At 44.3% G+C, this 72,089-nt stretch overlaps 2 protein-coding genes and 1 pseudogene across 2 annotated transcripts; 1 reads left to right on the top strand and 2 right to left on the bottom strand.

The window, feature by feature from the left end:
* Positions 1-18,586: 18,586 nt before the first annotated feature.
* LOC123402631 lies at positions 18,587-19,496 on the bottom strand. Its single transcript, XM_045096566.1, has 2 exons — positions 19,143-19,496; positions 18,587-18,940 (listed from the first exon to the last, which is right to left on the bottom strand). The coding sequence occupies exons 1-2, from the start codon at positions 19,397-19,399 to the stop codon at positions 18,850-18,852; spliced, it is 348 nt and encodes a 115-aa protein (XP_044952501.1). The 5' UTR covers positions 19,400-19,496; the 3' UTR covers positions 18,587-18,849.
* Positions 19,497-34,724: 15,228 nt separating this feature from the next.
* On the bottom strand, positions 34,725-36,995 carry LOC123405269 (protein argonaute 1B-like). The gene is made up of 8 exons (XM_045099020.1): positions 36,973-36,995; positions 36,738-36,871; positions 36,440-36,581; positions 36,196-36,258; positions 36,062-36,125; positions 35,848-35,986; positions 34,918-34,921; positions 34,725-34,866 (listed from the first exon to the last, which is right to left on the bottom strand). The coding sequence occupies exons 1-8, from the start codon at positions 36,993-36,995 to the stop codon at positions 34,725-34,727; spliced, it is 711 nt and encodes a 236-aa protein (XP_044954955.1).
* Positions 36,996-42,732: 5,737 nt separating this feature from the next.
* LOC123405268 lies at positions 42,733-44,666 on the top strand (annotated as a pseudogene).
* The last annotated feature ends 27,423 nt before the right edge of the window (positions 44,667-72,089 follow it).

Here is a 72,089-nt window from a genome sequence, read left to right as displayed (position 1 = left end):
AGGTATAACGACGATCGAATCTCGGGCAAGTTCTATACCGATAGACAAAGGGAATTGTATACGGGATTGATTGAATCCTTGACATCGTGGTTCATCCGATGAGATCATCCTGGAACATGTCGGAGCCACCATGGGTATCCAAATCCCGCCGATGGTTATTGGCCGGAGAGTGTCTCGGTCATGTCTGCATGCCTCCCGAACCCGTAGGGTCTACACACTTAAGGTTCGATGACGCTAGGGTTATAGGGAATTGTTATACGAGGTTACCGAAGGATCTTCGGTGTCCCGGATGAGATCTCGAACGTCACGAGGAGCTCCAGAATGGTCCGGTGGTAAAGATTGATATATAGGATGGATGGTTTTGGACGTCGGAAATGTTTCGGGCACCACCGACAAAGTGCCGGGACCACCGGAAGGGTTCCGGAGGCCCACCGGGAGGGGCCACAAGCCCCGGAATGTACATGGTCCAAGTGCGGGAGGGAACCAGCCCCTAGGTGAGATGGTGCACCCCCCCCCCCCCCACACTCAGCCCAGGTGCACCAGATAGGGAGGGAGGGGAAAACCTAAGCGCTGGTGGGCTTAAGGCCCACCTAGGGGTGCGCCACCCCCTCTCCTCCCTGGTCGCTGCTCCCCTCTCCATCTAGGGCTGCCCCCCCCCCAAGGGGGAAACCCTAAAGGGGGCGCCACCCCTCCCTTCCCCCTATATATAGTGGGGGTTTTGGCCTTTGGACATACGGTTTTCCATCTCTCTCTCGGCGCAGCCCTGCTATTCTTCTTCCTCCTCTCCCACGGTGCTTGGCGAAGCCCTGTCGGGAAACCTCGTCTCTCCATCGACACCACGCCGTTGTGCTGCCGGAGATCTTGCCCAACCTCTCCCTCCTCCTTGCTGGATCAAGGTGTAGGAGACGTCGTCGGGCTGCACGTGTGTTGAACGCGGAGGTGCCGTGGTTCGGCACTAGATCGGAATCACACCGCGATCTGAATCGTCGCGAGTACGACTCCATCAACCGTGTTGTAGCAATGCTTCCGCTTAGCGATCTTCAAAGGTATGAATATGCACTCTCCCCTCTCTTGTTGCTGGTCTCTCCATAGGAAGATCTGAATGTGGCGTAAGAAAATTTTGAATTTATGCTACGTTTCCCAACAGTGGTATCAGAGCCAGGTTTTCTATGCGTAGATTCTATGCACGAGTAGAACACAAAAGGTTGTGGACGCTTATTTGTCAATTGCTTTCCGCTACTAGTCTTATTCTTTTCCGGCGGTATTGTGGGATGAAGCGGCCCGGACCGACCTTACACGTACGCTTACGTGAGACAGGTTCCATGGGCAGACATGCAAACCGTGCATAAAGGTGGCTAGCGGGTGTGTGTCTCTCCCACTCTAGTCGGATTGTATTTGATGAAAAGGGTCCTTATGAAGGGTAAATAGCTTTGACATATCATCATTGTGGCTGTCACGTAGGTAAGAAGGCGTTCTTGCTAGAAACCCAAATCAGCCACGTAAAACTTGCAACAACAATTAGAGGATGTCTAACTTTTTTTGCAGGGTTTGACATGTGATGTGATATGGCCTAAGTTGTGATGCTACATGTGTGATGTATGAGATGATCGTGTTATTGTAATAGGATTCACGACTTGCATGTCGATGAGTATGACAACCGGCAGGAGCCATAGGAGTTGTCTTAATTTATTGTATGAGATGCAACGCCATGTGTTTACTACTTTTACTTCACTGCTAACGGTTAGCTATAGTAGTAGTAGTAGTAGTAGTAGTAGTAGTAGTAGTAGTAGTAGTAGTAGTAGTCGGCGTGGCGACTTCACAGAGACACGATGATGGAGATCAAGGTGTCATGCCGGTGACAATGATGATCATGCGATGCCCGAAGATGGAGATCGAAAGAGCAAAGATGATAATGGCCATATCATGTCACTATATGATTGCATGTGATGTTTATCATGTCTTTCATCTTATTTCTTAGAACGACGGTAGCATAATAAGATGATCCCTCTTAAAAACAATTCGAGAACGTATTCCCCTAAGTGTGCACCGTTGTGAAGGATCGTTGTCTCGAAGCACCACGTGATGATCGGTTGTGATAGATTCTAACGTTCGCATACAACGGGTGTAAGCCAGATTTACACACGTGTAACACTTAGGTTGACTCGACGAGCTTAGCATGTATAGTCATGACCTCGAATACAAGAGACCGAAAGGTCGAACATGAGTTGTATGGTTGAATATGATCAGCATGAAGTTGCTCACCATGACGACTAGTCCGTCTCACGTGATGATCGGACAGGTTAGTCGACATGGATCATGTATCACTTAGATGACTGGAGGGATGTCGATTTAAGTGGGAGTTCATACTTAATTTGATTAAATGAACTTAATTGTCATGAACTTAATCTAAAAGTTCTATTTATAAATATTTTAGATGGCCAACGTCAACCTCAGTTTCAACGCATTCCTAGAGAAAAACAAGCTGAAAGATGATGGTAGCAACTATGCGGACTGGGTCCGCAACTTGAAGCTCATCCTCGAAGCAACTAATAGGCTTATGTCCTTGATGCGCTGCTAGGTGACCCTCCTACTCCTGCAGCAGCCCAGGACATTCTGAACGTCTGGCAGACGTGGAGTGATGACTACTCTCTGGTTAGGTGTGGCATGTTATACAGTTTGGAAACGGGGCTCCAAAGGCGTTTTGAGAAACACGGTGCATATGAGATGTTCCAAGAGCTGAAACTAGTTTTTCAAGCTCATGCTCGTGTCGAGAGATATGAAGTCTCCGACAAGTTCTTTAGCTGTAAGATGGAGGAGAACAGTTCTGTCAGTGAGCATATACTCAAAATGTCTGGGTTACACGGTCGTCCCACTTCATTTGGAGTTGAACTTCCGGATGCCGCTATAATTGACAGAATCCTCCAGTCTCTCCCACCAAGCTACAAGGGTTTTGTGCTGAACTACAACATGCAAGGGATGGAAAAGACCATTCCCGAGTTGTACTCGATGCTGAAATCTGCAGAAGTAGAAATCAAGAAAGAGCATCAAGTGTTTATGGTCAATAAGACCACCAGTTTTAAGAAGGGCAAGGGTAAGAAGAACTTCAAGAAAGATGGCAAAGCCGTTGCCGCACCCGGTAAGCCAGATACAGGGAAGAAGAAAAAGAATGGACCCAGGCCTGAGACCGAGAGCTTCTATTGCAAGGGAAAATGTCACTGGAAGCGGAACAGCCCCAAGTACTTAGCGGACAAGAAGGCCGGCAACGTTAAAGGTATATATGATATACATGTTATTGATGTGTACCTTACCAACGCTCGTAGTAGCTCCTGGGTATTTGATACCGGTGCGGTTGTTCACATTTGCAACTCAAAGCAGGAACTGCGGAATAAGCGGAGACTCGCCAAGGACGAGGTGACGATGCGCGTCGGGAATGGCTCCAAGGTCTATCTGATCGCCGTCGGCATGCTGCCTCTACATCTACCGTCAGGATTAATTTTAAACCATAATAATTGTTATTTAATACCAGCTTTGAGCATGAATTATATATCAGGGTCTTGCTTAATGCGAGACGGCTACTCATTTGAGTCAGAGAATAATGGTTGTTCTATTTATATGAGTGATATGTTCTATGGTCATGCTCCGCTGGTGAATGGTTTATTCTTGATGAATCTCGATCGTGATGTTACACATATTCATAGTGTGAGTACCAAAAGATGTAAAGTTGATAATGATAGTCCCACATACTTATGGCACTGCCGCCTTGGTCATATCGGTGTTAAGCGCATGAAGAAGCTCCATACTGATGGACTATGAGAGTCTCTTGATTTTGAATCATTTGACACATGTGAACCGTGCCTCATGGGAAAGATGACTAAGACTCCATTCTCAGGAATAATGGAGAGAGCGACCGACTTATTGGAAATAATACATACTGATGTGTGTGGTCCAATGAACGTTGAAGCTCGTAGTGGCTACCGTTATGTTCTCACTCTCACCGATGATTTGAGTAGGTATGGGTATATCTACTTGATGAAGCACAAATCTGAGACGTTTGAAAATTTCAAGAAATTTCAGAGTGAGGTTGAGAATCAAAGTGACATAAAAATTAAGTGTCTACGATCTGATCGTGGAGCAGAATATTTGAGTCACGAGTTTGGCACACACCTAACGAAGTGTGGAATTGTTTCACAACTGACGCCGCCTGGCACACCGCAACACAACGGAGTGTCTGAACGTAGTAATCGCACTTTATTAGATATGGTACGATCTATGATGTCTCTTACCGACTTACCGCTATCATTTTGGGGATACGCATTAGAAACTGCAGCATTCACTTTAAATAGGGCACCGTCTAAATCCGTTGAGACGACACCGTATGAACTATGGTTTGGCAAGAAACCTAAGCTGTCGTTTCTAAAAGTTTGGGGCTGCGATGCTTATGTGAAGAAACTTCAACCAGAAAAGCTCGAACCCAAAGCGGAGAAATGTGTATTCATAGGATACCCTAAGGAAACTATTGGGTATACCTTCTATCTTAGATCCGAAGGTAAAACTTTGTTGCCAAGAACGGATCCTTTCTAGAGAAAGAGTTTCCATCGAAAGAAGTAAGTGGGAGGAAAGTAGAACTTGATGAGGTAATTACACCCCCTCTCGAACCGGAAAGTAGCGCAGCGTGGGAAATTGTTCATGTGGCGCCTACGCCAACTGAAGAGGAAGTTAATGATGATGATCATGAAGCTTCAAATCAAATTGCTACTGAACCGCGAAGGTCCACAAGGGTACGCTCCGCACCGGAGTGGTTCTGCAACCCTGTAATGGAAATCATGTTGTTAGACAATGGTGAACCTTTAAACTATGAAGAAGCAATGGCGGGCCCGGATTCCAACAAATGGCTTGAGGCTATGAAATCCGAGATAGGATCCATGTATCAGAACAAAGTATGGGCTTTGGTGGACTTGCCCGATGATCGGCGAGCCATAGAAAATAAATGGATCTTCAAGAAGAAGACTGACGCAAATGATAATGTGACCGTTTACAAAGCTCGACTTGTCGCAAAGGGTTTTCGACAAATTCAAGGAGTTGACTACGACGAGACTTTCTCTCCCATAGCGAAGCTGAAGTCAGTCCGAATCATGTTAGCAATTGCCGCTTTTCATGATTATGAAATTTGGCAAATGGACGTCAAAACATCATTCCTTAACGGGTATCTTAAGGAAGAGTTGTATATGATGCAACCAGAAGGTTTTGTCGATCCTAAGAGTGCTAACAAGGTATGCAAGCTCCAGCGCTCCATCTATGGGCTGGTGCAAGCATCTCGGAGTTGTAACATTCGCTTTAATGAGGTGATTAAAGCATTTGGGTTCATACAGGTTTATGGAGAAGCCCGTCTATACAAGAAAGTGAGTGGGAGCTCTGTAGCTTTCCTCATACTATATGTGGATGACATATTATTGATGGGGAATAATATAGAGTTGTTGGAAAGCATAAAGGCCTATTTGAACAAGTGTTTTTCAATGAAGGGCCTTGGAGAAGCTGCATACATATTAGGCATCAAGATCTATAGAGATAGATCGAGACGCCTCATAGGTCTTTCGCAAAGTACATACCTTGACAAGATATTGAAGAAGTTCAATATGGAAAACTCAAAGAAGGGGTTCTTGCCAGTTTTGCAAGGTATGAGATTGAGTAAGACTCAGTCACCGACCACGGCAGCAAATAGAGAGAAGATGAATACTGTCCCCTACGCTTCAGCCGTAGGCTCTCTAATGTATGCCATGTTGTGTACCAGACCTGATATAAACCTTGCCATAAGTTTGGTACGGAGGTACCAAAGTGATCCCGATATGGAACACTGGACAGCGGTCAAGAATATCCTTAAGTACCTGAAGAGGACTAAGGAGATGTTTCTCGTTTATGGAGGTGACGTAGAGCTCGTCGTAAAGGGTTACGTCGATGCTAGCTTCGACACATAGATCTGGATGACTCTAAGTCACACACCGGATACGTGTATGTTTCGAATGGCGGGGCAGTGAGCTAGTGCAGTAGCAAGCAAGAAGTCGAGGCAGCATCTACATGTGAAGCGGAGTACATAGTTGCTTCAGAAGCGGCTCATGAAGGGATTTGGATGAAGGAGCTCATCACCGACCTTCGAGTGGTCCCAAATGCGTCGGGTCCGATGACACCCTTCTGTGATAACACTGGGGCCATTGCCATAGCCAAGGAGCCCAGGTTTCACCAGAAGACCAAGCACAGCAAACGCCGCTACAACTCCATCTAGGACCATGTCCAGAGTGGAGTAATAGATATTTGTAAAGTACACACAGATCTGAATATTGCAGACCCGTTGACTAAACCTCTTCCTCGAGCAAAACATGATCAACACCACAATGTTATGGGTGTTCGATACATCACAATGTAACTAGATTATTGACTCTAGTGCAAGTGGGAGACTGTTGGAAATATGCCCTAGACGCAATAATAAAATGGTTATTATCATATTTCCTTGTTCATGATAATCGTCTATGGTTCATGCTATAATTGTATTAACAGGAAACATTAATACATGTGTGAATAAATAGATCACAATGTGTACCTAGCAAGCCTCTAGTTGGCTAGCTCGTTAATCAATAGATGATCATGGTTTCCTGATCGTGGACATTAGATGTCATTGATGACGGGATCACATCATTGGGAGAATGATGTGATGGACAAGACCCAATCCTAAGCATAGCACTAGATTGTATTGTTCGTATGCTAAAGCTTTTCTAATGTCAAGTGTCTTTTCCTTCGACCGTGAGATTGTGCAACTCCCGGATATCGTAGGAGTGCTTTGGGTGTATCAAACGTCACAACGTAACTGGGTGACTATAAAGGTGCACTACGGGTATCTCCGAAAGTGTCTGTTGGGTTGGCACGAATCGAGATCGGTATTTGTCACTCCGTGTGACGGAGAGGTATCTTTGGGCCCACTCGGTAGAACATCATCATAATGAGATCAGTGTGACTAAGGAGTTAGTCACGGGATGATGTGCTACGGAATGAGTAAAGAGACTTACCAGTAACGAGATTGAACAAGGTATAGGTATACCGACGATCAAATCTCGGGCAAGTTCTATACCGACAAACAAAGGGAATTGTATACGGGATTGATTGAATCCTTGACATCGTGGTTCATCCGATGAGATCATCGTGGAACATGTGGTTGCCACCATGGGTATCCAGATCCCGCTGATTGTTATTAGCCGGAGAGTGTCTTGGTCATGTCCGCATGCCTCCCGAACCCGTAGGGTCTACACACATAAGGTTCGATGAGGCTAGGGTTATAGGGAATTGTTATACGAGGTTACTGAAGGATGTTCAGAGTCCCGGATGAGATTTCGGATGTCACGAGGATCTCCGGAATGGTCCAGAGGTAAAGATTGATATATAGGATAGATGGGTTTGGACGCCGGAAATTTTTCGGGCACCACCGGCAAAGTGTCGGGACCATCGGAAGGGTTCCGGAGGCCCACGGGGAGGGGCCACAAGCCCGGAAAGGCTACATGGGCCAAGTGCGGGAGGGAAACAGCCCCTAGGTGGGCTGGTGCTCCCCCCACACTCAACCCAGGCGCACCAAAGAGGGAGGGAGGGGAAACCCTAGGCGCTGGTGGGCCTAAGGCCCACCTAGGGGTGCGCCACCCCCTCTCCTCCCTGGCCGCCGCCCCCCTCTCCATCTAGGGCTGCCGCCCCCCTCAAGGGGGAAACCCTAAAGGGGGCGCTACCCCTCCCTTCCCCCTATATATAGTGGGGTTTTTGGCCTTTGGAGATACGGTTTTCCATCTCTCTCTTGGCGCAACCCTGCTTTTCTTCTTCCTCCTCTCCCACGGTGCTTGGTAAAGCCCTGCCGGGAGACCTCGTCTCTCCATCGACACCACGCCGTTGTGCTGCCGGAGATTTTCCCCAACCTCTCCCTCCTCCTTGGTGGATCAAAGTGCGGGAGACGTCACTGGGATGCACGTGTGTTGAACGCGGAGGTGTCGTGGTTCGGCACTAGATCGGAATCACACCGCGATCTGAATCGCCGCGAGTACGACTCCATCAACCGCGTTCTAGCAACGCTTTCGCTTAGCGATCTTCAATGGTATGAAGATGCACTCTCCCCTCTCTCGTTGCTAGTCTCTCCATAGGAAGATCTAAATATGGCATAGGAAAATTTTGAATTTATGCTATGTTTCCCAACACTACCCCCAAAATCACACTTGGCACAAAGGGTTGCCAGAACAACCATTTTGAAAGGGGACAGGACTACAATCTACCCTTACAAAGGTGGTCTTCGTGTCCTAAAGATCTTCACCATGACGCACTGGTCGGATCGGGGGTGACATCCATCATGTCGAGCCCCCAGCCTTAGTCCTCTTGCACCAAGTAGGAAACCTTTAGAGTTTACTTTTGGAACCTGTGGGCAACAGAGGCATAGATACATGCTGAGGTAGAGGCAGAGGCAGCCATAGGAACTAGAGATCCATAGTTGAGATCCAAAGAGGATCAAATGGCGTTACTTATCAGCACCATCCAAGGGATGAAGAAGAACATTACAAACATTTACCTGAATCAGAAGAGTCTCGAGAGGATCGTGGAAACCAAATTCCATGACCCAGATATCAAGGTGACGGAGCTGACAACCACTGTCAATTAGTTGAAACATGAAGTTGATGTAGTGCACACTCCCAGCTCCAGCAGTGGTGATGATCACAATATATCAATCCCAATTACCACTCAGTTCGGGACCCATGTCAGTTCTGCAGCTGTGACAGTTCTGGGATCCAAACCGTCTTCATCAGCCCAAGCATCAGCTCCACGAGCTCCTGCACCTCCAGTGTCTACACCACCACCTCAGAAGGCATCTACCAAAGCCTTCGCAGACACTCTCCTGTTGACTCCATCAACTGCTACTGGAGGAGATCGAGCCTAGAGCGATGCATAGTTCTAAAACTTTGAACTTTTTGGTAACTTGTTGACAAAGGGGGAGAAGTGTATAGATCAATAGGGTTGTGAGAGATATTTTTGTTTCTCTCTTTTGTTTTCAAATGCTTTTTGTTCTTTTGGATGTCTCAAAAACGATAGAGTTGAGTGTTTGATCATACGCTCTGATTGCTAATGCTACTATTTCATACATTTGAGCTATTTATATGATGATCATTCACTCATTTGATTGGTGTAGTGTGCATTACTATTCATTCATATCATTTATGCGCACCACCAAGTTGTATGTGAAATGGAAGAGTGACCCATGATCCTATTTGATTGTGCATTTGCATTCAAACGCAAATTTAAAATAATGAACAAATTTAGGGGGAGCTCTTTATTATCACATACTTCTCAAAGCAACGACGTTATTCATTAATTATATCTTATGGTGAAGCATTGATCTATATATTGTTATCAATTACCAAAAAGGGGGGATTGAAAGCACAACTTATCCCTAAGGTGCTTTTGGTAGTTAATAATAACATGTGTGTCATTGATCTAATGATTCCATCTAGTATATTTCAGGAGAAGTTCAATGATGCATTGTCTAAGGACTGTGAGGATAACCCATAGATGCAAGGAACGTCTATTGGAAACAAGCTTGAAGACTATTTATGTTTTGTGAGAAATCACATTTGACTCCATAGGAAAGCCAATACTATTAAAAGGGGATGAGGTGACTACGATGATCTGGATCCTCAAGTGCTTAGACATAGCCACCGAAATACTCATGAAATTATCCCACAAATATTTTGTCAAAATACACAAAGTCCAAAATTTGGTGCCGCTAGCTTTTTCCATTCGGCCCTATCAAGTTTTACCTCAGACAGATCCCATATGCCAAACCCTAGAATCTCGGTGACACCAAGTTCCATTTCGGTGCAACTGAAATCAGTGCCCCGGGCTAGAGTAACCAACTTCTCAAAATCGGAATTCCCGAGTTTTGAAAATCGGTCTCATCGAGTTGTGGAAAATGACTACGCCAGCCACCGAGTTTCACTTCAGTTTCATCGAGTTGGGCAATAATGTTGTAACGGTTTTTTTAGATGCCTATATATAACCCTCCACCACCTCTCATTTGTAGAAGAAGCACACTGAACATACCAACACTTGTTATATCCATTTTTCTCAGAGAGAGTCACCTACTCATGTTTTAGATCTAGATATCCTAATCCTACCATTTAAATCCTGATTTGTAGCCTCCCCAAGTTGCTTTCCACCCAATAAATCTCTTCAACCCAAGCCAAATCTATGAGAGAGTGACTGAGTGTTGAGGAGACTATCTTTTCAACCACAAGATCAAGGAGTTCATCATACTACCACATCTATTACCTTTTGGAGAGTGGTGTCTCCTAGATTGGTTAGGTGTCGATTGGGAGCCTCCTACTTCGTGTTGTGAAGTTGAACCAAGAAGTTTATAAGGGCAAGGAGATCGCCTACTTCGTGAAGATCTACCCGAGTGAGGCTAGTCCTTCATGGACGTAAGCCGTGATGGAATAGACAAGGTTTCTTCTCCATGGACCCTTCGTGGGTTGAGCCCTCCGTGGACTCGCGCGACCGTTACCCTCCGTGGGTTGAAGTCTCCATCAACTTGGACGTGTGATAGCACCACCTATCGAAACCACGCCAAAAATAACCGTGTCAATATTTGCGTTTGATCTTCCTATACCTACCCTCTATTTACTTTCTGCATTTGTAGGATGTCAATAACCGTGTCTATTTACTTTCTTGGACGTGTGATAACTATGCATGTCTTTACTTTCTGCTGCTACACTCTTATACTTGCATTTGTAGGATGTGTTTGACTTGCTACAATTTCTAAAACTTGTCGTCAACTATAATTGGGAAAAGGTTAACTTTTTATTTGGTCAATTCGTCTAATCACCCCCCCCCCTCTAGACATACTTCAGATCCTACAACTTCATAACCCTTTCACAATAACGTGTGTTTGGGTTGTTAGTGATATGCACGTCAACGCTTTGATGTCTATCTCTGAAATACTTCACCGCGCCATAGAAAATTCCCTCAACAATGGTTGTAAGTGGAAAAGCCTTGTTTCCTCTAAGGACAAAGTTATATGTTTCAACAAGATTGGTAGTCACGACAACGTACCTTGCTCCATGTGTGTCATGCAGCACAGATCACCTCTCCACGGGATCATGCTCTATCCATTGACCAAAGGTTTTAATTGTTCCCAAACCTTCTCCTAGTACCAGCTGGGTCAAATCCTAGCAAGTCACACAGCCCAATAATCTTTCCTCCATGGTAGTTGATCCTGTTGCTAACTATGCAGCTACTGCTTCAACATGTGCCCTCACATCTACATCTATTACAGCTCCCATGTCCCTAAGATGTGTATGCGTGCAAACATTAAGTCTGTTACGTATCAAATTGTACTTCCATAGTTGGTTATGCTTGTAGAGTTTCTTTACTAGATTCATGAGGTTCTTATTTCTTAACTAAAAGAAGAAATTGGCCCCAATATGGCGCATGCACCAACGACTCCGCAAGTCCTGCCATGGAGTTTGTTCATCAAGATCAGGATTTGACATTGTCTTTATCGCATTGAGTATACATGCATGACTTGTTGTAAATATGCCCTAGTGGTAATAATAAATAAGTTATTATTACATTTCCTTGTCCATGATAATCGTTTATTATCCATGCTATAATTGTATTGATTGGAAACTCAAATACATGTGTGGGTACATACACAACACATTGTCCCTAGTGAGCCTCTAAGGACTAGCTCATTGATCAAAGATGGTCAAGGTTTCCTGGCCATAGACACGAGTTCTCATTTTATAATGGGATCACATCATTAGGAGAATGATGTGATGGACCACACCCAAACTATGAACATAGCATGTGATCGTATGAGTTTATTGCTACTGTTCTACTGCATGTCAAGTATGTGTTTCTATGACCATGAGATCATGCAACTCCCGGGCACCGGAGGAATGCCTTGTGTGTATCAAATGTCACAACATAACTGGGTGACTATATAGTTTTTATACAGGTATCTGTTGGGTTGGCGTGAATCGAGACTAGGATTTGTCACTCCTGATGATGGAGAGGTATCTCTAGGGCACACTCGGTAATACAACATCACAACGATTTTGTAAGAAATGTGACTAAGGAGTTAGTAAAGGTATCTTGTATTACGGAATGAGTAAAGAGACTTGCCTGTAACGAGATTGAACTAGGTATGGAGATACCGACGACCGAATCTCGGGAAAGTATCATACCGATGGACAAAGGGAACAATATACGGGATTGATTGAATCCTTGACATCGTGGTTCGTCCGATAAAGATCTTCGTAGAATATGTAGGAGCCAATATGGGCATCCAGGTCTCGCTATTAGTTCTTGACCGGAGAGTGTCGCAGGTCATGTCTGCGTAGTTCTCGAACCCACATGGTCTGGACACTTAAGGTTTGGTGACATTTCGGTATAGTTGAGTTATGTATGTTGGTGACCGAAGGTTGTTCGGAGTCTCGTATGAGATCCCGAACATGACGAGGAGTTCCGGAATGGTCCGAAGATGAAGATTGATATACAGGAAAGAGGTATACGGGTTCCGAAAAGGTTTCTGGCACTATCAGTAAAGTACCGAAATTACGAATGGGTTCCGAGGGTTCACCGGGAGGGGCAACCCAGCCCGGAGGGCCACATAGGCCCAAGAGGTGGAGCACCAGCCCGTGGTGGGCTGGGCGGCCAGCCCATATGGGCTATGCGCTGAAGTGTGAGGAGGGGAGGGAGTCCGAATTGGAGGAGAACTCCTCCCTTGCGCCTCCATCTCCCAATCGGAGGAGGACTCCTCCTTTTTGGCGCCACCCCTTCCCTCCCTCCTATATATAATGGAGAGGAGAGAGGCACCCGCAGCCGAAAAGGTTATGGTGCGCAGTGTGCTACTTCTTGAGCTTGCGTTGGTTTTCCCTTGAAGAGGAAAGTGTGATGCAACAAAGTAGATAAGTATTTCCTTCAGTTTGTCGAGAACTAAGGTATCAATCCAATAGGAGGAACAAGCAAGGCCCCAATCTTAGCAACCACACAAATAATCAAACAATTGCACCCAACGCAACAAAGGGGTTGTCAATCCCTTCACAGTTATTTGCAAGGATGAGATCTGATAGAGATAGATATAAAAGATCGAAAGAACTAAAAGTAAAACTAAAGTAAATAAATAGCAACATTATGTTTTTCGTATTTTTGGTTTATAGATCTGAAAATATAATATGGAAAATACACCCAGGGGCCACAGGTTTCACTAGAGGCTTCTCTCATGAAGGAAAATAGTACGGTGGGTGAACAAATTACTATAAAGCAATTGATCGAAAAACGAATAATCATGACGATATCTAAGGCAATGATTATGCATATAGGCATCACGTCTGTGTCAAGTAGACCGCAACGATTCTGCATCTACTACTATTACTCCATAAATCGACCGACTCCTTCCTCCATCTAGAGTATTAAGTTCATGAAGAACACATCAACGCATTAAGTAAGGTGACATGATGTAGAGGGATAAACTCAAGAAATATGATGAAAACCCCATCTTTTTATCCTTCATGGCAGCAATACAATATGTTCCTCGCTACCCCTACTTTTTCACTGGGTGAGAACACCGCAAGATTGAACCCAAAACTAAGCACTTCTCCCATTGCAAGAATTACCAATCTAGTTGGCCAAACCAAACCAATAATTCGAAGAGACTTGCAAAGATATGAAATCATGCATATAAGAATTCATGAAAGACTCAAATAATATTCATAGATAATCTGAACATAAACTCACAATTCATCGGATCTCGACAAACACACCGCAAAAGAGTATTACATCGGATAGATCTTCATGGAGATCATGAAGAACATGGTATTGAAGAACAAAGAGAGAGAAGAAGCCATCTAGATAATAGCTAGGGACTTGTAGGTCTGTGGTAAACTACTCACGCATCATTGGAGAGGCAATGGAGTTGATGTAGATGCCCTCCATGATCGAATCCCCCTCCTGCAGATTACCGGAAAAGGTTCCCAGATTGGATCTCTCGGAAACGGAGGCTTCTGACGGAGGAAAAGTATGTTTTGGTGTCTCTTCGATAATGAGGGAATATTTGGGAATTTATAGGACGAAGATTAGGGTTAGGAGACCTGTAGGGGACCCACAAGCTAGGGGCGCGGCCTACCCCCTTGGTCATGCCATGTAGGCTTGTGGCCTCCCGGCACGTGCCCTGCCCCCTTCTCCAAGTCTGGCAGGTCTCTTTCATTCGAGAAAAAATCATTCCGGAGATTTTATTCCGTTTGGACTCCGTTTAATATTCCTTATCTGCAAATCCCAAAAAACAAGGAAAAAACAAAAACTAGCACTAGGCTCGTGATTAATAGGTTAGTCCCAAAAATAATATTAAACGACATAATAATGCATATAAAACATCCAAAATAGATAATATAATAGCATGGAACAATAAAAAATTATAGATACGTTGGAGACGTATCAAAGCCGCACGCAATTAGGTCATGGCGCGCAACCGCACCCAGTTAGGTTATGGCACAACTTTCTCTCCCTCCTCTAGTTCATTCCACCTCTAGATCGATTTGGTAGCGCACGGTGCAGCCCTGCCAGACCAGCTCAACCAACACTGCCGCCACATTGTCATGTTGTCGGAGAACTCATCTACCTCTCCGCCCCTCTTGCTGGATCAAGAAGGCGGAGATCGTCATCGAGTTGTACGTGTGCTGAACGCGGAGGTGTCGTCCGTTCGGCACTAGATCGGGATGGATCATGATGAGATTGCGGGACGGATCGTGATTGGATCGCGAAGACGTTCCACGACAAGGGTATGTAGATGCACTTCCCCTCTCATAGATGTTAGTCTCCATAGATAGATCTTGGTGAGCGTAATTATTTTTTTGTTTCCCATGCGACGTTCCCCAACATGCCACACATTCGGCTTATCCTTCACAACTTCTATTTTCAATTGATTGAGGAACCATGTCCAACTTTCAATATTCTCGCTCTCCACAAAAGAAAATGCAGTAGGACGAATTGATTTTGGCCATCTTGACCAATGGTGGTCAGGATCTGACCCTTGTACTTTCCAGTGGGAAAATGCCATCTACACATATCACATGTTGACAATGTGTGAAAGCTTCGATGCAGACACCAAAAGAGAAGAACAGTCGATGCAGCACCCTCATAGTTGGGAACTCTCGCATGAACAAGTCTTGTATGTCGACATAGGTGCCTGGAATATGATCCTGTGGTGTGTGGAGGAGCCGGACAACAGAGTCATATGCATCAAAATACGAACCAAATCTGGTCTCAAGTGCCCTCTACTTAGCCCTCCAAGCCTTTCCATAAGAAATTTTGTACTTGAACCTAACAAAGACTTTTGTCTGGATATCCTTCACTTCCATCTCTTTGCTCTACACTATCTCGATGTAAAGCAACCGAGCAATGAGCATGGACATGATGTTAGGATGATCTTGAGGGATACAAGGAATAACACAACTGTGATGAACCAAGTCACTAATCACCCAGCTTGTGCCATACTTAGGGAAATAGCCATGCACCCTCGCGTGACAACCCGAGTTCTTGCATACCATTATCAAGTATTTCTGACTTGACGCGTCAGCTACAAAAATCCTTTGCATGGACATTTCCCAATCAATGATTGCATCCTTTAGAGCTTGCTTGTTTGGATAAATGGCACCTATCGCAATGTTGTTCTCGTGATATTGCCAGGCAGAATCATGACCATCATTCACGATCATTGCACATGAGAAGTCCTAATTCCATGATGAAGGAGGCACCTCTTGTGTGATCTCTTATTCGTTCGACTCGTCGGAATCATTGGCGATATCACCATCTCTATCTTCATCCTCGATCTGGTTTTGCATGTGCCTATCTATCTCATTAGCATCCGTCTCGCCACTGACAGAATCATCGGCGTTTCCTCCTTCTTCCTGCCTACTCTAACATTATTCGTAAACATCATGTACAGGATGGGACGCATAATTTGACATTGAATCATGCATCCCTTCACTGCTCTCGCCATAATCGTAATCACCTTCGGCTTCAGGTGCACTAACGTGCTTCACAAGGGGAGTACTAAGGCGAGAGGATTACATCCCCTACTCTCGCAAGCTTGTAGCCACAACACCCACTGAGAGTCCCGCTCTATTTGCTTCAAATAAACAAAAATATTTGAACTGGATCGGGTCCATAATGCATGAACACCACAGTGTGTGTTTCAGTATTAAACCATAAACATCTGACCAACCATTATGTTAACTGATTAGCAGACCATGTCTCAGGTGCAGTCACTCACACCTTAATGTATTGAAGTTCATTCAGATCAGCTCTATTCTGATTTTTTTGAAGAGTACCAACGTTGTAGTAAAAACCTAACTTCGCTACATTTGACATCTCTGCAGACATAAAAAATTAATCAACATGGACAAATATTAAGCAGAAGGACAAACTAAAAATATTACCGAATCAACCTCACTACAACTAATTATATTACCATAATCTACCAGAGCAACTAAAAATACTCAAACACCTAAATATTTGGCATCGACATATATTAGGAAAGCAACTACAAATATTTGCGCAACTAAATACTACGGTAATGGACGTTGAATCTTACCTTTGAAGCGTGCGAAGAAACGACGAACGACGGGAGAAGAACAACGAACACCGAGGGAAGAAGGACAAATGCAGAAGTCTCCACAACCATCACATGAGCTACCCCATCACGAGATCGAGGGTTCCCTTGTCTCCCCTAACCCTTTAGAATCCAACTACTATGAAAAAAGGGGATGAAATCGGCTCAAATTTTGTAAAAAAATCGAGGTATTTTAGCGTGGAGAGAGAAGGGATGAGGGAAAGAAGAGGAAGAGAGGAGAAAAAAAGGGGGCGCGGTGCGACTCGTGGCTGTATCGCCTCCTATCGGCCTTGTCGTGGCCGACTGGCCCATTCGGCTTCGTCGTAGCCCACTGGAGGCTGTCCAGGCCGAGTGACGTGCTCTGGCTAGTCGTCGGATGTCACGTGGCCGAGTGGCCACTTATCGGCCTCCATGCGGCCGAGTAGATCATGTCGGATTCGGTAGGGCTGACTGAATCCAGTCGGCTTCCGAGCACGGCCGACGGTATATTATTTTTAAACATTATACAACCAGCGTATTATTTTCAAATTTAATAAAAATAATACATTATTTAAAAAATTAACTGCAAAAAAAACATACTGCCCCTCTATCCAAACAGTTATTGGATCATTTCAGCCGTCCTGTTTTTCCCCTCCGCGTTCGGTCCAGTGGGAGCACCGGAGCAGATACTCCTCACGGCATGGTTAATATATAGCCAACTGCTGGCTATAAGCAGTCTTATAGCCCATCTGTAGTTAGCTTGTACAATAGTTAACTATAAAAAAATATTACTTTTATCATTTATGGCCAACCTTTCATTCTCACAAAGCATCTAGGAGCACATGTTAGAGCTAACTCTTCACGAACAACCCGCTTCCCTTCTCTCTCCTCTTCTCTCTCATGCAGCTCAACAAAAATATAGTATTTTAGTTTTTACAGCGTGCTGACTGTACCTTATTGTACTTGCTCTGAGTGCTTTTTAGATAGAGTAATCTCCAAAAATATGACATTCGAGCGCGAAACGCGACTCTGCTAGATCAACCTTTTTGGACAAAATCGTCGTGCAGCCAGTTATTGTGCCGATTGATCATATATGGCCGCTAGGATCGCTCTCAGATGACGGTTGTGCCAGGAATATAGGAAACGAATTTCGTTGTGAAATTCATGGAAAACATAGGGGACCGAGAGACCAATCATGCTTTGAGTATTTTCTCGGATAGTGTCGTACGCACAATTTTCTGTTAGTTCGGTTGGCTGTCACATCTCTTTTTTTTTCCTTGCAAGCTTGATTCAGTAGCTCACTGTACTGAAAATACGGATGCTTGGCTCATATTGGCTCAGCCACTGCTACTGCGCTCGTAAGAGCATCTCCAACAATGGCCATAAAAAACGCAAGGGCGGGATGAAATTGCGCGTTCCACGTGGCAAAAAAAGCACGCGGTAAACTTTTGCGTGCGTTGGAGAAAGCGGACGGCCGCGCGTCAGATTTGGCGCACCGTTTTCAAGGCGCTATAAAATGTCGCAACTGCACGCGACTGCTCACAGCCACGCGTCTCTCCCTCGCAGTTTCTCACCTCTTCCTCTGCCTCTCCCTCGCCGCTCCCTCTGCCACCATGCCGCCGCGCCGCCGTTCATCCTCAGGCTACCGCGGCGTCCGCAACCGCCCCTTCGGCACCTACTACGCCGAGATCCGGTCCGGCAACGTCCGTCTCGGCCTCGGCACGTTCGAGACCGCGCACGAGGCCGTCCGCGCGTACGACGCGGCGGCGTGACGACTAGGAAGGTCTCGCCCGCAGATGAAGCACGTTGGGCACTAGGGCCAGCCAATGTCATAGGACTGCATTTATTCTTCAGATGATGCAGAAATGGAGAGAGAGGGCATGCAGCGTTAGTGTGAATAGCAGCTAGCAGGCGACAACAACAGACTGGTAATGTACAACAACAACAACAAAGAAAGTCTGTATGCTTCTGCTGAATACCAGTATTCTCACTCTGGGTCTCTTGGCATACAGTTTTCAGATGCAGGGGCATGAGCAAAGCATGGGGAAGATCAATTCCAGATGTACACGCATGGACTTTACTACACCAGTGCACTAAAATGGTGCAAATTGGCAACCAAACTGAAAAATATACAATCACAAGTCCACAGGGTTTATCTTCGGATGAGCGCCGATTCCGGACCGGTTGGTCGGTCACTCGTCTTTGTAGAGGCAGCAGCAGAAGCACTTGAGGCAGTGCTCGCAGGCTTCATGACAGAAGAAGCAGCAGCACAACACGAAGAAGCTGCACCAACCAAACGAAGGAAGAAAACATGACACACCATATATGTTTTCTGCATCGTAGCCATATAAGGCAGTTGAGAAGTTCAGATAAAAGACAGACGCTACTGCAAGCAGACACCAAGAAGAGATGGAACAACAGCATCAATGGTGCGCCTGTGTACACATGATCATGTCAAGAACTCTGCAAGAAGAAATTTACTGACCAGTCATAAAGGAAGCCCTTCTCCTGGTGGCGCTTCCTGGCATGATCCATGGCCGGCAGCTTCCGGTCATCGCCCTGCGAGTGCGAAGGTTCGTCCTCGTCCGCCTTGGTCGTCGCCGGCTGCCTCCTGGCCGGGGCGGTGATGAACTGGAAGTTGGAATCTAGTGACGAGAACATGAAGAAAAGTGTAGGGTGGAGGGAGAAGAGAGCGGGGCTGGGGCTTTCGGCGGCAGCTTGCTCTTGCTTCTGTTTTGTCATGGGTATAGGCTAGAGCTCCCCCCACTGGCCTCCTTGCTTCATATCAGTTTGTTTATTAATCAAGCAGGAACTAGCCTCGAGTGCATTATCGTTTCTCAGCTTTGACTTTCCATCTGTTTGATTTATTCTGAACATGCGTTAATTCGCATCGTAATCATCGTGCTCCACGCGAATTTTAAGCTTGGACGTCTCCACAAACGTCGCTGTGAGAGTGATATGTTGTTTTCTAGTGCCTCTAGCCTTTGAAATGTTGTGGCTACCAGTGCCTGTAAAAGTGGACAGTCCCCGGTTAACGGGTCGATTTATGTTAGCACTAGTAGTACTCCCTCCGTCCTAAAATAAATGTCTTAACCTTAGTACAACTTTGTACTAAAACTAGTAGTATAAAGTTAAGACAATTATTTTAAGACGGAGGGAGTACATGATTGGTTAGGGACGCAGAGATCCTTGATGATTGGTTTTCGGCTCGGAGGAATATTCCAGATTTGAAAGGACACATAATTTATTTGCAGATTACAACAGCAATGAAGGGGCCTGTAGCTGTCGGGAAAAAAAGATGAGGTGAAGGGATGCTGTCCGCGTTTGACACCCGAAAGCGATTTCCGCCCAATAACCTTCGGAAAAGCTAATTGGCGAACACTCCGACCAATAATCATCAAAAAACCGACTGGTAAATGTTCACCAGGGGGACCAATCCTGGCGAACATTGCTCCCTCCCATCGGATCTGTTGCACGAATCTTCACGCGGGACAGGAGGCACATCAGGCTTATTAACACTTTTGCTATGAATATAAAAGTTTGCCAACGCTATACTAATCAAAACACTTGACGTACACCACACTGGCTAGGTATGTGAGTCTCTACCTGAGAGACCATAATTCTAATTTGGTCCCTCCTTTTTATGTTCTTTTTTGCTTATAGGTACGTGGCACTTTATAAAAAGAATTTAATATGGCAGTTTTTGTAATTTCTTGAAACTATGTCACATGGCAAATTAAAATCTTTTTTTTCTAATGTTACCAAGTCAAGTTTTTTTTGTACATGGCATTTCTATTAGTAATAATATGACTTTTCGATTAACAATAGGGATGTCAATTATTATTGGGAGGATGATATTTTTATTTCAATGGCATAGCAGTTTTATGACTAAGTGCATGCCATTTTTAATAATAACAATATGTCATTTTTATTAGTAATATGATGACATTTTTATTATTTGAGAGGATGGCATTTTAATTTTTAATGGGATGACATTTTTATTACTAAGAGCATGGCATTTTTATTAATATTAGATTTCTATTGATGAGAGGATGCCATTCTATCATTGAGAGCGTTGCCTTTTCAATGTTGAAAGGATGACATTTCCATTTTCAATGGCATGACAATTTCTATTGGGGCTCATCCCCATAAAATCATTTTCAACTAGAGGATGGCATTTTTATAAAGTAGCATGACAATTTTTAGGTTTTGAGAGCATGGCACTTTATAAATTTATGTGTTTTTATGGCATTTTTTATCTACATAGGTGGCAGTTTCTAATCGTGTACTATTTTTATTATCTTTTTTAGTTGAGCACGACAATTTGTCATGTGGAAACATCTAGCTCGAGATGGAATTTGTATTCTTAACGGCCCGTTAAGGCGTTTCTCGGCTAGACAAGGTCGTGCTGGGAACTGATATCTAACACACAACTTGTTTTTATAGACTCTGTTGGTCCTCCAAACGCAGAGTTTTGTACGACAGTAGCAAATTTCCTTCAAGTGGATGACCTAAGATTTATCAATCCATGGAAGTCGTAGGATGAAGATGGTCTCTTTCAAACAACCATGCAACCAAATATTAAAAAGGCTTTTGCCCAACACACACAATACAATGGCAAATTGTATAGGTGCACTAGTCTGGCGAAGAGATGCACTACTGGAATCACAAAATTTGCCATCTGCGTGGTCTTTGCCGACTGCTGGTTGATGGCACAGACCCTCTTTGTCGTCCGCTGCCACAAATCGGACGGCAAAGAGCAAACTGATGGAAAATACCCTATTTTCCATCAGTTAGGTCTTTGTCGTCTGCCAGCTGACGGCAAATAGGCATCACGCAGACGGCAAAGAGCCAGTGCCATCAGTTAGAACTTTGCGTCTGCCAGCTGATGGCAAAGAGGCATAGGCAGACGACAAAGAGGATGGCGCCCTAACGACCGTCGCCCCCACCACCTCCACCATCTTTGTCGTCTGCCTTGCACCTCTTAGTCATCGGGGGGCAGGCGACAAAGAGGATGGCGCCCTAACAGTTGTCGCCCCCACCCCAACATCCCCTCTCTCCCCTAACGGCCGTCTCCCCCACCGCCCACACCCCTCTCCCCTAACGGATCTCTCTCTCACCCCCGAAACCCCCACCACCGCCGGAGCTCGCCCTCCCCTCCTCCCCGTGCGCAACCCGCTGCCGGAGCTCGCCCCCACCTCCACCACCGCCCCCTCCTCCACCACCACGCCCTCCTCCTGTCTGGGCCCTCCTCCTTCCTGCGCCCCTCCTCCACCACTGCCCACCTCCTCCACCACCGCGCCCTCCTCCTCCCAGGGACCTCCTCCTCCATGCGACCCCCTCCTCCACCATCGCCTCCTCCTCCCCGCGACCCCTCCTCCACCACCGTGCCCCCTCCTCCACCACGGCACCTCCTCTCCGTGCCCCCTCCTCCACCACCGCCCCAGCCCTCTCCTCCTCACGCCCTCCTCCCCTTGACCCCCTCCTTCACCACCACGTCGGCCCTCCTCCACCACTGCCCCCTCCTCCTGGTGCATCGCCTCCTCCCCGCGCCCTCCTCCTCTACGGACGGCCTCCCTGCGCCGTCCTCATTGCCCGACTGCCGCCCTCCCGTGAGTCCCTATTTTTACTTTTTTTTCATTTTATTTGTTAATTAGATTAGTTACGTTAGTTAGGTTAGTTGTTAATTAGGTTAGTTGTTAGTTAAGTTAGTTGTTAGTTGTTAGTTAGGTTAGTTGTTAGTTATGTTAGCTGTTAGTTAGGTTAGTTGTTAGTTATGTTAGTTCTTAGTTGTTATTAGTGGTTAGCTAGATACCAAGTGAATAAAAAGAAGAAGAAGAAGAAGAAGAAGAAAAAGAAAAAGAGGAGAGAGGAGAAGAAGAAAGAAGAGGAAAGAGGAAAAGAAGGAAGAAGAAGAAGAATAAGAAGAGGAAAAAGGAAAAGAAGGAAGAAGAAGAAGAAGAAGAAGAAGAAGAAGAAGAAGAAAAGAAGAAGAAGGAGAAGAAGAAGAAAAGGAAGAAGAGGAAGAAGAAGAAAAGGAAGAAGAGGAGAAATAAGAAAATGATACCCTGACACCCGACACGATGCCCCGACACCCAGACACGACGTCACGACACCCCGACACCCCGACGCGACACTCCGTGGAGATGTTAATACGCCGCCCCGACGCCACTGACCCCCATCCCCCGACCCCCGACACCTCTTCGGCCTCTTGTTGACCGAAATGGTGATCTTCGGCCTTCCAGAGGCTGTCGGCCGCGAACCTCACCAGAAGAATGCTCAGAGAGGAGAGGAGAGGCAGAGAAGAGAGGTCTCCGGAAACAGAAGAGTTGGTGTGCTGACCCTTCGACCGTGCGTCGCCATACCTAAGCACGCCGGGGACGAGTGAGTTAGCATGTTCCTCGACGTTGATAGAACCCTAAATGACATCTATATAGGTCATATATTTGTGTTAGGTCATATATTTTTCGATTTTATTAAGGAACACAAAATATTTGTGTTGACCGGGTGGATTTACATGTGCAGTTGTCTCGTCGCTGCGAGGTCTGCTGTTCGAAGACCTCCCCGTGCGTTCGACGAGTTCCGCCCCTGCGTTCGTGGGTGAGTACAAATGACATCTCCTCCTCGACTCTTAATTTGCTCTGGGTCGGTCTTCGGATGAAACTTGCTAGATATAGGTACATTAAATTATCAGTATGCGTGACGAGTATGCGTCTCCCGTTCGAAAGGGTTACAATTATAAATATGCATACATTTATAACCGTGATTCTTCCGAATTGTCCAACGTTATCCATGGACAACCCGAGTATGTGTAGATTGGGTTCGTTTTCCCATATGCTTTGTTCCGGATCGGATGCATAATTTCGTTAGTGCCTCCCTGTTGTTTTCCGGATACACATCCTCTCTGTTTATTGCCGAGACGTGTATCAGGAGAACAACGGGGAGGTGCTACCAAAATTTTGCGTTGGATCTGGGAGCAGAGCATGGGAAAATGTGTTGGAAATATGCCCTAGAGGCAATAATAAAATGGTTATTATCATATTTCCTTGTTCATGATAATCGTCTATCGTTCATGCTATAATTGTATTAACAGGAAACACTAATACATGTGTGAATGAATAGATCACAATGTGTCCCTAGCAAGCCTCTAGTTAGCTAGCTCGTTAGTCAATAGATGATCATGGTTTCCTGATCATGGACATTGGATGTCATTGATAACGGGATCACATCATTGGGAGAATGATGTGGTGGACAAGACCCAATCCTAAGCCTAGCACTAGATCGTATTGTTCGTATGCTAATGCTTTTCTAATGTCAAGTATCTTTTCCTTCGACCGTGAGATTGTGCAACTCCCGGATACCGTAGGAGTGCTTTGGGTGTATCAAACGTCACAACGTAACTGGGTGACTATAAAGGTGCACTACGGGTACCTCCGAAAGTGTCTGTTGGGTTGGCACGAATCGAGATCGGGATTTGTCACTCCGTGTGACGGAGAGGTATCTCTGGGCCCACTCGGTAGAACATCATCATGAGCTCAATGTGACTAAAGAGTTGGTCACACGATGACGTGCTACGGAACGAGTAAAGAGACTTACCGGTAACGAGATTGAACAAGGTATAGGTATACCGACGATCGAATCTCGGGCAAGTTCTATACCGACAGACAAAGGGAATCGTATACGGGATTGATTGAATCCTTGACATCGTGGTTCATCCGATGAGATCATCGTGGAGCTAGTGGGAGCCACCATGGGTATCCAGACCCCGCTGATGGTTATTGGCCAGAGAGGTGTCTCGGTCATGTCTGCCTGTCTCCCGAACCCGTAGGGTCTACACACTTAAGGTTCGATGACGCTAGGGTTATAGGGAATTGTTATACGAGATTACCGAAAGTTGTTCGGAGTCCCGAATGAGATCCCGGACGTCACGAGGAGCTCCGGAATGGTCCGGAGGTAAAGATTGATATATAGGACGGATGGTTTCGGACACTGGAAGTGTTTCGGGCATCACCGGTAACGTACCGGGACCACCAGGACCACCGGAGGTGGTCCCGGGGGACCACCGAAGAGGGGCTGCGACCCCAAGAGGTAAGATGGGCTAAGTGGGGGTGGGAAACAGCCCCTAGTTGGGCTGGTGCGCCTCCCCACTCAGCCCATGGCGCAGGGGAAAGAAAAAGAGGGGGGGAACCCTAACTTAGGTGGGCCTTAGGCCCACCAGAGGGGTGCGCCACCCCCTCCTCCCCATCTGGCCGCCACACCCCCCATCTGGGAGGGCTGCCGCACCCCCTAGGGTGGGAACCCTAGGGGTGGCACCCCCTCTCCCCTTCCCCTATATATAGTGGGCACTTTTGGCCTTTGGAGCACACGGTTTTCCCTCTCCCTCGGCGCAGCCCTGCACTTCTTCCTCCTCCTCTCTGCCGGCGCTTGGCGAAGCCCTGCCGGGAGACCTCGTCTCTCCACCAACACCACGCCGTCGTGTTGCTGGTCTTCTTCCCCAACCTCTCCCTCCTCCTTGCTGGATCAAGGTGCGGGAGACGTCACCGGGCTGCACGTGTGTTGAACGCGGAGGTGCCGTTGTTCGGCACTAGATCGGAATCGCTGCGAGTACGACTCCATCAACCGCGTTCTAGCAACGCTTCCGCTTAGCGATCTTCAAAGGTACGAAGATGCTCTTACCCCTCTCTCGTTGCTGGTCTCTCCATAGGAAGATCTGAACATGCGTAGGAAATTTTTTGAATTTATGCTACGTTACCCAACAGTGGCATCCGAGCCAGGTTTTCTATGCGTAGATTCTATGCACGAGTAGAACACAAAAGTTGTGGGCGATGGTTTGTCAATTTGCTTGCCGTTACTAGTCTTATTATTTTCCGGCGGTATTGTTGGATGAAGCGGCCCGGACCGACCTTACACGTACGCTTACGTGAGACTGGTTCCACCGACAGACATGCACATAGTGCATAAAGGTGGCTAGCGGGTGTTTGTCTCTCCTACTCTAGTCGGATTGGATTTGATGAAAAGGGTCCTTATGAAGGGTAAATATCTTTGGCACATCATCGTTGTGGCTGTCACGTAGGTAAGAAGGCGTTCTTGCTAGAAACCCAAATCAGCCACGTAAAACTTGCAACAACAATTAGAGGACGTCTAACTTGTTTTTGCAGGGTTTGACATGTGATGTGATATGGCCAAAGTTGTGATGTTGCATGTATGATGTATGAGATGATCATGTTATTGTAATAGGTTTCACGACTTGCATGTCGATGAGTATGACAACCGGCAGGAGCCATAGGAGTTGTCTTAATTTATTGTATGAGATGCAACGCCATGTGCTTGCTACTTTTACTTCATTGCTAACGGTTAGCCATAGTAGTAGTGATAGTAGTAGTTGGTGTGACGACTTCACGGAGACACGATGATGGAGATCATGGTGCCACGCTGGTGACGATGATGATCATGCGATGCCTGAAGATGGAGATCGAATGAGCAAAGATGATAATGGCCATATCATGTCACTATATGATTGCATTGTGATGTTTATCATGTTTTACATCTTATTGCTTAAAACGACGGTAGCATAATAAGATGATCCCTCCTAAAATTTCGAGAACGTATTCCCCTAAGTGTGCACCGTTGCGAAGGTTCGTTGTCTCGAAGCACCACGTGATGATCGGGTGTGATAGATTCTAACGTTCGCATACAACGGGTGTAAGCCAGATTTACACACGCGAAACACTTAGGTTGACTCGACGAGCTTAGCATGTACAGACATGACCTCGAATACAAGAGACCGAAAGGTCGAACATGAGTCGTATGGTTGAATACGATCAGCATGAAGTTGCTCACCATGGTGACTAGTCCGTCTCACGTGATGATCGGACACGGGTTAGTCAACATGGATCATGTATCACTTAGATGACTAGAGGGATGTCGATTTAAGTGGGAGTTCATACTTAATTTGATTAAATGAACTTAATTGTCATGAACTTAGTCTAAAAGTTGTCTTTATAAATATTGTAGATGTCCAACGTCAACCTCAACTTCAACGCATTCCTAGAGAAAAACAAGCTGAAAGATGATGGTAGCAACTATGCGGACTGGGTTCGCAACCTGAAGCTCATCCTTGAAGCAGCTAAAAAGGCTTATGTCCTTAATGCGCCGCTAGGTGAACCTCCCGCTCCCGCAGCAGCCCAGGACGTTCTAAACGTCTGGCAAGCGCGGAGTGATGACTACTCTCTGGTCAGGTGTGGCATGTTATACAGTTTACAAACGGGGCTCCAAAGACGTTTTGAGCAACACGGGGCATATGAGATGTTCCAAGAGCTGAAACTAGTTTTTCAAGCTCATGCCCGTGTCGAGAGATATGAAGTCTCCGACAAGTTCTTCAGCTGTAAGATGGAGGAGAACAGTTCTGTCAGTGAGCACATACTCAAAATGTCTGGGTTACACGGTCGTCTGACTTCACTTGGAGTCGAACTTCCGGATGATGCTATCATTGACAGAATCCTCCAGTCTCTCCCACCAAGCTACAAAGGCTTTGTGCTTAACTACAACATGCAAGGGATGGAGAAAACCATTCCCGAGTTGTACTCGATGCTAAAGTCTGCAGAAGTAGAAATCAAGAAGGAGCATCAAGTGTTGATGGTCAACAAGACCACTAGTTTCAAGAAAGGCAGGGGTAAGAAGAACTTCAAGAAAGACGGCAAAGCTGTTGCCGCGCCCGGTAAGCCAGATGCCGGGAAGAAGAAAAAGAACGGACCCAAGCCAGAGACTGAGTGCTTCTACTGCAAGGGAAAAGGTCACTGGAAGCGGAACTGCCCCAAATACTTAGCGGACAAGAAGGCCGGCAACGTTAAAGGTATATATGATATACATGTTATTGATGTGTACCTTACCAGCGCTCGTAGTAGCTCCTGGGTATTTGATACCGGTGCTGTTGCTCACATTTGCAACTCAAAGCAGGAACTGCGGAATAAGCGGAGACTGGCCAAGGACGAGGTGACGATGCGCGTCGGGAATGGTTCAAAGGTCGATGTGATCGCCGTCGGCACGCTACCTCTACATCTACCGTCGGGATTAGTTTTAAACCTTAATAATTGTTATTTAGTACCAGCTTTAAGCATGAACATTGTATCAGGGTCTTGCTTAATGCGAGACGGCTACTCATTTATGTCAGAGAATAATGGTTGTTCTATTTATATGAGTGATATGTTTTATGGTCATGCTCCGCTGGTGAATGGTTTATTCTTAATGAATCTCGATCGTGATGTTACACATATTCATAGTGTGAGTACCAAAAGATGCAAAGTTGATAATGATAGTCCCACATACTTGTGGCACTGCCGCCTTGGTCATATCGGCGTTAAGCGCATGAAGAAGCTCCATACTGATGGACTGCTAGAGTCTCTTGACTTTGAATCATTTGACACATGCGAACCGTGCCTCATGGGCAAGATGACTAAGACTCCATTCTCAGGAATAATGGAGAGAGCCTCCGACTTATTGGAAATAATACATACTGATGTGTGTGGTACAATGAACGTTGAAGCTCGCGGTGGTTATCGTTATGTTCTCACTCTCACCGATGATTTGAGTAGGTATGGGTATATCTACTTGATGAAGCACAAATCTGAGACGTTTGAAAAGTTCAAGGAATTTCAGAGTGAGGTTGAGAATCAATGTGACAGAAAAATAAAATGTCTACGATCTGATCGTGGAGGAGAATGTTTGAGTCACGAGTTTGGCACACACCTAAGAAAGTGTGGAATCGTTTCACAACTAACGCCGCCTGGCACACCACAGCGCAACGGAGTGTCTGAACGTCGTAATCGCACCTTATTAGATATGGTACGATCTATGATGTCTCTCACCGACTTACCGCTATCATTTTGGGGATACGCATTAGAAACTGCAGCATTCACTTTAAATAGGGCACCGTCTAAATCCGTTGAGACGACACCGTATGAACTGTGGTTTGGCAAGAAACCTAAGTTGTCGTTTCTTAAAGTTTGGGGCTGCAATGCTTATGTGAAGAAACTTCAACCAGAAAAGCTCGAACCCAAAGCGGAGAAATGCGTATTCATAGGATACCCTAAGGAAACTATTGGGTATACCTTCTATCTTAGATCCGAAGGTAAAACCTTTGTTGCCAAGAACGGATCCTTTCTAGAGAAAGAGTTTCTCTCGAAAGAAGTAAGTGGGAGGAAGGTAGAACTTGATGAGGTAATTACACCCCCTCTCGAACAGGAAAGTAGCGCAACGCAAGAAGTTGTTCCTGTGGTGCCTACACCAACTGAAGAGGAAGTTAATGATGATGATCATGAAGCTTCGGATCAAGTTACTACTGAACCGCGAAGGTCCACAAGGGTACGCTCCGCACCAGAGTGGTACGACAACCCTGTGATGGAAATCATGTTGTTAGACAACGGTGAACCTTCGAACTATGAAGAAGCGATGGCGGGCCCGGATTCCAACAAATGGCTTGAGGCCATGAAATCCGAGATAGGATCCATGTATGAGAACAAAGTATGGACTTTGGTGGACTTGCCCGATGACCGGCGAGCCATAGAAAATAAATGGATCTTCAAGAAGAAGACTGATGCAAACGGTAATGTAACCGTTTACAAAGCTCGACTTGTCGCAAAGGGTTTTCGACAAATTCAAGGAGTTGACTACGAAGAGACTTTCTCTCCCGTAGCGAAGCTGAAATCAGTCCGAATCATGTTAGCAATTGCCGCCTTTTATGATTATGAAATTTGGCAAATGGACGTCAAAACAGCATTCCTTAACGGGAATCTTAAGGAAGAGTTGTATATGATGCAACCAGAAGGTTTTGTCGACCCTAAGGGTGCTAACAAAGTGTGCAAGCTTCAGCGCTCCATCTATGGGCTGGTGCAAGCATCTCGGAGTTGGAACATTCGCTTTAATGAGGTGATTAAAGCGTTTGGGTTCATACAGGTTTACGGAGAAGCCTGTCTATACAAGAAAGTGAGTGGGAGCTCTGTAGCTTTCCTCGTACTATATGTGGACGACATATTATTGATGGGGAATGATATAGAGATGTTGGAGAGCATAAAGGCCTATTTGAACAAGAGTTTTTCAATGAAGGACCTTGGAGAAGCTGCATACATATTAGGCATCAAGATCTATAGAGATAGATCGAGACGCCTCATAGGTCTTTCGCAAAGTACATACCTTGACAAGATACTGAAGAAGTTCAATATGGGAAACTCAAAGAAAGGGTTCTTGCCAGTTTTGCAAGGTATGAGATTGAGTAAGACTCAGTCGCCGACCACGGCAGCAGATAGAGAGAAGATGAGTTCTGTCCCCTACGCTTCAGCCGTGGGCTCTCTAATGTATGCCATGCTGTGTAGCAGACCTGATATAAACCTTGCGATAAGCTTGGTAGGGAGGTACCAAAGTAATCCCGGTGCAGAACACTGGACAGCGGTCAAGAATATCCTTAAGTACCTGAAAAGGACTAAGGAAATGTTTCTCGTTTATGGAGGTGACGAAGAGCTTGTGGTAAAGGGTTACGTCGATGCTAGCTTCGACACAGATCCGGATGACTCTAAGTCACAAACCGGATACGTATATGTGTTGAATGGTGGGGCAGTGAGCTGGTGCAGCAGCAAGCAAGAAGTCGTGGCAGCATCTACATGTGAAGCGGAGTACATAGCTGCTTCAGAAGCGGCTCATGAAGGAATTTGGATGAAGGAGCTCATCACCGACCTTGGAGTGGTTCCAAGCGCGTCGGGTCCTATGACACTCTTCTGTGATAACACTGGAGCCATTGCCATAGCCAAAGAGCCCAGGTTTCACCGGAAGACGAAGCATATCAAGCGCCGCTACAACTCCATCCAGGACCATGTCCAAACTGGAGTGATAGATATTTGTAAAGTACACATGGATCTGAATATTGCAGACCCGTTGACTAGACCTCTTCCACGAGCAAAACATGATCAGCACCATAATGCTATGGGTGTTCGATACATCACAATGTAACTAGATTATTGTCTCTAGTGCAAGTGGGAGACTGTTGGAAATATGCCCTAGAGGCAATAATAAAATGGTTATTATCATATTTCCTTGTTCATGATAATCGTCTATCGTTCATGCTATAATTGTATTAACAGGAAACACTAATACATGTGTGAATGAATAGATCACAATGTGTCCCTAGCAAGCCTCTAGTTAGCTAGCTCGTTAGTCAATAGATGATCATGGTTTCCTGATCATGGACATTGGATGTCATTGATAACGGGATCACATCATTGGGAGAATGATGTGGTGGACAAGACCCAATCCTAAGCCTAGCACTAGATCGTATTGTTCGTATGCTAATGCTTTTCTAATGTCAAGTATCTTTTCCTTCGTCCGTGAGATTGTGCAACTCCCGGATACCGTAGGAGTGCTTTGGGTGTATCAAACGTCACAACGTAACTGGGTGACTATAAAGGTGCACTACGGGTACCTCCGAAAGTGTCTGTTGGGTTGGCACGAATCGAGATCCGGATTTGTCACTCCGTGTGACGGAGAGGTCTCTCTGGGCCCACTCGGTAGAACATCATCATGAGCTCAATGTGACTAAAGAGTTGGTCACACGATGACGTGCTACGGAACGAGTAAAGAGACTTACCGGTAACGAGATTGAACAAGGTATAGGTATACCGACGATCGAATCTCGGGCAAGTTCTATACCGACAGACAAAGGGAATCGTATACGGGATTGATTGAATCCTTGACATCGTGGTTCATCCGATGAGATCATCGTGGAGCTAGTGGGAGCCACCATGGGTATCCAGACCCCGCTGATGGTTATTGACCAGAGAGGTGTCTCGGTCATGTCTGCCTGTCTCCCGAACCCGTAGGGTCTACACACTTAAGGTTCGATGACGCTAGGGTTATAGGGAATTGTTATACGAGATTACCGAAAGTTGTTCGGAGTCCCGGATGAGATCCCGGACATCACGAGGAGCTCCGGAATGGTCCGTAGGTAAAGATTGATATATAGGACGGATGGTTTCGGACACCGGAAGTGTTTCGGGCATCACCGGTAACGTACCGGGACCACCGGGACCACCGGAGGTGGTCCCGGGGGACCACCGAAGGGGGGCTGCGACCCCAAGAGGTAAGATGGGCTAAGTGGGGGTGGGAACCAGCCGCTAGTTGGGCTGGTGCGCCTCCCCACTCAGCCCATGGCGCAGGGGAAAGAAAAAGAGGGGGGAACCCTAACTTAGGTGGGCCTTAGGCCCACCAAAGGGGTGCGCCACCCCCTCCTCCCCATCTGGCCGCCACACCCCCCATCTGGGAGGGCTGCCGCACCCCCTAGGGTGGGAACCCTAGGGGTGGCACCCCCCCTCCCCTTCCCCTATATATAGTGGGCACTTTTGGCCTTTGGAGCACACGGTTTTCCCTCTCCCTCGGCGCAGCCCTGCACTTCTTCCTCCTCCTCTCTGCCGGCGCTTGGCGAAGCCCTGCCGGGAGACCTCGTCTCTCCACCAACACCACGCCGTCGTGTTGCTGGTCTTCTTCCCCAACCTCTCCCTCCTCCTTGCTGGATCAAGGTGCGGGAGACGTCACCGGGCTGCACGTGTGTTGAACGCGGAGGTGCCGTTGTTCGGCACTAGATCGGAATCGCTGCGAGTACGACTCCATCAACCGCGTTTTAGCAACGCTTCCGCTTAGCGATCTTCAAAGGTACGAAGATGCTCTTACCCCTCTCTCGTTGCTGGTCTCTCCATAGGAAGATCTGAACATGCGTAGGAATTTTTTTGAATTTATGCTACGTTACCCAACAAAATGAACCCAATCGACACATACTCGGGTGGGTTTAGGACCTATCTTTACCTATTAGCATGTACTAGTTGCTTGCCCGTGCGTTGCCACGGAATAAATTATACAATAATAATATACATTTTTTAATTCAGCAACTACTGAATAACTATACAAAGAAATGTATTAAGAGGTCGTTTCACCACCATTGTGCAAGAGGGTAAACACGTTTCACTCTTATTTTGTAGACCTATATCCAGTGGCGGAGCTAGACAAGATATACTGAAGGGGCGAAAGGCTAATACAAAAATCTTGAGGGGGGCAAAGACTATATTTTTTCTAATTAAGCACTTTCAAAAAAAATCTTCAGACATTTTGTCAAGGTTGGGGGCCATGGCAAGCATGTAGCTCCACCAATGCCGATATCCACCCTCGTCCTAACCCTAGTGACATTAATGACAATGGTCGGCTTAACCTCCTTCCACTTGTTTTGATAAAGCACATGATTTGAAAATGTAATAATAGTCATCCTATTTCGTGAAGACATTAGTCGAATGGCATACTACATATGTCCTCCCTCTAGTGATCTAAAACATCTTCTATTAGTTTACAAATGTCTTTGTTTACACGGGGTCATCCTCCTTTTAAAAAAATTAAGAAGCAAATAATGTGGTATGATTCATGGGTAATGGGTATCCATTGCCATCCCTGGATATTAAGTCTCATTAGATGACATGTAACACGTAACATGTTTGATCACATCAACAATAGCATATACCATAAGCTAATTAATTTCCTTTTGTTATAATGAATAAGAAAAGTGATAGTAGAAACATATGACATTCAATAAAAAATACCATGTCCACTCTTGTATATTTACATGGAAATTTTGTAGGAATATCCATTCTAATAAAAAATTGCTTAGAGCATTGACTACCAGTTACATGAAAGTGGATGCATGCCCTTATAAATAACTCACCACCAAGTCCTAAGCAGCAATGGAGTTTATTCCTTCCAACCAAAGAAGTGGTTTATGATCTGAAATATAGAACCAAAAACATTTAGTGAAGAGTAACCGAAAGTAGCATACATATGTCTGAATATATGTGCAACACTGCATGAACTGTAAATCACATGTATATGAACATCATGGTTTCCACTTTCCAAAAAAAATTCAAACACAAATTCAACCTGATTAGTACATGTTCAGGTCTTTCATATTTCCTTGAATTTATCTTACCTATTTTAATGTTCATTCAACATCTGAGATCTAATGGAACAAGATACATTACTGGATTGTGTTCGTCTCCAATGTAGTTAGAGTGGAAAAATTGGAAGCACTCATCTGATGGGAAATAAGCCAAGCTTGAAAGGCATGTGAAGTACTTTACATATTGGGAAAAGCTTAGCTAATCACAAGGCACATCTGACACTTACAAGTGGCACTACCTCACTGTAAAATGCTACAAATAGGCGTAGGCCGATCTGCATTGGTTTACCAAAGAAAATCTAAAAATGCTTAGTTTTATTGCATTCAACATATTATTTTAAACCCTTAAAATATTCCGTAGACAATTATTATGATCAACTACATTTATGAAGATAATTCTAAATACACTTAAGAATTTTCCAGAACTAACGTATTAAATAAATTTGAGAGCAACATCTAAATGATGGGATTAACAAGAAGGCGTGTACTAAATCCAGCATCATCTTAACTTTAGTGATCTAAAAGATCTTATATTAGTTTACAGAGGGAGTAACATATAGATATTTAGCTAGTCTTAACTATTAGGTAGGTGTGTATAGAAAGCTCTCGACTACAATATTTTAGTACATCATAGTACAAAAGGTTCAGCGATGTGGAGCTTACAAAGTATTCCACCTTAGTTTATCCTACATTGCTACAGCCTACATATATTTACTTGCAAGAGTCCTGAATGAATTGTTGTTACATCACACAAATATGGCTATCAAAGAAAAACAGAAAGCAAGCTACATTCTGTGCCAAAACTAGGGAATATCACCTATCGTAGGAGTATTTTCAGCAAGAACCATGATTTGCTACTACTCCTATTTTCAGGAAAGAAATAAGGTAGATTCAACGGTTGTTGGATCAAGGGCATACGTCCCTCAGAGTGCGTGGATGCAAACTGGGACAGTTTAGGACAATGTGCTATTTGGGAAGGCTATGGACAGAAGCTTATACGAAGAGGTGCTACAAGGGTATGCTTTGGATAGAGATTTGGGGTTATGGGCCAATGGAGATATGACCGAAGTAGGGGAAAGGGATGTGAACCTAAGTGGAGGCCAGAAGCAGAGGATCCAGCTTGCCACGGCATTGTACATCGATTATGATGTTTACTTCTTGGATGATCCCTTCAGTGCTGTGGATGTGCATACCAGTGCACATCTCTTCAAGGTAATTACACATGGGCAATCTGCAAAACATAAGCAACACATGAGCTTCAAGGGAAATCACTACAATTTACAGACCTACAACATAAGATGTGAAACATAACCAAACAAGTAAACACACCGTTTATGGTACTAATTTGTATAGCCATTAAGTGTGTTGCCACGGATCAAAAAACGCATTATGATCAAACAATTGTTCTAACTAAAAAATGTGGGTCGAATATGATAGTGCATGGTTTCAATTCATGATCAAATTAATTCTCTCCGACGTCTTTCTTCGCATGCAATTGTCGTATCCTTTTACCCACTCCTCCCTTGTATGATTTCTTTTCCTTACCTTTCCTTTCCCTTCACCATTTTTCACACTAACGTGTGGGTAAATCCTCTTCAAAATCATTTTGTCATCGATTCAAAATATTATTTGATCTCATTTTTGGAGATCAATAGTTGAATGGAAACTTAAGAAGTTCCTCTCACAACTAACTGAAAATAAATATGCACTCCTATAAATATAAAAACAAAGGACAAACCCTTATCTTTTGTGAAAAAATAGACCCTCTCAAACGGCATATAGTACTGCCAATCCCAAAGGAAAAAACACCTACAAAAGAGGAATGTTTAATGCAAAACATATGACCTTTAGGTCACTCTCATAAAAGTTATTCGTGTACGTATCGGTCAAATAACTGGGCAGGGGGCTTTTCTCCATACTAATCAAACCATGGCACAACCATAATAGTTTTTCCGCATGGAAAGCATGACATATTCGCTTACTTGAATTACTCCTATATTTTTCTTGTGCACAAACATTTCCCTTACAAATAGTTTTCATTCGATAACAATGTATACAATGCAGCTTCGTGTCTATATATTTTTCGGGTATTCCGTGGCAATATAAGATGGTAACTAAAAGTTGACTTTGAATTCAGTAATTGAGCTTTCATGCATTAGAGTCGACAAGCTACACAAAACAAGTAAACTCAATAACAAGGCAAACAACTCACCAGGCAGTTTGTTTCCACTTTTTCTATCAACACTTCGCTGATTGGTGTGGTTGTTGGCAAATAGCCGTGTATGATGGCGCTTCTGGACCACCACAAATGTAACGGGTGGCTGATAATTGGGCTCCAAGGATGCGCAGGCCTACGTTTATTAAACCAAAATGTTCAGGCCCCATGCAGATCCCATGTGAGAATGTTTAGAGAAATGAAATATCACATTTCTAATCGCATCAAGCTCATACAACAGAACCTGATAGAGCTGTCCTTCACTAACACCATCCCTGAAATTGGACAATTGTGTGAGATTTAGAAAATAATGCCAATTGGACATGCTTAATCTAAGATTAATACCTGTAGAATATGATCCTCTGGGTTTTTTGACCAGTTGATCTCTTAAAGGAAATGAGAAGTTCTCTGCATAGAATATTTATATTCAGGTATAGAGGTATTATTGCAAGTGAATAAATTCAGGTCTTTACTCCTCGCGATGGGTATTAACATGTATGTCCTCTACATGTCTGCATATTAGATATGTTAACTGTTGCACGTGCACCATTCTACAATATTCAGATATTGCAAGTGAACAAGATCATACCTAACCATTCCACAAGTTACAGTCCCTCTCTGAGGATCTTGCCACACTTTAAAAAGATCTTGTATCAACTCCTGACGACGGGTTTGTGCACTCACCAATCCAGCATACTTGGTGACCTCGGGCCAATCTTGATAAGCAACAACTTGCATGAGCATGAAATCATCACAATATCATTGGACGACCAACCTGATGAACATAGCAATAGTATAACTGAAAAGTGGATGTTCAGCATAGAAAGAGCAAAGTTTCGCCCCAAAATAATACATAAATAATGATGTAAGATTGACATTTTATGCACCTACAGCTGCGATGGAAGGGCTAGAATCTTCTCTAGGATGAGGATGGGTAACATCAGCACCAAATATAATGGTTGGTCTGTCTCTAACAAGGGGAATTCTCCTTGACAAAGCATCGACGAGTACAGTGAAGATTCTATTAATACACAGAAGAAGAAAAACGAGAAATGACGGTGACTTTGGAACAACCCATTTGACAGCTCAAAGGGCCAACAGAGTGAGGGTCCAGATAGCTACATCACCACTGGGGCAAAGCCCATTTCGTTACCGAGTTATGGGCCAGATAGGTTAATGTTAACTGGGCCCAACATGGCCTTTTTTCAACATTTTCAACAACCGGAAGCATTAAAAAAAGGAATACATACTAACTTTTCAGAAAAACTAAGCAACGGTATCTATTTATTTCCAAACAGGAAATACATTGCAGCTTTAAGCCTTTAATAATACATGCTCCATGTTCAGCTACAACTCACTGTAACTCTCTCATAAACGCATCTTTGACCTTTAACCCCTAGACTACAGCGATCCCTCTACTGTAACAAATAACGATTTTGACATACCAGAGTAACACACAATCAATCATCAAGTAGTAATAATAACAAGATTCTCAAGCTGAAAATAGAAGTAATCAAACCTGGGTACAAAACCGCATGCATAAGTAACAAGATGACAAGAAGCAGCAAAATCATCAGTGCCTCTGGTTGCACGAAGAGCAGGGCAGAGCAGAGGTCTCACCAACTTTTTCCTCCATCCCCACATTTGTTTCCACGGAATTGATTCGCACGGGGGTTCATCATAGCCGCCCATATGCGTACGCCTGCACGTTAGAGCGGGCATTATTGTTATGGTGGCAATAACTAAGGGTTCATGAGAGTTGGCAAGAGATATAGTAGCTAGCAATTGGCAGCCAAGGGGCAGTAGTACCACACATATGCATAATGACACAGGCATGGTGACAGAGTAATTGGCACCCGACAATGTAGGTTGAGTGACTCCCCCCCACACACACCCCAAGCCTATGGGGGCAGTTGTGTGATTATCCTTCTAATTTTGCTGACCCACGATAAACGTTTCCTTTTTATTCAAGCAATTATACATGCCAAAAATGAGCAGGTCATGCATTTATTATTGCAGCATGGCTAGCACTAACAACTACCAAGTGTGCACCGAAGATGGGACCGTTACCTCTTACTGTCGGTTACATGCTGATGACTCCATGATCAACCACCACTGCATAAGAAGCCTGTGAAAGTGCCTCCCCACCAAACAGGATAAAGTTGTCTGCTTAGACTGAATTAGTGAGGGTCAACATTCAACAACATACCCGATTAGGTCGTCCTTACCAAATGTTGTGTATTAACATCCTAACACCAACAAAGATACACATTAGTCGTAGCACAAAGCTAAATGAAGCTAAGCATCGACGAAGACTATGCTTAAATTGAAGGTACAACAGCCAAATATGTTGTTAGTACTTGTGGTAAAACACGGCGGGTGTAGATCAACAGTGAAGTCCAGTGCATAATAGTAGCCAACAATCTTCCTAGACTTTGTTTGGTATGGCAATCCATGTCAGTTCTAGAAGGCAGTGATGTAATGGAGCTTTAAGAGTATGATGACCTGAATGTGATCATAAGGAGATATAAACCATGTACCAATACAGTGACTAAAAAGTTGTTGGCTTTTCAACAATAGAAAATTAACCAATGAAGTCAATGTGATGAATTATCGGAGTTGCAGCTTTGAATATGTAAACCGATGCCCTAAAACACGAAGCTGCACTCTTCTCCAAATAAAACATGACTCACTCACATTTGCCTCAGCTGCAGGGTTGACATTTCCATTAACTGAATAAGCACCACCCAGGATAATGATCTGCCCAATCTTCTTGGGGAAAGAAGGGTCAAGCTCAACGGCCAGCGCGAGGTTGGTGAGGGGGCCGAGGGCGACGACGGTTACTTGTCCGAGGTAGAGGTTCGCCTACTCGACAAAGAAGGCGGCGACGGACTGCTCCACCGCCTTGCCGGCCGGCGGATGGAAGTTCTGGTTGCCGAGGCCATCCGAACCGTGGACCAAGCTGGCAATCCGTAGCTTGGTGGCTTTCTGAATTTTATTCACGGTGAAGCGCACAGACATTCAGTCTAAGCCAGCAAACACTTGATCGATCGAGATGTCACAAATTTTGACTGAATGAGATGCCATACAGACAAACACACACATACATTGATACATACATGATGTAATGGATTGAGGGTACCTTGTGTTACATGGGAACCCTCCGTGACGGGGATGTCGGTCCTCCCAGCGGTCTCCAGCTGAAATCAAGCTAGAGATCGGTTCGATTAGCATCGGAAAGACCCATTTGTAAGAACGGAGAGTCGAGCACGGGGGAGGGGAGGGGAGTGGAGTGGACCGACGAGGTGCAGCGCGTTGCGGGTGGCGAGGGCGGTGTAGACGTTGCCGAAGATGGTGGTGAGGCCAACCACCTCCAGCTCCGGCGACCTCAGCGCCACGAAGATGGCCATGGCGTCATCTGCGGTTCATCCACCCCACCGCGAGTTTGCGAACAATGCGAGATTGGTTAGGGGGTGGGATAGGATAGATCGATAAGACAGGGGGAGGAACGAGGGACGGGTGGACATGGATCCCGGGGATCGATCGCGGCGGTGTCGGTTGCGCTGGCGGATCGAGCGAGGTGGAGATAGAGAGAGAGGGGCGGGGGCGAACCAGGAGGCTCAGTAGGGGATCGTGTGTTCGTGGCTGCGTTCCTTTTTTTTATGTGCAGGGTCATACAAGGAGGTGGGATCCCTGAGAGGTCGAACCATAAGCGAGGTTGAACCATCATGACGGCACACCCAGCTTTAATAGTAGTGAGGTGTATATATATATATATATATATATCTACTATTAAAGGGGATCTGCCGTCGTGATGGTTCGACCTCCAGCGATCCCCCTCCTACCGTTAGCCTTTCCACCGTTTGACCGATTTTTTTCAATCCCTCCATAAACCAGGCGATAAACCAACCGATTAGTTTAATAAAAAAAATCCTTAGTATTAAAGGGAGACCTACGGATACGATCCCCACCTTCCTGGTTCGATGCCCGCAGCCCGCCTCGTCTTCCATGGCTTGTAAAAAGAACTCATCCCCCACGCGACCCCGTCTCCACTCGAAACAAAGAAAAACTGTCAAAGGTACACACTTCCCATGTCTCGTCTGTCCCCAACCCCTCGCTTCTGTCTATTCTCACTGCCTTCGATCCCGTATGGATCTTTGGGGAGGAGGAGGATGACTCCGATCCCATATGGATCTAGGGGAGGAGGAGGATGACTCCGATCCCGTATGGATCTAGGGGAGGAGGATGTTCTTCCTGCCTGTGATCCCATATGGATCTAGGGGAGGAGGATGCCTCCAATCCCGTGCCTTCGGCCCGCCGTGAAAGAGGGAGAGCTAGGAGAGAGGGAGGACCACAGCGACGGTGCGGGGCTAATTGCCAACACAGAAAGAGGCGGCCATGGTTCCAGCGCATGGTGCCGTGGTTGGGAGGCGCTGCTGCTGCTAAGACTGTTGGGGCTCCTTCTGCCCTTGCGGTGCTCGTAGTGGCCACGGTCTTGGCAATGGATGAAGCAACCCACACCACACCTTCCTCTACAGGATGCCCCCACCTTTTTCGGCGCCATCCCCTTCGCATGCCCTCGTGACGGCAGCAGGGGGCGTCCGCCTCGGGCTCCCAAGATCCAAGGGGCCCTCCCCAGACACGTGTCTACCCATGGGCCTGTTCCGCAGAGAAGCGAAGATCAGGGACGCAACCACGCAGGTTTCCTTGAATCACGCAGATGCAGCCTTCCTCCAATCCTGATTTGCGAAGGTCACATATACCCATTACCTCGTGACTGTATATCCTTCCAAATACAGGTCCCTGTTTCCTATTCCCGATCCCCAATCGTGAGTCGATGTTGTCGTTTCTCTCGCTGGTATAAATCAACGAGTACGAGTTGCTTAAGGCCAGACAATCTCTATTCTGGGCCCTAATCGCTGGATGACAATGCATAGTCCAGCGTCTTTATGGCCCTAATCGCTCGATGACCATGCATAGTCCAGCATCTCCCTCCATCCGTCCTGGTAGCCTCATCGTTGAGCACGAGCCCATGATTGACAACGATCCAACCGATTCAGGTACACCATATTACCTTACCTACCCCACACACGTATATTGCTAATTTAGTATTTTACTTTGGCATTCATGATGAATACCTTGCATCGTTCTAACATATGTATGTTGCTACTATTCGTGTACAATCCATGGTTTCCAGCGCCATGCTTTTCGCTTTGTTCTTTCTTTCTTTTACTTGAACATCTGCAACTTTCCTTTACTCCGTCTTCATCAAGGAAAATATGCACCTGCTGCATTATAGTAAAAAAATAGGGTATGTTGATTTGTACCATTTTCGTATTTCTGTGAATTCATTAGAACCCCAATTCACCGTAATTACATGCTACTTCCACAATGCGTCAAGCAGAGACTGTCCTAGGCATTGGCTGATAGGTCTCACAAGATGATCACGCTCGCACAAAAGTATAGATCATATGCCTCTGTTTCAAAAAAACTGTGTAGATCAGATGCCAGCGCAAATGAACGAATGGAAGCTCGGTATAAATATTGTATTAATTACTATTGTTATAGCGATTGTATCAAAGGGGCCCTAAATTTTATTTTGCCACGGCCCCCAAAATCTCAGGGCCGGCCCTGAGTCTCGATCGCCGCCGTGCTTGCCGCGGCATCCCGCGCGAATATGAATTCAATAGAGGTGCGGGCGCGGCGGAGACACACATGGCGACGACGTTGGGAATGGCGCGGCCTCATCTCCTAGGTATGTTATCCATCCATGTCTACTAATTTCCGTTCTTGGTATTTTTTTCTGGTGATACAAATACTCATGTTGATTATTGCTGGCAATTTCTTTTTGCACACAATTAAGCTTTTTAGTAGTACAGAGTGAACACCAGGAATATAAATAGTTCCAGGAATTACATATGTTTGTAAGATGCTTCGAATAGTCGACATCACTGAATTGTACATATAAAATTCATTTGCATAAATTAACTGAAGTTTGTTACAAATTTTGTATCATATTCAGGTTAAGTTTAGTTCATATATGCCATTCAGTGAGCTTTGGTCGACCATTCTTTTTTCTCCTATATTGTTCGTGATCTCATCATGAACAAAAATCCCAGTTTTTGTTTGGGTCGTCTTAATCAAATAGACATTGTACTTGAATGCAAAATAAGTTCAAAGTAGGCTATTCATTGTCATATTTCCATATTTTTAGTTCTAATGTATTTTGTATTTGTACAGTATTGGGAATTTACATACAATATGTTAACTTATGGAGAGGAGAAGTGCCCCATCACTCGAGGCTAGGTACAGCCTAATATTCTTATGTAACATTATCCGGTCTGGACCATGTCTTACAAGATTAAACTTGGAATTTTGCTTCGGTTTAGAAATTTTCTTTAATAAAACTTTCATGCCTTTGTTTGTTTTGAAAAAGCCATGATTTTACCACAGAATGGAAAGTTCATGTGTAGTCATAGTAGCAGTACTTTAGCATTTAATGGTGTTCACACGAATAGAAATATGGCTACCAAGATCTCATGTAAGCAAAAATAAATATTGCCTCATTGTTTGTCGTTTGTCTGGTTGTGGTCATAGTGTATTTTAAGGCCATATAACTTTGTATCGTTGGGAACTACATATTCACATGTATGTATAGAGACTAACATTAAGTTTGTTTGAGCCTTTGGGTCTACTTGAAAGTTCCTGGTACTCGGAATATTTTATCACATCATGCGGGAATAAAAAACCAAAAAAATCCTAGACATATAAATAGTTTGTTGTAAATCCATTAAACAACGCCTGCCAGGGGTAATATCAAAGGCTCTTCTCTCCTTCTATCCAGAAGATCAGGCCAGAACCCTAGCTATCTAGCCCGACGCCATGGAGACCATAGGAGGACGTGAACCCGTCCATGGATGGCGCGGATCAAATCCACAGGAGGTGGATCCTCGAAGACCTACCTCCTCCCCCATGCATTTTTCGGTATAAAAGGTTGATCACTGCACAACAGTTGTGTTTCTTTGGGTTTTGGTGTCTGATTTTATCGTGTCTTTTTGCCAGGCACTCGATTTTGTGGTGAGCAAGGCAAAAAGTTATAAGATGCGGTTAATATTGTCACTATGCAATAACTGGGAAGATTATGGAGGGAAGGCACAGTATGTAAGATGGGGCAAGGAGGCTGGCGTGGATCTTACTTCTGACGATGACTTCTTCTCTGACCCAACACTTAAAGGGTACTACAAAGCTTTTGTTGAGGTAAATTTCTGGTTCCTTACCTCAGATAGCCATCGGAAATGGGTTCTTGATATCTATCATGCTGCGTGACCAATGGAAATCATAATATGCTTAGCTATATGAAATGACACCAGCAAATTATTATTGCTAATTGAGGTGTACTTAGGTAGACCCACCCCCTCCACAAAACATAGAAGGGCAACGTATACCCACCTCGTACTTCACACTGCAGGCCGCCGTACGTACGTAATACGAGGTGGGTACAATGCCAGGTGCATACGGCGGTATGTTAGTGTACAATACGAGGTGGGTATACGTTTCCCCTTCTACGTTTTGTGTCTAAGTGTTGCTAATTTTAGTTTGCCATCTCTAAATTCTGTAGTACTGTATTCCTGTTATACCAGAGTTCCAATACTGTGCATATGTTTCCTTTGTTTAGGCTGTTTTGTCAAGAATAAACACAATCACAAATGAGGCCTACAAAGACGATCCTACTATCCTTTGCCTGGGAGCTGATTAACGAGCCGCGTTGCCCTTCAGATCCATCATGCGATACGCTGCAGGTCCTTTATTGTGGTCTTATTTTTGTGAACTTTTACGTTCCATGTATGTTTGTCCACTATGCATTTTGAAGAAATTGGGTTCTTGTAGGCATGGACAGAAGAGATGTCATCTTACGTCAAGTCTATAGATACTAGATACGGTGCACCTGGTGGATATTGGTATTGAAGGGTATTATGGTCCGTCTACTCCAGAACTCTTGCTCATCAACCCAGATGATTATCCAGGGCATGTTGGAACGGACTTTATCAGGAACCATCAAGCACTGGGAATTGATTTAGCTTCAGTTCATATTTATTCAGACACTTGGTAAGTCCTCATGTATAATCCCACATAACTTATACAGCTGAGTAGCTATAGCGGCTGAATTAAACCATTCACAGAAATACGTAATTTACTATCAGGGCTGAACTTAGGACTTTTTTCTAGGTTGCCTGACTCAATAGAGGAAAGACACGTTCAGTTTGTAAACACTTGGATGCAACAACATATTGATGATGCAACAAACTTGCTGGCCATGCCCATTGTGATCGGGGAGTTCGGATTATCACTAAAGGATGGCAAGTTTGAAAACGAGTTCCGCAAAACTTTCATGCAGATAGTGTACACCAATTTATTGGGCTCTTGGGAGAGTGGAATGGTTGGAGGAGGCTGCCTTCTATGGCAGCTCTTCCCTGAAGGTGCAGAACACATGGACGATGGTTATGCAGCTATTTTTGCAAAATCACCATCCACATTCAACCTACTTGCAAATCATTCAAGGAAGCTAGAATGTTGAGAGCATGCTGCTTCCCCTTCCCCTGCTACGGCTCCGTTCGGTATACAGGAATGTCGCAGGAACTTTTAAAGGACCAGTTTCTGTATGAACTTTTAAAGGATCAGTTTAGTATACATGGTTTTTGAAGCCAAGATTTTATTGTAAAGTTGAATGCCTTATGTATATCATGTACCCTAATAGCTGGAATCTGGTTCAAAAGAACGTGATACCATGAAAAAAAGGTAGAGATTGAATTGTGCAATAAAAATTTGCCCCTCCATCCTACGGATATTATATTTGTGGCATTTTGTTTCCATTTTATGTACGTATTTTTTTGTCATATATGCATATGCAAACAAAGTCACATTGAATGGTACCGTCCATCTTGTTAGTTCAACGAAAGAAACATTGTTATGTTGTCCCGTGGCAACGCGCGGACATTTAACTAGTGTATATATATATATATATATATATATATATATATATATATATATATATATATATTTCTTATGTGTTTTGTAGCTAGGCAAGATGAGTGATCGTGCGTGGATGTACACCGGTCACCCTAGTCAGAAAGAGATGAAGAAAGAATGGTTTCTAAAATCCAAGGACTTTGTGAAAGCTGTATTTGCAAATGGCCAGGAAACAAACTGGTGCCCCTGTCCACAGTGCGACAACTATAAAAATAGGACAGAGACTGTAATGATTAAACACCTGCAGAGGAGGGGTTTTAAGCCTAATTATATGATGTGGACATTTCATGGTGAGTCTATACAACGCACCAGAGCTGAGGTGGTTCGTCGTCGCACCGACGAGCATGGTACCGGGATCGAAGACATGGTGCAAGACTTTGATGATGCCCGAGATTCGAACGAAGAGATGGAGGAATCTGCAAAGGCCTTCTATGAAATGTCGGAGTCTTCAAAAGATCCTCTCCACGAGCGAACTAAGCTTTGTCAGCTGGATGCCATTGCACAAGCAATGGCTCTGAAGGCTCTATTCAACTTGGGAAGAGAATGCTAAGATGCGATGATGACACTATTTGGACGCTTTCTACCCAAAGGGCATGTCATGCCTGCAAACCTGTACCAGTCGGACAAAATACTTTGTGTACTTAAGATACCCTATGAGAAGATAGATACGTGTGAGAAAGGATGTGTCTTATTTAGGAAGGAGTATGCACACCTGGACTATTGTCCCAATTGCAAGTCTTGCAGGTATCTTGTGGTAGACAATGGTATGGGTGAGTAGAGGCAGACCAAAATCGCAGTTAATGTTCTTCGGTATATGCCAATCATACCAAGGCTTTAACGTCTTTTCATGGTCGAAGAGACAACCAGACAGATGGCATGGCACAAATTGGGCAAAAGAATCAAACTAGATGCGGATGGGAATAAGATGGCGGTACACACATTGGATGGGGAAGCGTTGAAACATTTCGATGGATTACATGAGATAAAATGACAGATCCAAGGAATCCTTGAGTGTGCATCACCACGGATGGGTTCAATCCCTTCGGCATGACGGCAACCTAATACAGTAGTTGGCCTGTATTTTTCATTCCACTCAATCCCCCCCGGGCAGATTATGCAAAGAAAGAACATATTCCTGACATTGATAATTCCAGGGCCGAACTATCCGGGGAAGAATATGAATGTGTACATGCAGTTGCTTAAGGATGAATTGCAAGAAGCTTGGGAAAATGGGGTCAAGACATACGATGCCTCTAGAAAAGAAAACTTCAAAATGCATGTGTGGTACATGTACTCGATGCATGACTTGCCGGCGTATGTGCTATTCTCTGGATGGTGTGTGCATGGAGGTTCCCGTGCCCCTTGTGCAAGGCAACTCTTCATTCTCATTTGTTGCAGGCGGGTGGGAAGTATTCTTGCTTTGACTTGCATCGACAATTCCTGGATCCTCACCCTCAGTTCAGAAAAGACAAGAAGAACTTTACCAAAGGTAAAGTTGTCAAAACCTTGGCACCACCTGCATTGACAGGCCAACAGATCTTGGATCAGTTAGACGCCCTCGATCCTAATCCAAAGCGTCCAGGGTATTTCAAGGGGTATATTCAAAACACGCCTGGACTCACAAGCCATGCTTGTGGGATCTGCCTTACTTCAAAGGCCTCCTTCTTCTACACAATATCGACATGATGCACACTCAAAAGAATATCCGAGAGGCCACTTTTGGTACATTGTTCGGCATAGATGGGAAGACAAAGGACAATCCTAAGGCTAGAGCTGATCAAGAGACACTATGTCATAGACCGTTACAAAACATGCGAGAAGGCAAAGGAAAGAAGAAGTGGTCGAAGCCAAAGGCCTGGTTCAGTCTTGGAAGGCCAGCTATGAGGGAAATTATCTTGTGGTTCAAAATGCACTTGATGGTCCGCGATGGGTATGCAGCGAATCGAAAGAGGGGAGCGAGTGTTGAAAATTAAAAATATTTGGTCTCAAGAGTCATGATTAGCACATATGGCTTGAGCGGGGTAATGCCGGTGATGTTATGTTCCTTTATTCCTGAGGATGAATGGTTAGTACTGGCGGAGCCAGGCTATTTCTTCCGCGTTCTTTGTGCGAAAGAACTGTCACCTGGCATGGTAGATGACATGGAGGAGCTGGCGCCAGAGTTGCTCTGCAAGTTAGAGAAGATCTTTTCGCCGGGCTTGTTTAATCCAATGCAGCATTTGATTTTACATCTACCAACCGAGGTAAGATTGGGTGGGCCCGTGCAAAATGGTTGGTGCTTTGTAACTGAGATGATGCAGAAGACGCTTCGATCTAAATGTAAAAATAAACGTAGAATTGAAGCATCGATAGACGAGGCATTCGTTACTGGGGAGGTGGCTAACTTTGTGACAGCACACTATGAAGCTAAAAATCGTCATTTGCATAATCCGAAGCCTCGGTTCAATGATGGTGATCCTAAAAAGGTGGATCCAACCGCAGCCTATTCAAAGGGAAGCTCGCAGCAGCCGGTGCTTCGAAACCAATAACATTGGATGTCGAAGAATGGCGAAACATTTCATTTTATATCTTCAACAACCTAACAGAAGTGCGGCCGTACATCGAGTAAGTTCTCGGAACATTTTTGTGTAACTTCTAATTCTTTGAACTACTCTTATTCCAGGATATTTGATACAGTCGATACGTCACCAAATTCTTGGATGGAGCGGTGATCCAAAATGATTCCATTGAATAGTATGAGCTTCTGGCAAAGCATGGAGGCGTCTATCCCGGTTTCATCTCTAGGTTTAAACAAACGGTAATTATCAATAATGGACCCTTTCATTCCTTGGTCTAACTTGCAACTAATGCAACAATCATTTCTTATTAAACTTGTAGGCTAATTCAGAGTCTATGGATGCCGAATTGAGACAAGCTATTAATGGTTTTGACTATAAGGTCTGTTCATTTGAGAAGTACAACATTAACGGGTATCACTTTCGTACCTTTGGGAAAGAGCTATCTACACTGGACCAGGAATCTACAAATTGTTGTGTCTATGTTATCAGTGAAGGTGGTATCGAGTATTATGGATGAGTTGAAGCAATTTATGAACTTGAATTCGATGGTGAAAACCCACCGAACGTCGTAGTCTTCAAATGTTACTAGTTCAAGTCGAAGGAGACTAGAAGGACTCATGAACATATAGGGCTAGTCGAAATCAATCCAAGCACCCATTTAGATTTTCCTGATGTCTATATTCTGGCTCAACAAGCGACCCAAGTTTTCTATCAACTGTGGGCATGCCAAACTGATAAGGATCTGAATGGTTGGTATGTTGTTTATAAGTGCCGCCATGTTAGACCACCTCCCCCAGATGAAGAGGATTATGAACCTCACATTAACCTAGACATATATGATGGAGAATTCTTCCAAGAAACACGTCTTTCCAAGAAACATTTCAAGAACCGTCGTGCTTCACTCCAGAACATGGAAGTAGACAACGACAATGAATCCGACTTCACCCGTGAGCCGGAACTAGAAGAGGTTACTGTTGAGGATGACCTGTCAATGCTTGACCGATTACAAAAAGGCCTTGCACAAGTTCATGTCGTTGAACCCAATGAGCACGTCATTCATGACGACACACATGATAGTGATGATGATTATGCATTTATTGATCTAGACTATTATTAATTTGTATGCATCCCAACTTAAATTATATATGTACATATTATTATTCATCTCAGGTATTCAATTTTTTATGTTGTACTAATTTATTTCACTCTTTATCATGGCGGGTGTTGAAAGATGGTGGACGCGGGTCCAGATCGCTCGGCGGGTACTTCTTCCTCGACGGCCCACGCGAGGGGTGGTACTTCCATTCCACCCCTATCTCCCCGTAGAGCCTTCGCGGAGAGTCTGACGACACCACCCGCGGGTGCTTCTTCGTGGACGACATTGCCCATTGCCAGAGGAGGTCGGGCAGGGAAGAAAGGGAAAGGTACATGACGTGGTCGCGGGAGAGGTAGGCGGACTGCTACGCCTTCCTCGCCACCACCACCAACTCATTCACCCGAGAACATGACTACTATGGTAGACCCATTTGGGGTGGATGCTATGGGGACTCCGATCCAGAAGCCTTGGGTCGACGGGCATTCGGCCCATGAGACTCCGGTCCAGGAGCCTTGGGTTGACGGGCATTCGACCCATGAGACTACGGTTCCCGAGGCTACGTCCAAGGAGACTCCCGCCACAGAGGCTTTGGCTAACGTGGAGACGTACGGATGGGGTGCCTGGCCAGATCAGACCGAGGGGCCAGGTGGCCATTCTGTTGGTGGCGGGGATGAGTCTACGGATAGTGAGGGCGACATGATGGAAAGGGTCACCGTGTACAAGCGTGGTAGTACACGTCTCACCAGTCGTACCGACGACCCACGAGCAGAGGCTGGTGATTAAGCGTGAAGGGGAGAGGTAAGTGCATTTACTCTTTTTTTTACCTTTTGCCTTCAAGTTTCTTCAAATATGTAATGCATTGACCTTGTAATACTGCAGGGGTTGGATACACCCCCTTGCATTCCGCAAGCCGAACACTGTCCTTGATGTGCTTTGCTGGAAAAAATTCCCGGGGTTTGTCACGTTGCCCGGTGAGGGTCACGTTCCTACACTAGGATTTACCTAGGAGAACTACGAGGCTGCGCAAGCCCCGCCGAAGGATATTATAGATGGTGTCTTGTGCCACATGAGGGCCGAGATGGTGATCAACACCTTCTAGCTAAATTCTCCTTTTACACAATTTAAAATTAACAATATACATAATTATTGTACTAATCGGTGTTGTCTCGTTTGATTACAGACCTCCTACAGGTGTGAGCATGTATATGAGGAGGCCACGGCCAATGTTCTCGAGGTCGAGTGCAGGCGGCTATTACAAAACTTGCGCCACGAGGCTCGGCCGCAAGCTATTCGAGACTACTATGCCACACGTGGTGTTAAGAAGCAGAAGAAGGAGTGCCGCCGAAAGTATCTGAAGAATGAGTAGTACATGAAGGTAATTACCTATTCTTAAGGCCATGTACATAGTTTTCTTGATTTGATTCATAGGCGTAGCACTCAAAATTCTTTTTACTAACTTATAGGTGCCCCCGAGATGGTGTGCGAATAAGATGGATTGTTGGGAGGCGTTGGTGGATGAGTGGTGCACATGAAAGTGGCAAGCCATCCACGACAATGCGAAGGAACGGTGTGCCCAAATTTATGGTGTGCCACACCACAAAGGCAGGGCCAACTTAATTCAGTTCGGACGGAACTGGGTACGTGGTTTGCTTCCTTATTCATGCAATTAATTCTTCATGCTAGCTTGAGCCCTTTACTAATACTTTGTTCCTCTCTTTTAGGCGCATCACAATAAGACGGAGGTGCCAGAGTTGTACGACCTTTATGGCATGGCCCGTACTGCCTCCTACAAGAAGGCCAAGGCATTCTCTAAGTCTGACCTGGATCATCCAAAGAAGATCACCAACATCTCCTCCCACCACAAGCTCGTGAAATACAGGGACGTGGAAAAGGCTAGGAAAGGGGAGGACTTTAACCCGAGCTAGGAACCTTTGGATCCAGAGCTGGTGATGATATCTGGTGGCAGGAGGCCCCATGGCTCGATAGCCATTGGAGATGGGCTAATATGTTATCCACTCCCTCTCCCGGAGATCAAGGTGCGCCAGTCGAGCTCCTTTCCTGAGATAACGCCTCGTCCACGGCAAGTCGATCTTGCCATCGAGGTTACTTGTACGGACTCAGAACGCTTTCATCCATTTCATTGTGTGTGTGGCCATCGATCATTACAGTGGTAACGAGGAATGGTGTTGCAGGCTGCTCTTCAAAAAGAGAGAGCGGCAAACTAGGCTGCTCTTGAGAAAGAGAGAGTGGCAAACCAGGCTGCTTTTCAGAATGCTCTTGAGGAGAGGGATCGGACCACGGCTCGGCTGTTGGAGGAGGAGAGGGCTCGGAATGAGGCGGGTCACCTCGCCATGTACGAGCTTATTGTGGTAAGTTCCTTTTTCACCTTAGCCAAATCATGCGTGTAATATCAGTTTCATTACTAAGTAATATGACCGACTTCAAAACCAATTGTGCAGTCTATGTGCGAGAATACCGGCCAGCCCCCTCCGTCGATGCCTGTCTTTTCTTCGATTGTTACGGTGAGTTTCATTTCAATGTTCATTATAAACTAGTATTAACATTTGGGTGTCATCATGCTATCCAGACATTGCAAAATATCTTTTCTGCAGAATAACTCCCGAGCGACATCGCACGATCCTTCTCCACGGCAACCGTCTGCAAACGCAACTGCCCCGAGCAACCCTGGTGCTTCTCCTAGATGACCACGAGAGTAAGTTTTCTCTAGTTCATTTATGACATAATTAGCTAATTTAGCTCCAAAATGACGTAATTAGCTAATTTAGCTCCAAAATGACGTAATTAGCTAATTTCTCCTCTTTCTTCTTCTCCTTAGCTTATTTTCCCAACAAAGACATACTTAGCTAATTATCCTCCAAAATGACATAATTAGCTAATTTAGCTCCAAAATGGCATAATTAGCTACTTTAGCTCCAAAATGAGATATTTAGCTTAGTTAGGTAAAAAACATCACAAGAACCTTGGTTAGCTCATAACTTAGTGTATCTTCCTCCTAAATGACATAAGAAGCTCAAAATAAGAAAAGTATTGTAATCATCCTCTTCCTATTCTTCTCCTTCTTCTTCTCCTCATCCTTCTTCTCCTTAATCTTCTCCTTCTTCTCCTCCTCCTTCTTCTTCTCCTTCTCCTTCTACTTATTCTTCCCCTTCTCCTCTTTAGTCTCCTCTTTAGCTTATTTTCCCAACAAAGACATACTTAAGTAATTATCCTCTAAAATGACATAATTAGCTAATTTAGCTCCAAGATGACATAATTATCTACTTTAGCTCCAAAATGACATAATTAGCTTAGGTAGGTAAAAAAATCACAAGAACCTTGGTTAGCTCATAACTTAGCGTATCTTCCTCCTAAATCACATAATAAGCTCAAAATGGCATAAGAACCTTGGTAAGCTCATAAATGTTAGCTTGTTTTCCTCTAAAATGACATAATTAGCTTAGTTAGGTCAAAAATGGCATAAGAACATTTGTTACATCATAAATGTCACATAGTTAGCTTATTTTCATCCAAAATGACATAATTAGCTTAGTTAGGGCAAAAATGGCATAATAACCTTTGTTAGGTCAAAAAGGTCAAATACTTTGCTTCTTTTCCTCCAAAATGACATAATAAGCTCAAAAATGTCGTATATTGTTCTTCTTCTTCTAACTTTTCTATTCCCATTTTGCAGATTAGATTTACTACATTGAAGCTGGCATTGATGGAGTGTTTTAGTTTTTGTTTTCATTTGAGTTGATGAACAATGTGGAACTATATGTATGTATATATGGATGAACAGTGTAAAACTTTGTATGTTGGTTTGTTCTATGTATGTGCTGTGATTGATGAACAAATGGCGTTGATGAACTTTATATGTATATCATATATGTGATGTGAACTATATATATGTGTTGTGAACTATATATAATATATGTGTTGTGAAATATATGTATATCATATAAGTGTTGTGAAATAACATAAAATAAACAAAACAGTGACAATATGGGCTCTTTGCCATCTGCCAGCTGATAGCAAAGGCCTTTGCCATCAGCTGGCAAACAACAAAGGGGCCACGTGGCAGATAGCTGTGCAAATTGGGCAGCAGGCGGCTGGCCTATATGGGTACTTTGCTGTCCGTTGCCCCGGAAAGCAGACGACAAAGGGTTTAACAAAGCAAATGGCAAAGAGCCTAAAGAAGGCACACGACAAAGAGCTCCATTAGCCACCTAACGGAGTAGTTGCCTCTCGGCCGTCGTCTAAAAATCTTTGCCGTCTGCTTGCACCTCTGACTAACGACAAACACCTTTGCCGTCTGCTTTGTCCAGGCCGACGGCAAAGAAGGACATTTACCGACGACATTAGTCATAAAATTTTTGTTGACAGGAGGCTGACAACACAAGCCTTTGTCGACAGTGGAACACCCCTTTCCCGTCTGCTTTGGCAGACGTCAAAGAAGCTGATTCCTATAGTGATGGTGATACAAGTGTAATATGGATGATAGAAATATGTTTTTATAATTTGAATAAATAAAAACATCAAGGTAGCAAGTAACGAAAGTGAGCATAAACAATATTGCAATGCTTAAAAACAAGACCTAGGGTTCGTAGTTTCGCTAGTGCAATATCTCAACAATGCTAATATAATTCGATCACATAACCATCCCTCAATATGCGATAAATAATCATTCCAAAGTTCCTATCTTGCGGAGAACATAAGAATAAATTGTTTGTAGGGTACGAAACTACCTCAAAATTATTCTTTCCAATCAGACTTTCCAAGAGTTCGTACTAAAATAATAAGTTATCCTTTGTGATCGATCTATCCAAGAGTTCATACTAAAATAATACCATTGATACATATCGATCAACCCTAATGTCACCTACATACTCCAATGTGACCGCAAGTATCCGTGGGATAATTATATGACATGCATCAAACAATTTCATATTCTTCATATTCAATCCAACACAAAGAACTTCAAGGAGCACCCCAAGATTTCTATCTGAGAACATAGTATGAAAAAGCATGCAATCAACCCCTATGAATAGATCCCTAAGGTCACCGGAATCCGCAATTTGATGCCGCAACATATAAGAAGTGAACCACTTCAATACCCCAATTTCAGTACGGGTATCTGCATGTAAGACATACATCATGTGCTATCAAACCTAAATATTCAATCCAACATAATGAGATCTTAAAATGACATCTCAAGCTTCAATTCACCACAACAATAGCATGGGACAAATACCATATGATCCAACTATATTAACAAGGCCCATGATATATTAAGATCATGACATCTCGAGAACACGAGAGAGAGAGAGAGGGATTAAACACATAGCTACTGGTACAAACCCTCAGCCCCGAGGGTGGACTACTCCCTCCTCATCATGGCCTTCGTCGGGATGATGAAGATAGCCACCGGAGATTATCTCCCCTTCGGTAGGGTGCCAGAACGAGCTCCTGATTGGTTTTTCGTGGCTACAACGGAATTTTTCATCCAGGGTTATTTCTGGAAGTTTCTCTATTTATAGAAAATTTTGGCATTGGAATTACGCCAAGATGGCCCACGAGGTGCCCGCTAGGTACCAGGCCATGCCAGGGTGCCTAGTGGGCAGCCTGGGCCTCCTCTAGTTGGCTTCCTTGGTCCTATGGATGTCTTCTATGCAGAAACAAATCTCCAAAAAAATTCGTGACATTTGGACTCTGTTTGATATTGATTTTCTATGAAGTAAAAAACAAGAAAAAACAACACCTAGCACTAGGCACTATGTCAATAGGTTAGTCCCAGAAAAGATATAAAGTTGCTATAAAATGATTGCAAAACATCTAAAATGATAATATAACAACATGAAACAATAAAAAATTATAGATATGTTGGAGACATATCATCATCTCCAAGCTTAATTCATGCTCGTCCTCGAGTAGGTAAATTATAAAAATAGAATGTTTGATGTGGAATGTTGCCTAACATGTTCATCGTATTACTTTCTTTATAGCATGTACATATGGACTTGTAGATGATTTGAAGCAATAGTTTATAATTGGACATGAAAACTTTAATACTCAAGCATATCAACAAGCAACCATGTCTTTCAAAATACCAATGCTAAAGAAAGTTATCCCTAGCCCATCATGCTCAATCATTGATCCATTCATGTAACACACCCAAATATTAGCTACATCCAATGCTCAAGTATGATGACTATGTTCCGTAGTTGGTGCATTATAAGAGAAGATGGAGACTCAAATAAAATAAAAATTGCATAAAAGTAAATAGATAGGCACTTCGTAGAGGGAAGCAGAGATTTGTAGAGGTGCCATAGCTCAAAGTTTAAATTGACAAATAAAATTATTTTGGGTGGTGTCGTGGTATTTCCGCGGCAGATTCCAGGGGGTGGCATCGATCGTGGTTTGGGGTCGACGGGCGCCGGCGGCGTCTAGGAATGGGTGAAGGAGCAACACACATGTCGTCGATCTACCCGGGTTCAGGGCCCTCCGATGAGGTAAAACCCCTAATCGTGTCGGTGTGTCTATAGGTGATCATAGTACAATGGTGTTCCCCAAGCTGTTCGTGAGGAAGGAGACGGGGCTCTCGTTGCCGGTCTTGCTACCTCTCTGGTATGTTGTGGGGTGTTTTTGGTCTCAGGTGTTCGCCAACCCTTCTCTTGGGGGCTAGGGTTTGGCTTTGTAGGCTAGCAAGGAATGTACAGTACTGGGAGAAAGAAGGGGGCGGGCCCGGCTGGCCTGTTCGCTATTGTCCGGCACGGGGCCCATCGGCCGAGCGCCATAGTGGCCAGCACGCCGATCGTCAGGGGGTATGTAGGCACATCCATGGCTACAGGGAGCTCTCGCCCCGTCAACCTTGGGAGTGACTAGTGGTCGTGTAGCTTCGCTGCCCCTCGCATCATGACGTCTGTGGCCTTGTCGGACCTATCAATGCGCACTATAGCCACGTGTGCTTCTGCATCATGAGTCTGGTCTTGTTGACGTACCTTGGTATGACCGGATGGGATGGGCTCTGACCAGCCGGCTGTCGTTGGGGCCAGCTGGACGGGCCGTCTATAGCCAGTTGGCCAGCAACACGATGATCAGATGGGCCACCTATTGCCAGCCGATCGAGGGGGCTAGTCGGCCCCCAAATGTCTTGGAGAAGGGTTTCCTCTGCTTTGGTATACCCAGGGGCCATTACCACGTTAGTGGCCCCCAAAATCGTTTGGATCCTGAGGCCTCCGGACGAGGGGGACAACGATTCGCCTCCCACCCTCGGAGATTGATCCCTTTCATAGTCGGCATGCCCGTCGGAGCCAGTGGGCGAGTCATCTGACCACCGACCTGTCAGGACGGCAGCTTACTGAGGGCCAGCCATACGTTGGGGCACTTGGGATCTTGTGATGGCGCTTTGGGCTTGGCGTCGGCTGGCGCGCGCCACATGTGGCCCGGTCGTGGGTCGTCACAGGCCTAGCCTACGAGGCCTCGGGCCGCGGATGGGACTTTTTGTGGCCGCAGGCCAATAGTTGGGATGCCCCATGCGATTAATGCATGCAAGCATCATGGGTTTGTGACAGGCATGGGAGTAACTGATCCCATGCCCCCACGCCCCCCGGGCTTTAAAAGTTGGACAATGTCATATGGAAAACAAAAAAATTCTTACGCGCACATAAGATCTATCCATGGTGATGACCATCTACGAGAGGAGAGATTGGATCCACATACCCTTGTAGATCGCTAAGTGGAAGCGCATATAACGTGGTTGATGTAGTGTAACATCTTCGCGATACAAATCGCAGCCCGTCCCGCAATCTCATCACGATCCGTCCCGCGATCCCATCACGATCCATCCCGATACAGGGCCGAACGGACGTTACCTCCGCGTTCAGCACACATACAGCTCGATGACGATCACCGCCTTCGTGATCCAGCAAGAGGGGCGGAGAGGTAGATGAGTTCTTCAGCACAATGGCGTGGTAATGGTGGTGAACTAATTCAGCAGGGCTTCGCCAAGCTCTAATGAACTAATCTAGAGGAGAAAACGACCTAGAGAGAGGGCAACACGTGGCTTATTAGGGTTAGGGCTGTCCTCAAATCTTCTAGTATATATAGGAGGGAGTGAGGGGAGGAGGCTGCCTCAAAACCCTCAAAGGGTTCGGCCAAAGTGGGAGGAGGTGGAAGAGTTCACCTCCAGTCCTACTCCTAGTAGGATTCCACCCTTCCCTACCCAGGTTTCTTTAATTTGTTGTTGCTTGTTTTGCATGGCTGCTATGGGTATCTAGCATGATCGCATCTTACTTACAAAAAACCACAGGGTGATACACAAGTTGCTATTTAACCTTCTCCAGGGACCCCCTCTGTGAAATCCGATTCAACTAAAGTTGGAGAAACAGACACCCGCCAATCATCTTTATGGAACAAGTTGCATGTTAGTCGACGAAACTGGTCTCCCGTAAGCGTACAAGTAATGCTGGTCCGGGCTACTTCATCCAACAATAAAGCCGATCAAGAAAAAACTAAGGTGGGAAGTGATGACCCACAAGTATAGAGGATCAATCGTAGTCCTTTCGATAAGTAAGAGTGTCAAACCCAACGAGGAGCAGAAGGATCTGACAAGTGGTTTTCAGCAAGGAAATATCTGCAAGCACTGAAATTGTCGGTAACAAGTGATTGTGTGGTGAGATGATTCGTAGCAAGCAACAAGTAAAAAAAGTAGCAACGGTGTAGCAAAGTGGCCCAATCCCTTTTGTAGCAAGGGACAAGCCTGGACAAAGTCTTATAGGAGGAAAAACACTCTCGAGGACACACGGGAATTTCTGTCATGCTAGTTTCATCATGTTCATATGATTCACGTTCGATACTTTGATAGTTTGATATGTGGGTGGACCGGCGCTTGGATACTGCCCTTACTTGGACAAGCATCCCACTTATGATTAACCCCTCTCGCAAGCATCTGCAACTACGCAAGAAGAATTAAGACAAAGTCTAACCATAGCATTAAACTAGTGGATCCAAATCAGCCCCTTACGAAGCAACGCATAAACTAGGGTTTAAGCTTGTGTCACTCTAGCAACCCATCATCTACTTAGTACTTCCCAATGCCTTCCTCTAGGCCCAAATAATGGTGAAGTGTTATGTAGTCGACGTTCACATAACACCACTAGAGGAAAAACAACACACAACATATCAAAATACCGAACGAATACCAAATTCACATGACTATTATTAGCATGACTTATCCCATGTCCTCCAGAAAAAAAGTAACTACTCAAAAGCATAATAATATTCATGATCAGAGAGGTAATGAGTAGCATCAATGATCTGAACATAAATTCTTCCACTATAAAATCCAACTAGCATCAACTACAAAGAGTAATCAACACTACTAGCAACCTTACAAGTACCAATCGGAGTCGCGAGATGGAGATTGGTTACAAGTGATGAACTAGGGTTTGGAGATGAGATGGTGCTGATGAAGATGTTGATGGTGACGAGTCCCCTCCGATGAGACGAGTGTTGGTGATGACGATGGCGACGATTTCCCCCTTCGGTAGGGAAGTTTCCCCGGCAGGATCGTCCTGCCGGAGCTCTAGATTGGTTCTGCTCAAGTTCCGCCTCGTGGCGGCGGCGAAACCACGAAAAATCTGCTTCCTGATTTTTTTCCTGGACGAAACCCTCCATATAGCAAAAGAGGGGGGCCAGTGGGCTAGTGGGCTGCCCACAAGCCCCCATGGCGCGACTTGGGGGGGGGGGTGGCCGCGTCGTGCAGGCTTGTGGGCACCCCCTGGTGCCCCTCTGGCACTTCTTCGGCCCAATATTTTTTATAAATTGGGAAAAATTCCCGTTGATTTTCACGGCGTTTGGAGTTGCGCAGAATAGGTATCTCAACTTTGCTCCACTTTCAGCCCAGAATTCTAGTTGCCGGTATTCTCCCTCTTCATGTAAACCTTGCAAAATAAGAGAGAAAAGGCATAAGAATAGTACCGTGAAGTGAAATAACAGCCAAAGAAGCGATAAATATCAACATGAAAACATGGTGCAAAATGGACGTATCAACTCCCCCAAGCTTAGACCTCGCTTGTCCTCAAGCGAAAGCCGAGCTCAATAAATATGTCCACATGCTTAGGGAGAGAGGTGTTGACAAAAGAAGATACGAACATGCATGCATCATGATCAAGCTCAGAATAGCAATACCAACATATAATCTCTCATGCTAAATTGATAATTCCTTCACAAAGTAAAGCATGGATCAAGAACCTTACCGAGAAGTAACAACCGATAGTCTTTAGTCATTGAAGAAATTGCAATTTATCACAACATCAGAAAGAGTCAAATAAGAGCTTGTAAAGAAAATCCACATACTCAATCATTCTTCCGTTCTCTACAATTGCTACAACTCACGTGGTACTCATGAGATCAAATTTTCAGCTGGACACAGAGAAATATAGGGGCTTACAGTTTTGCCTCCCAACTACTTACCTTAAGGGTAATGTCAACAATAATAATCATGAATGCCTACCTCCAAGTTGACATATGAATATAGATCTTTCCCAAGCACGTGACGTTAGCCAAGCTAAAGGCGAAACAAGGAATTGGTGAAGATCACCATGACTCTTTCAAGGGCAAAAAGTGAAGGTACAAGATAGGCCCTTCGTAGAGGGAAGCAGAGGTTGTAATGCGCTTTTGAGGTTTGGATGTGTGCCCTCTTAGTGTGGAGGAACATCACTTTATATTGACTCCTGTGATAAAGAACTTTATTATGCAGTCTATGGCTTTTATGTCTTCCTCATCACAGGTTCGTATAAAGCTTATTTTCCACACAATAATAGATCATACATATTAGAGAGCAATTTTTATTGCTTGCACCGATGACAACTTACTTGAGGGATCTTATTCAATCCATAGGTAGGTATGGTGGACACTCATGGCAAACTTGGGTTGATGGTTTATGGATGCACAAGTAGTATCTCTACTTGGTGCGGGAGTTTTGGCTAATGTGAGGTGGAAGCAATCGTCACATGCCAAGGGATCTCTAATCATATAACATTGTTCAGAGCCAAGCAAACACAATTCATTTTGTTGTCTTCCTTGTCCAACATCTACTTCTAGGCATGTAATAGTTTGGTGAATGTTCACAATCATAGATGGTGTCAGAGATGATATATTTGTATGTGAACCTCTCCTTCTTTATGACTTCCTATTAATTTCAACAATGACCAAGGTCTACGTTTGCCTACCCTCAACAAGTTTCAATCCTCATTCTTTTTATATGTGATGCCATCACTTCCCGTAAGATCATTACATGATCTTTCATGATTTTGTTCTATTCTCACTCTTTTAATCATGGCAAGAGGCAAAGCCCTTCAACTAAGACACTCTTTATTATATGGCTCACGAGCAAGAATACATCGGGGGTGACACAAAGCAAAACTCAAGACTAAAACACTAAGACTTTTAAACTACAAGAGAAAGAGAAAACTGAAAAGGAAAACTAAAACAAAGGTAAAGGAAAAAGATGTGATGGTGATACGATACCGGGGCAACTCCCCCAAGCTTGGCAAAAGCCAAGGGGATTACCCATACCAATGCTCAGTTGTCTTCCTTTGGTGGTGATGGTGGTGGAGTTGTTGAGGAGGTCTTGAGCTTGTTTAATTTCCACTTGAGCATAAAATTCTGCTCCCTCAGATCGTCATTTTCCTCTTCAAGCTTCAACACCCTTTGGCATAATTCCTGCTTACTCTCCTGCAAGAAACGAGAAGGGATAAACAAGGTCTTAGGCTTCTTCCTTGAGTCAGGGGGGCTCGACTTCTTGAACTCCACATGCGTGTGTCCAGGTTGAGGTAGAGGAGCCTCCTCTTCATCGGAACTTGTTTGTTCCTTCCCCTTGGGATCATAGTCTTCTTCCTCATAAGTGGTCGAGCCATATGGATCAAAGTCCCCATAGACCTTGGGGTTAGCAAGGTAATCAGCCACATAGCTCTCCCCCTCTGAATCCTGAGAAGACATCTTGACCTAGTTCTGCGGCAGAAAACAGGCTCGAAACGAAAAACAGAGGAAATTTGCGTGATGCAGTGGTCAGACCAAGCGGAAGTATATATAATGATTTTTTCCAGACCAAAAGGAGTACCGTGCACGAAAACGGAGTCCGGGAGGTGCACGAGGTGGCCACAAGCCCTCACGGCGCGACCAGGGGGTGGGCCCGCGCCGTGCAGGCTTTTCGCCTCCTTGCGCACTTTCCGGACTACGTCCAATTTTCGTATTTTTTCAAATATTCCAAAACGGAGAAGATTTCCTATTGGGAAAGTTTTGGACACTGTTTTCTTACCGAATCAGATACCTCTTTGTTTTCGGAGTCTGAAACAGGTTGATAAATATCCCTTAGGTATTCTTCCGGAGTTATGGTATTGATGATATTGCTCTCAACACTTATGGGAGTACCTGAGATATATTGCTTGATTCTCCGCCCATTCACAACTCTCGGAAAATTACCTTCTGTGTTGTTGATCTTGAAAGCACCGGAACGATATACTTCCTCAACAACATAGGGACCTTCCCATTTAGAGAGAAGCTTGCCTACAAAGAATCTTAAACGAGAGTTATATAGCAAGACATAATCACCTACATTGAACTCACGCTTTTGTATCCTCTTATCATGCCACCTCTTAACCTTCTCTTTGAACAGCTTGGCATTCTCATATGCCTGAGTTCTCCACTCATCAAGCGAGCTAATATCAAATAACCTCTTCTCACCAACAAGTTTGAAATCAAAGTTGAGCTCTTTGATTGCCCAATAAGCTTTATGCTCTAGCTCAAGAGGTAAATGACATGCTTTACCGTACACCATTTTTTACGGAGACATGCCCATGGGATTCTTATAGGCAGTTCTATAAGCCCATAGTGCATCATCGAGCTTCTTAGACCAATTCTTTCTAGAACTGTTGATAGTCTTTTGCAGAATCGGCTTAATTTCTCTATTACTTAGATCTACTTGACCACTTGACTGAGGGTGATAGGGAGACACAATTCTATGGTTGACATCGTACTTAGCAAGCGTTTTATGGAGAGCTCCATGAATGAAGTGTGAACCACCGTCGGTCATTAGATATCTAGGGTCTCCAAATCTAGGGAAGATAACTTCGTTCAGCATCTTGATAGAGGTGTTGTGATCAGCACTACTAGTGGGGATAGCTTATACCCACTTAGTGACGTAATCAACAACAACTAAGATATGCGTATACCCATTGGATTTTGGAAAAGGTCCCATATAATCAAAGCCCCAGATATCAAATGGTTCAATGACAAGTGAATACTTCATAGGCATTTCCTCACGTTTGCAATATTACTTAATTTTTGACATTTGTCACAAGAAAAGACAAACTTACGGGCATCCTTGAAGAGAGTGGGCCAATAGAAACCTGATTGCAATACCTTGTGTGCAGTTCTATCTCCCACATGGTGTCCTCCGTAGGCCTCGGAGTGACACTTCTGTAGGATCTGTCCCTGTTCATGTTCAGGTACACAACGTCTAATAACACCATCTACTCCTTCCTTATAAAGGTGAGGATCATCCCAAAAGTAGTGTCTCAAGTCAAAGAAGAATTTCTTCTTTTGTTGGTATGTGAAACTAGGTAGTATGTATTTGGCAACGATATAGTTCGCATAATCACCATACCACGGTGCACTACTTGAAGTATTGATGACATTCAGTTGCTCATCGGGAAATCTATCATCAATAGGTTGTGGGTTATCAAGAACGTTCTCCAACCTAGACAAGTTATCTGCTACTGGGTTATCAGCACCCTTTCTGTCGACAACGTGCAAATCAAATTCTTGTAGCAAGAGAACCCATCTGATAAGTCTAGGTTTAGCGTCCTTATTCTCCATGAGGTACTTAATAGCATCATGATCAGTGTGAATAGTGACTTTGGAATCAACTATGTAAGACCTGAACTTTTCACATGCAAACAAGACTGCTAAAAATTCCTTCTCCGTAGTGGCATAGTTTCTCTGGGCACTGTCTACAGTTTTACTCGCGTAGTGAATAACATTCAACTTCTTATGAACTCTTTGCCCTAGGACAGCACCAACAACATAATCACTAGCGTCACACATGATCTCAAAAGGCAAGTTCCAATCAGGTGGTTGAACAATAGGTGCAGTTATCAAAGCCCTCTTAAGTATTTTGAAGGCTTCCTCACAATCCTCGTCAAAGACAAAAGGAATATCCTTTTTCAAGAGGTTGGTAAGAGGCCTAGAAATCTTAGAGAAGTCTTTATTGAACCTTCTATAGAAACCAACATGACCAAGGAAACTTCTTATCCCTTTGATATCTATGGGGTATGGCATCTTCTCGATTGCATCAACCTTGGCCTTATCGACTTCAATACCTCTTTCAGAAATTTTATGTCCTAAGACAATGCCTTCATTAACCATAAAGTGGCACTTCTCCCAATTCAAGACAAGATTGGTGTCTTTACATCTCTGCAAGACTCGATCAAGGTTGCTAAGGCAATCGTCAAAGGAAGACCCGTAAACGGAGAAGTCATCCATGAAAACCTCAACAATCTTTTCACAAAAGTCAGAGAATATAGCCATCATACATCTTTGAAAGGTGGCAGGTGCATTACATAAGCCAAAAGGCATACGTCTATAAGCAAAGGTACCGAAAGGGCAACTGAAAGTGGTTTTCTCCTGATCAGGTTGTGCAACTGGTATTTGGGAGAAACCAGAATAACCGTCTAGAAAGCAAAAGTGTGTTTGACAACCTTTCTAGCATTTGGTCGATAAAAGGCAAAGGGTAATGATCTTTCCTAGTGGCTTTATTCAATTTCCTAAAATCGATCACCATCCTATAGCCAGTAATAATCCTCTCTAGGATCAATTCATCCTTATCATTAGGGACAACGGTAATGCCTCCCTTTTTAGGGACGCAATGCACCAGACTCACCCAATCGCTGTGAGCAATAGGATAAATGATACCTGCTTCCAGGAGCTTTAGTATTTCTTTTATTACTACTTCTTTCATCTTAGGATTTAATCTCCTTTGATGATCACCAATTGTTTTGAAATCAGGATCAGTTTTAATCTTGTGCTGACATAGAGTAGGACTGATGCCCTTAAGATCATCAAGAGTATATCCAATAGCAGCACGATGCTTCCTCAAAGTTTTTAGTAACTTCTTTTCTTCATGCTCCAAGAGGCTAGCACTAATTATGACAGGATATATATCCTTCTCATCAAGGTAGGCATACTTAAGAGTATCAGGCAACTGTTTAAGCTCGAACACAGGATCACCCTTTGGTGGGGGTGGATTTCCAAGAAGTTCAACAGGCAAGTTATTCTTAAGGATAGGATATTGTTCTAAGAAAACTCTATCTATCTCATCCCTTTCATCCATATGCATATCATTTTCATGCTCAAGCAAGTATTGCTCTAAGGGATCAGTAGGGGGCACGGAAATACAGGCATGCCAACAACAGGCCTATGTTTGTCTCTAACGTGAGGTTTAGCAATTCTAGCAGCATCTTCACAGAAGTGAATATTATGTCCCTCAACTTCTTCAGACACAAGATCTTTGATAATAGCAATGCTAGGTTCAACTCTAATTTGCTTAGGGGGTGTAGGTGTTCTAATATAGCCTCTACGTATCACAATTGAAGCTTTAGAATGATCCTTTATCCTAACAGGGAAAGGTGGTTTCTCAATGTAAGCACTGGGAACAACAGGATCACTATAGACAATGACTTTCTCTTCAACTGGAGTGGGTTTAACTACATTGAATTCTAAAGAAGGATGATATTTAAACCACTTCTCTTTGGGGAGATCAATATGAGCACCAAATGATTCACACAATGAAGCTACCATCTCAGAGTCAAGTCCATACTTAGCGCTAAAATCACTGAAGGTATTTGTCTCAACAAAGGATTTAACGCAATCAAACATGAAATTCATACCTGACTCCTTACCTTCTTCAAGCTCCAAATCTTCAGAGTTGCGTTTAATTGTCTCCAATAAATTCCATTGGAAGTCAATATCTCTCTTCATAAAATAACCGTTACAAGAAGTGTCAAGCATGGTGCGATCATCATGAGAAAGCCGAGCATAGAAGTTCTGAATGATAATTTCTCTCGAGAGTTCATGATTGGGGCATGAATATAGCATTGATTTAAGCCTCCCCCAAGCTTGAGCGATGCTTTTCTGTCACAAGGCCAAAAATTGTAAATATAATTTCGATCACGATGTACTAAATGCATAGGATAAAACTTTTGATGAAATTCCAATTTCAACCGATTGTAGTCCCACGATCCAGTATCATCACATAGCCTATACCATGTCAACGCCTTATCCTTCAAAGATAAAGGAAATACCTTCTTCTTGACCTCATCCTCGGGCACACCTGCAAGCTTAAATAAACCACAAACTTCATCTACATAGATCAGATGCAAGTCTGGATGTGAAGTTCCATCTCCTGTAAAAGGATTAGCCAGCAGTTTCTCAAGCATACCCGAAGGAAATTCAAAGAAAATATTTTCAGTAGGTGCATCAGGATGAGGAGCAACCATTCGTGCTTCCGTTCGAGGTTAAGATACCCCGAACAAGCCCCTCAAAGGATTAGTATCCATAGAGACAAGTGATAATAAATTTGAGCACACTATATGAATGTTTCCTTACCAAGTTCCACTTACCAAAGGCGCTTCACTCCCCGGCAACGGTGCCAGAAAAGAGTCTTGATGACCCACAAGTATAGGGGATCAATCATAGTCCTTTCGATAAGTAAGAGTGTCGAACCCAACGAGGAGTAGAAGGATCTGACAAGTGGTTTTCAGCAAGGAAATATCTGCAAGCACTGAAATTGTCGGTAACAAGTGTTTGTGTGGTGAGATGATTCGTAGCAAGCAAAAAGTAACAAAAGTAGCAATGGTGTAGCAAAGTGGTCCAATCCCTTTTGTAGCAAGGGACAAGCCTGGACAAAGTCTTATAGGAGGAAAAACTCTCCCAAGGACACACGGGAATTTCTGTCATGCTAGTTTCATCATGTTCATATGATTCGCGTTCATTACTTTGATAGTTTGACATGTGGGTGGACCGGCGCTTGGGTACTGGCCTTACTTGGACAAGCATGCCACTTATGATTAACCCCTCTCGCAAGCATCCACAACTACGAAAGAAGAATTTAGACAAAGTCTAACCATAGCATTAAACTAGTGGATCCAAATCAGCCCCTTACGAAGCAACGCATAAACTAGGGTTTAAGCTTCTGTCACTCTAGCAACCCATCATCTACTTACTACTTCCCAATGCCTTACTCTAGGCCCAAATAATGGTGAAGTGTCATGTAGTCGACGTTCACATAACATCACTAGAGGAAAAACAACACACAACATATCAAAATACCGAACGAATACCAAATTCACATGACTATTATTAGCATGACTTATCCCATGTCCTCAGGAACAAAAGTAACTACTCACAAAGCATAATCATATTCATGATCAGAGAGGTAATGAGTAGCATCAAGGATCTGAACATAAACTCTTCCACCAAATAATCCAACTAGCATCAACTACAAAGTGTAATCAACACTACTAGCAACATTACAAGTACCAAACGGAGTCGCGAGATAGAGATTGGTTACAAGTGATGAACTAGGGTTTGGAGATGAGATGGTGCTGATGAAGATGTTGATGGTGACGAGCCCCCTCCGATGAGAGGAGTGTTGGTGATGACGATGGCGATGATTTCCCCCTCCCGGAGGGAAGTTTCCCCGACAGGATCGTCCTGCCGGAGCTCTGGATTGGTTCTGCTCAAGTTCCGCCTCGTGGCGGCGACAAAACCACGAAAAAGCTCCTCCCTGATTTTTTTCCTGGACGAAACCCTCCATATAGCAAAAGTGGGATACCCACAAGCCCCCATGGCGCAGCCTGGGGGGGGGGGGGGGTGGCCGCGCCGTGCAGGTTGTGGGCACCCCTGGTGCCCCTTGGCACTTCTTCGGCCCAGTATTTTTTTATAAATTGGGAAAAATCCCCGTTGATTTTCACGGCGTTTGGAGTTGCGCAGAATAGGTATCTCAACTTTGCTCCAATTTCAGGCCAGAATTCCAGTTGCCGGTATTCTCCCTCTTCATGTAAACCTTGCAAAATAAGAGAGAAAAGGCATAAGAATAGTACCGTGAAGTGAAATAACAGCCAAAGAAGCGATAAATATCAACATGAAAACATGATGCAAAATGGACGTATCAGGCAGCAATCTAAATATCAACGCCCACAAATTCCTTTGTGTTCTACTCAAGATGTCATCTACGCATAGCCCTCGCTCATGATGCCATTGTTAGAGAATATCGCATGGGAAACAAAAAAATTACTACGCGCACATAAGATCTGTCCATGGTGATGACCAACGACTGGAGGAGAGATTGGATCCACATACCCTTCTAGATCGCTAAGGGGAAGCATATATAACCTAGTTGATGTAGTGGAAAATCTTCGCGATCCAAATTGCAGTCCATCCCGCGATCTCAGCACGATATGTCCCGCGATCCCATCATGATCCATCCCGATCTAGTGCCGAACGGACGTCACCTCCGCGCTCAGCACACGTACATTTCGATGAAGATCACCGCCTTGTTGATCCTGCAAGAGGGGTGGATAGGTAGATGAGTTCTCTATCACAACGACGTGGTGGTGGTGGTGAACTAATTCAGCACGGCTGCGCGAAGCTCTACTGAACTAATCTAGAGGAGAAACCGACCTAGAGAGAGGGCATCACGTGGAATATTAGGGTTAGGGATGCCCTCAAATCCTCTAGTATAGGAGGGAGGGAGGGTAGGAGGCAGCCTCAAAACCCTCAAAGGTTTCTGCCGAAGTGGGAGGAGGTGGAAGAGTCCACCTCCAATCCTACTCTTGGTAGGATTCCACCCTTCCCTACATGGGTTTCTGTCCTTCCCACCTCCTAGCCGCATTGGGCTTTAGTGGGGTGGAGGTCATCCAGCCCACTAGGTGCTGGTTCACGTCCTCCCGTAGCCCATTTGACCATTTGGGGTGGGTGAGCCCACCTGGTGGACCCGCAGAACCCATTCGTCACTCCCGGAACAGTGCCGGAAATGCGTGAAACTTTTCCGGAGTTCAAAAGCCACTTTTCTATATATCAATCTTTACCTCTGGACCATTTTGGAGCTCCTCGTGATTTCCATGATCTCATCCGGGACTCCGAACAACCTTAGGTCACCAACATACATAACTCAACCATACTGAAACGTCACGGAACCGTAAGTGTGCAGAGCCTGCATGTTCGAGAAGTACGTAGACATGACTTGAGACACTCTCCGGTCGATAACCAATAGCAGGACCTGGATGCCCATATTGGCTCCTACATATTCTACGAAGATCTTTATCGGTTGAACCTATATGTCAAGGATTTAGTTAATCCCGCATGTTGTTCCCTTGGTCCATCAGTATGTTAGTTGCCCGAGATTCGATCGTTAGTTTCTCCTTACCTAGTTCAATCTCGTTGCCGGCAAGACTCTTTACTCGTTCCGTAATAAAAGATCTGGTAACTAACTCCTTATTCACATTGCTTGCAAGGCTTGTTGTGATGTTGTATTACCGAGTGGGCCCCAAGATACCTCTCAGTCACAGGGGGTGACAATCCCAGTCTTGATACATGCCAACCCAATAGACACCTTCGGAGATACCTGTAGAGCACCTTTATAGTCACCCAGTTACGTTGTGATGTTTGCTACACACAAGGTATTCCTCAAGTGTCCGGGAGTTGCATGATCTCATGGTCATAGGAATAGATACAATGACATGCAGAATACAATAGCAATAAACTCACACGATCATATGCTACGTTCATAGTTTGGGTCTTGTCCATCACATCATTGTCCTAATGGTCTGATCCTGTTATCAAACAACATTTCCTGTCTATGGCCAGGAAACCTTGACGATCTTTGATCAACGTGCTAGTCCTTTAGTGGCTCACTAGGGATAGTGTGTTGTCTATGTATCCACACATGTATTTGAGTTTCCAATCTATACAATTCTAGCATGGATAATAAAAAATTATCATGAATAAGGAAATATAATAATAACTAATTCATTACTGCCTCTCGGGCAAATTTCCAATAGTCTCCCACTTGCACTAGACTCATTAATCTAGTTCACGTTACTATGTGATTGTAATGAATCTAACACCCATACAGTTCTGGGGTTTGATCATGTCTTTCTTGTGAGAGAGGTTTTTAGTCAACGGGTCTGAACCTTTTAGAGTTGTGTGTGCTTTACAAATATCTATGTCATGTTGTAGATGTTGCTACCACGCGCCATCTGGAACTATTCCAAATGACTGCTCCACTATACGAATCCAGTTTACTACTCAGAGTTATTCGAATTAGTATCAAAGCTTGCATTGACGCAACCCTTTACGACGAACTCTTTTATCACCTCCATAATCGAGAAAAACTCCTTAGTCCACTAGTTACTAAGGATATATTTGACCGCTGTTCAATGATTCATTCCTGAATAACTCTTTGTACCCCTTGACAAACTCATGGCGGGGCACAAATTGGGTGCGGTACACAAAATGGCATATGGTAGAGCCTCCGGCTAAGGATGGGGGACGGCCTTCGTCCTTTCTCTTTCTTCTGTCATGGTCTCGTTTTGAGTGTTATTCAAATTCACACCTTACAACTCCTTCTTTGACTGATCCATTCTGAACTCCTTCAAAATCTTTTCATGGTATGTATTCATTGAAATTTTTATCAAGCGTTTTGATCTATCTCTATAGATCTTGATGTTGAATGTTCAAGTAGGCTTAATTCAGGTTTTCCTTTGAAAAACTCCTTTCAAAAACCCTTTATGCTTTCCAGAAATTCTACATTATCTTCGATCAACAATATGTCAACCACATATACTCATCGGAAATGCTATAGTGCTCCCACTCACTTTCTTGGAAATACAAGTTTCTCATAATCTTTGTATAAACCCAAAACTTTGATCATCTTATCAAAGCATATATTCCAACTCCGAGATGCTTGCTCTAGTCCATAGAAGGATCGCTAGAGCTTGCATACTTGTTAGCATCCTTAGGATCGACAAAACCTTCTGGTTGTATCACATACAACCTTTCCTCAAGGAAACGGTCGAGGAAACAATGTTTTGACATCCTATTTGCAAGATTTCATAATAAATAATGCGGTAACTGCTAGCATAATTCCAATGGACTATAGCATTGCTACGGGTGAGAAAGGCTCATCGTAATCAACAACTTGAACTTGTCGGAAATATATTTGCGACAAGTCGAGCTTTCTTAATGGTGACATTTACCACCATCGCCTGTCTTCCTTTTAAAGATCCACTTCTACTCAATAGGCTTATGACCATCATTTAGTTCTTTCAAAGTCTACACTTTGTTTTCATACATGGATCCTTCCTCGGATTTCATGGCGTCTAGCCATTCGTGGGAATCCAGGCCCACCATCGCTTCTCCATAGCTCGTAGTTTCATTGTTGTCGAGCAACATGACCTCCAAGACAGGATTATCGTATCACTCTGGAGGAGTACTATTCTTTGTCGACCTACGAGGTTGGTAGTAACTTGATCCATAACTTCATGTCACCATCATCAGCTTTCCACTTCAACTAGTGTAGACGCCACAGGAACATCTTCCAGCACCCTACTACTCATTGGTTGAAGTAACAGTTCAATAACCTCATCAAGTTTTCCACCATCCTGCCACTGAATTATTTCGAGAGAATCTCTTTCTTGATAAAGGGCTCGTTTCTAGAAATAAACACTTTTCTTTTTGGATCTGATATAGGAGGTATACCCAACTGTTTTGGGTGTCCTATGAAGATGCATTTATCCGCTTAGGGTTCGAGCTTATCAGGCTGAAACTTTTTCACATAAGTGTCACAACCCCAAAATTTTAAGGAACGACAACTTAGGTTTCTCCAAACCATAGTTCATACGGTGTCATCTCATCAGAATTGTGTGGTTCCCTATTTAAAGTGAATGTGGTTGTCTCTAATGCCTAACCCCAAAACGATAGTGGTAATTCGGTAAGAGACATCACAGTATGCACCATATCCAATAGGGCGCGTCTGCAACGTTCGGACACACCATCACAAAATAGTGTTCCAGGTGGCATGAGTTGTGAAACAATTTTCACATTTTCTTTAATGTTTACCAAACTCGCAACTCAGATATATATTTACCCCCACGATCACATCATAGACATATTGTCCTCATGTCACGACGATCTTCAACTTCACTCTGAAATTGCTTGAACTTTTAGATATTTTAGACTTCGTGATTCATCAAGCAAATACACTTGTATCTACTCAAATCATTAGTGAAGTAAGAACATAACGATATCCACTGCATGCCTCAGCACACATTGGACCGCATACATCAAAATGTATTATTTCTGACAAGTCACTTGCTCGTTCCATCTCACTGAAAACGAGGCCTTGAGTCATCTTGCCCTTGTGGCATGATTTGCATGTCTCAAGTGAGTCAAAATCAAGTGAGTCTAAGCGATCCATCTGCATGAAGTTTCTTCATGCGTTTACACCAATAGGCATGGTCCGCATGTCTCAAACGATTCAGAAATGAGTGAGTCCAAAGATCCATCAGCATGGAGCTTCATCATGTGTTTTATACCAATATGACTCTGGCCACAGTTCCACAAGTAAGTGGTACTATCATTACTACTTTGTATCTTTTGGCATCAATGTTATGAACATGTGTATCACTATGATTGAGATTCAATAAACCATTAGGTGCATGACCATTGAAGGTATTATTCATGTAAATAGAGTAACCATTATTCCCTTTAAGTAAATAATCGTATTACAATAAACACAATCTAATCATGTCCATGCTCAACATAGATACCAAATAACACTTATTTAGGTTAAACACTAATCTCGATGTATAGGGAGCGTGTCATGTTTGATCACATCAACCTTGGAATTACTTCCAACACACATCATAACCTCACCCTTGCTAGTATTTGTTTATTCCGTAGCTATAATTTTGAGTTACTAACACTTAGCAACTGAACCGGTATCTAATTACCAAGTGCTACTAGGAGTACTAGTAAGGTACACATCAATATCATGCATATCCAATATACTTTTATATACTTTGCTAGCCTTCTTTTCTACCAAGTATCAAGGATAGTTCCGCTTTACTGATTGTTCCCTCATAATAGAAGCACTTAGTCCCGGGTTTGGGTTCAACCTTGGGTTTCTTCACTAGAGCGGAAATTGGTTTGCCATTCATGAGGTATCCCTTCTTGCCCTTACCCTTCTTGAAAGTAGTGGTTTCACTAAGCATCAACAATTGATGCTCCTACTTGATTTCTACTTTGGCGGTGTTAAAACATCGTGAATATCTCAGGGATCATCTTGTCCATCCCTGATATGCTATAGTTCATGACGTAGCTCTAGTAGCTTGGTGGCAGTGATTTTGGGGAACTATGTTAATCACTATCTTATCTGGAAGATCAACTCCCACTCGATTTATGCGATTGTAGTACTCTAACAATCTGAACACATGCTC

The sequence above is a fragment of the Hordeum vulgare genome, chromosome 6H (genome assembly GCF_904849725.1).
Source record: "Hordeum vulgare subsp. vulgare chromosome 6H, MorexV3_pseudomolecules_assembly, whole genome shotgun sequence".
Taxonomy (NCBI): domain Eukaryota; kingdom Viridiplantae; phylum Streptophyta; class Magnoliopsida; order Poales; family Poaceae; genus Hordeum; species Hordeum vulgare.
Note: the sequence above shows the minus strand (reverse complement) of the source record. Positions and strands in the feature narration are given on the sequence as shown.

What these genes read in the sequence shown, in the direction of transcription:
- LOC123402631 (XM_045096566.1), bottom strand. Translation starts at nt 19,399, where the DNA reads ATGACAAAACAGAAGCAAGAGCAAGCTGCCGCCGAAAGCCCCAGCCCC. An exon ending in AAGGGCTTCCTTTATGACTG is followed by an intron (nt 18,941 to 19,142) that starts GTCAGTAAATTT and finishes TGGTTGGTGCAG; the next exon opens with CTTCTTCGTGTTGTGCTGCT.
- LOC123405269 (XM_045099020.1), bottom strand. Translation starts at nt 36,995, where the DNA reads ATGGGCTTTGCCCCAGTGGTGAT. An exon ending in GTAACTTGTGGAATGGTTAG is followed by an intron (nt 36,259 to 36,439) that starts GTATGATCTTGT and finishes TATTCTATGCAG; the next exon opens with AGAACTTCTCATTTCCTTTA. An exon ending in CAGAGGATCATATTCTACAG is followed by an intron (nt 36,126 to 36,195) that starts GTATTAATCTTA and finishes GTCCAATTTCAG; the next exon opens with GGATGGTGTTAGTGAAGGAC.